Source organism: Rhinolophus sinicus, linkage group LG04, assembly GCF_036562045.2.
Source record: "Rhinolophus sinicus isolate RSC01 linkage group LG04, ASM3656204v1, whole genome shotgun sequence".
Classification (NCBI taxonomy): domain Eukaryota; kingdom Metazoa; phylum Chordata; class Mammalia; order Chiroptera; family Rhinolophidae; genus Rhinolophus; species Rhinolophus sinicus.
This window is the reverse complement of record NC_133754.1, coordinates 144,693,901-144,765,989: the sequence shown is the minus strand read 5'-3', so window position 1 is coordinate 144,765,989 and position 72,089 is coordinate 144,693,901. Positions and strand designations below refer to the sequence as shown.

General features: G+C 37.5%; 1 protein-coding gene across 1 annotated transcript; it reads right to left on the bottom strand.

Moving 5' to 3' along the window:
• Window positions 1-44,819: 44,819 nt before the first annotated feature.
• LOC109449946 (cytochrome P450 1A1) lies at window positions 44,820-63,950 on the bottom strand. Its single transcript, XM_074330567.1, is given in 8 exon segments — window positions 44,820-47,161; window positions 48,767-48,853; window positions 57,603-57,678; window positions 57,681-57,722; window positions 57,807-57,896; window positions 61,844-61,970; window positions 63,119-63,641; window positions 63,643-63,950. Coding segments are annotated over 8 exon segments (1,632 nt in total). The 5' UTR covers window positions 63,939-63,950; the 3' UTR covers window positions 44,820-46,770.
• Between the last annotated feature and the right edge of the window lie 8,139 nt (window positions 63,951-72,089).

Here is a 72,089-nt window from a genome sequence, read left to right as displayed (position 1 = left end):
GTCTGGAAGTCCAGCAGAGTTGATTCCTTGTGGGCACTCCAAGGGACAATCTGTTCCATGCCTCTTTCCAGCTTCCAACTGGCAACACTGGCATTCCTTGGCTTATAGATTCATTGTTGTAATCTCTGCCTCTGTCTTCACCTGACATTCTCCCTGTGTGTCTCTGTCTCTCTGTCCAAGTTTTCCTCTTCTAAGGACACTAGTCATATTGGATTTAGAGCCCCGTTTAATATAGTTAAAACCTTATCTTAACTTGAGTGCATCTGCAAAGACCCTACTTCCAAATAAAGTAGCATTTAAACATTAGAATTTCAACGTATCTTTTTGGAAAACCCACAACAGTTTTGCAAAGACAAATAAAAACAAATTCTATTTTGGGAATTTGTGTAAATGATTATTAGGATATAGTCCCAAGAAAAATACAGTAGAATAGTGAGGAAATAGGAGTGGTAAGGGAAGCAGAACAATCAAGATTGCATGATTCAGCAGTGTCCAACTGAGGATAACTTTTGGTCAACTCAGCCATGGAGTTCTGGGGACAGGTAAGTCACAAATCTGAGTTGGAAACCAAACCTGCTGACCTCTTGATTTCAGACTCCTAGCTTCCCGAACTGTGAGAAAATAATTTTTTGGTTTTTAAGCTGCCCAGTTTGTGGTGTTTAGTTTTGGCAACCTTATCACACTAATGCCGTAGCCAGTGCAAACATACAGGTGCTTACATGTAAAAGTCAGAGTACACTGGAGGCAGGTGTGCAAGGAGTAGAAGAATCTGAGGGGACTCAGGAAGAGACTGATGTGTTTGCTCTAGACTCAATTAACCCCTCACTCGCAGTGAACCATTTCTAAAACGTGTCTCTTGTCTCCACAACTTCAGCCTTTACTCCATTAGACATTCTGATTCCCAGAAAAGACATGATAAGGGTTATACTGGAATCCAAAGCTGTAACTCATACTTTGTCAATGTGGGCTCTAAAAAATTTACCAAGGCTTGCTTTTATGTAATGGAGGCAGACACAAATATGTCTGGACCTTGGGAGATTCATTTGGATACATCTTGATGTTTCCACCCCTGCTGATAATGCTAAATGTGTAAATGCAATTGCACTACGGTAAGGGCAAGGTGCCAAGAACACAAACCCTTCAAGACTGAGGAAATGGGTCACTTAACAAAGATATCAACGTAAATCAGGTACAATGTTAGCCATGTATGGGGAAAATCCACAGTAGTTAATGGAGGCATGAGAAGAGCCCTTTGTTGACTGGTTGCTGTTGAAAACTCTTTGCTTAGTTCAGTGTATCTTAAATTCTATTGTCATATCTGTACACACAAGGGATTTACATCACAGTCCTAAAAAATAAAGTTCATAGCCAAGGTTGAGGAATTATTGTCTATAGGTGAGAAAATCCACTGAACAATCACAAATGGCAGAACCCCTTTGCTTCTCTACAGGACTAATTATAAGACTCACATCATAGTCTATTAGGTTAAATCTGACTTTCCATGCTTTTCTGTTTCCAGATCTAATTAGCATAATGTTTCATTGCATTGACATCCTTCTATAGAGCGCAATGTTAAAGTTGATCTTACTTTACTCATTCCTTATCATAACTCTATTGTTTGTACAATTTTTATCTTTACTGAGAGCTATAATCCATACTTTCATTGCCTAAAATAAAAAGATTTACTTTGGATCTGTAACTCACAAGTTAGTAGATCAAATATCTTTCTTATTATACATTTAAAGAGAAATGTCACAATGATAATTCAACTTTCAAACTTTTAATAAAATATAGAGATGCAGGGTGGAGGAGAAGTGCTACAGGCTCACAAAGTGATGAAGCAGAAAAACTCAAGTGTGCATTTCGCAACCGTAGGCATGAGAGGGGGAGGCACCAGGCCAGGAGGCACTGCAGTACCAGGGCGCCTGTCAACCTGTGTCAACAAACAAGTTAGATACCACTAACCGTAATGCTCCTTGCTTCAGGAAACTCCTGAAGCCCAGTTTAATTTGATCAAGAAACTAATTACTCTTCTGACCAAATAAGCCTTCATCTCAGGACCATAGATTGCTTATCTGGGCATGAAGGTCACTTATCAACTATTTACTTTATCAGACTGTCACAAGATCCTTACCTCTCTGTGTCTACCAATATTAAACTGATGCCTGCCAGTTGAAAAAGTTAAAAATCTAGAGACAAGGTGGGTAGAAGGAAAAGCAGGTTTATTCAGAATGCCGGCATGCTGGGAGAATGGCAGACTCCTGTCCAAAGGCCATCTCGGCGGTCCTAGAACAGGCAGAAAGTTTTATAGGTACAGAAGAAGAACAAAGGAAAGGGGGAGTATGTCAGGCAGGTCCGAGGGCTGACATCCTTCCTGGGGTCTGGTCTGTTTTAAGATATTATCTCCAGACTCTGGACTCAGCCATTGTGGTCTGGGGCTTTATGCATCACCAGTAAAAACTGCAAGGGAGTTGCAAATTGGATTCCAGTGTCCAAGCACCTGAGTATTGAGAAATTTCACTTTTCAGGTTAGGATCTTGTTGATTAAATGGATTAACAAGGTATGTGTAGCCTCGAGGAAGAGAACAAAACACATTTCTTAAGTCAATTGGTGAGGGGAGAAACAGAGAAAACGGCTGAATATGAGGGTAGATATAAAAAATATATAGAGAGAGATGCAGTTATTGTTTTAGAAAAAAGAGCAAAATGATAAATGTGATATTGTATTTTTAAAATAAAGAATACTTTGTGTAAATATATACAAAAATCAAACCATTATATTTTTGATTTTGTCAAATATGACAATGAATGTGAAATCACTTACCACTATTTTTAAAAATGGAAATTGAAATTTTTGCATGTGACTCTATAAGTGATATGAGGACATTATAGATTATCTACAGGAATAAATCCATTTGGAGGCATTATTTATAGCCATAAGACGCAAAATGCTAAAAACAGCTCAGCATATGATAGACTAATCTTCAACATTTTCAGAGCTAAAACATCTAAATAAATCTTACATTTTGTTCTATATGAAAAAATTGTTTTGACATTAGTTTCACAAACGTTTTATTCACACTCAGTAGGGGGACAGAATCCCAGAGTAGTTTCCAGACTCTTGGCCTCACGTGGAAAGGTGCTGGCTCGGTTATTAGATGCCCATCAGCTGTAATCAAATGACCATCCGCCGTGGCTGGGTGGCCGTCAGCTGTTACCGGTTAGCCATTGGCCACTAATATAACTGCTGTGGCCAACGGTGGGGCAGTTGGTTGGTTGGCAGAGAAGCACAAGGTGGATTGCGAATAGTGTGGAGCCTGTTTCCTGTGTCTCCCACTCAGCCGCCAGCGAGAATATAGTGGTATGACTCCCCTATCTATGGCTCCGTGAGTGTTTCGTTTGGCCTCACCATGTCCTGCATTCTTGTACGGGGAGCGGGACCAGAGACGCTGCATGACACTCAGTGTTAATTACCTTTTAAATATATTCATTAAAACAGCCGAATCTCTGTTGTAATACAATAAAGAGACATTTATTTTTCACAGGGAGCAAAGCTAAGTTCATATTCAGAGCCTGTAAACAGAATATAGACAAAAATATTAACCTCCCAACTTAGCCAACCTCCAATGAATACATACAGGAAAAAGTGGATTAAACAAATTTCTTAAAGCTGAACAACTTCATGCTTATAGCTCATTAGTGCATGATGATTGATGTAATAAAAATTGCACAACTTGAATAATTGGACAAATTACGAACTGATGGTGGAAACATTTTGTGCAAACACATATCAGTATATACTCTAATATTATCTCATTTAAACCTACTCTTACTCATGTATCTACCATCCTCCTCATTGTCTCTGACCTGCAGAACCTCTCCCTCATTTCTCATTCCTCAATATCTCTGAGTGTCTCCAGGGAAGTAGCAGAGTATCCTGGCTGAGAATAGCTAGCTACTCGGTGGATGACAACCTAGGTGACTTCTCATCCAGGTAACCAGTATCGATCAAGCCAGGCAGTATTTTAGGTAGTGATGATATAGAAGTGAGCAAAACTCCATAACCCATCTTCATCAAAGTTATATTTTTGTTGGTGTGATAGACATAAATAAATAAAAGAGTAAATAATAATCTTAAAATCCTGAATCTTTTTACTGTTCAACCTTGAGTAAGTTATTTAACTACTAAACCTCCGATTTCTTTTTAACCTTCCTAATGAGGATGACAATATTGCTTATAGACGTGAGTGTGTGTGAAGATGGTAAATCCCAACATATCAAATCAATTTACTAAAGTGACCATCATTTTGTGTTAACTCCAAAACTTAGAAATCATAGTTTTTCAGAAAAGTCTTAAAATCATAACTGCATCTATCGTGTGAAATGATGTTAGTTCATAGATTTTGATTTTTATTAATTAGCTTGTGAATAAACTCAGAGTTACTTTCTCCTTTTCCATTCTTTGATCTTCCAACCAATCTGAAACCCCTTACAGGAGAGAACGCAGTTCTCTCAGCAGCTGCCTATCTCAGGCTGGTATTAAAGTTGGTGTTTGTTTGTCTGCTTGCTGACTCTAAACACAATGCAAAGCTTTGTTTCTTCCACATTACCTCCTAAGCTTGTTGTGAAGTGAAAAAGAGATAATCTATGCAAAACTCTTTGCACACCACCTAGTATATAGTAAATGCTCAGTAAATGTTAGCTATTATTATTATTATTATTATTATTTTAGTGTCTAAAAGAGGTTTCTGAATTTTTGTTTACTGGATATGTTTGAGTACCAGTCAACAATGAACAGCATCTCTAAAAGTTCCTTTCTCATTCATTTGCTCCATGGGATGAAGTGAAAAGGCACAACAAAAACTTGTCATGATGTTTGTTGCTTGCTATTTTTGTTCTCCATTTCACATTGAGTTTGGCTGAACACCTGAGCGTCACCAGAATTCCGAGATCATGGAGCATCACAAATGCTACCTTTTCTTCTTTGGAATAGACATGTCTGTATTACATCACCACAAGGAAGGCACATTCTCCTTTTACTTCTAATCCTCTTCAGTTGAAATCTATTATCTTTATCCTCACTGGGTTTACATAGTTTAGAATCTTAATACGTAGCTTTTGCACTGTTATATTTGCAATAGCCTCCCAAAAGTCTTTCTCTTAGCTAATATAAAACCTTCCCACACCTTTCATACATATTATGTGTACTGTCACCAGATTAAATGTCCTGACTAACAACTCTGGACCATTGAGGTTTCTGATCAGACACTTTTGTATGTTCATACCTTAATCAGGATTTAAGACCTGACACTGCCTAGATCCTCTTTCCTTATCTAATTTTAGTTCCTCTTATGGTCCATAACAAACACTGTATTCTGGTTAAAATAACTCCTTTGCTGTTCTTTAACAGCAAAGGAGTTATTTAATTTGGAGTATAAAGGCAGGCAAGAGTGACTCTTTAAGTGACTCAACATTTTCTTTCTAGGTGGAATTCCCCACTCACTGCCTCACCCCAGGCCCCAAATCTACACTCCCCATCCTTGAAGTGTCTCTTCCTCATAATCCTCTTAGCTGAGAGGATGTTTCCTCCCTCCTCTTAGTTTTTTCATAGTCCTCATCACTTTCTACCTTCCACCTTATAGAATTGTTATTTGTGTACCTACCTGCCTTATCTCTCCTAGTGGAGTGTAGGTCCTTAAGAGAAGAATCCATATCTGGTTCATATGTTTATTCCAAAATATCCATACTGAACAGATATTTGTTGACTAAATGAATGAAGGAACTTTTCAAATACTGCAGACCAAAAAAGTGAGACAGTAGATATCAAATACAAATAATATTTTATTACAAGGCTAGTTTCTTAACCAGAGAGGTGCTGACTTAGTTTATGATATTATTTCTAGAGAATAAGGGAGATAAATCTGCCCCCAAATATCTTCCAACCCCCAATATTTTACCAGTAGAAAGCCACTAGAAGTTGATTTTCTTAGTCTTCCTAATGGCTTTAGGTCAGTGTTAGTTCCAAGAGACATTCTCTTGCTAAATAAAGTTGCTTGTTGGATTGCAGAGCAGGAAAGAGACAAGGAAAGGTAAGATGACTCTGAAGGTGGATACAGAGTAGAACAGAAGACACACTTTGCCTATATTGAATTTATAAATAGATGATCCTGTTTTAATATTTGTCAGCAATCTAGTTTCTTAGCGGAATATGTCATAGTTTACCCATCATGAGGCAGACTACCACAAATTCCAAGAACCTACAAGAGGGCAGAATTAGACAATGTAACTGAATCTGGAGATAATTTGGAGTACAAAGACAGGCAAGAGTCAACTTAAAGCTGGGAATGGCAAGGCCAGGAAATAGAAGATGGAACTCCAGCAATTCATGGTGCTTCACTCATGCAAATTTAGAAGGCACTGTTGAGTCAAACCAGGCATGAGCAGTCACATGGTACCCTGGGAAAATCCAGAAAAGACAAGGAAACAATTATGCTAAATCAGGAAGAGAGAGTCACTAAAGCAGGCTTAAACGGGAATCAACTCATTTTAAACCAGGAGAAATACTGGTAGTTGCACAACATCAACTGAAAGGAAATAGGACCCAGATCACCTTGTGTTAGATGTTACATTGCTCCATCCCATTTGTAGTCTTCATTATTCCATACATAAAGGTCTTCAGCATGGCTTCAGGAATTTTATAATGACATATTATTCACACTGCGCAGATATCTCAGATTTCACTGACCTGAGACTATTGGGAGAAGAATCAAGTAGTACTTTCTTTTTATTCCTAAATCATGATGGCAACAGTCCCTGCACTTGATTGGTAGAAAGTAATGACCATGAAAGTGTAAAGTCACCTAAAGTGTCCCACATGCAGCCCGAGTCAGATTTCAGCTACAAATAGGTTCAATCTCACAAAGACTATCTCTGGGTTCAGTTATATTAATGTGAAAATTGGTGGTGTAATTTGGTTTACCATGTTTCCCCGAAAATAAGACCTAGCCGGACAATCAGCTCTAATGCGTCTTTTGATCTTATTTTACTATTAAGACTGGGAATATAATATAACATAACATAACATAACATAACATAACATAACATAACATAACATAACATAACATAACATAACATAACATAACATAACATAATATATAATGCTGGGTCTTGTATTAATTTTTGCTCCAAAAGACGCATTAGAGCTGATTGTCCAGCTAGGTCTTATTTTCGGGGAAACACAGTAATGTAGGGAAATGTTAGAAAATCCACTCTGATGTTAGCAAGATCTTGAGTTTCACATTATTTGGTTGAGTAGTTTCCAGAAAAATATGTTCCTACTTCATTTATTCTCTGAAAACCAACAATTGGAATAATTCAAATCAGGAATTAACCAGGATATATTATATTTAGGCTGCCTTACTCTCTACCCCCAGGCCATCCTGAGTCAGTCATCAAACAAAGGTGCTGCTCCAAAGCTAAAGTAGTCACCAGAGTGAGAAAGACAGGGAACTTTTGCCCTGACCTGCAACCAGAGACTAGAGGAAAGGTTATGTGACCTGACTCACCCTTGTGAAAATGTGGGAAGGAAATATTGTTTCATTTAATTGTATCCTGGTTATTGCGTAGTTTGCACAACCTGTGTATTCAACTGGATACGGGTTACGTTAGTTTAAAATTTCCTTTCCTTATGATACAGTTTCTACTTATTTTACTTAATGGTTCTAAAGAATATGATCTTGTAAATGTGTGTTTGAACCTAGTTTAAAAATAATGTGATAAAAATGAAAAACAAAACAGATACAAACAAATTAAAAGATAAATAAAAATAGTATATTAAAAAAATAATGTGAGTTCATTAAGGGAAAGACTTAAATTATTACCTTACCTACTCCACCTCCCAAAGGACCTAACATAATGACTTAAACATATTAGGACCTCAATACCTATTGAATTTGAGGCAAATATTCAAAATAAAGTTAAAACCAGACTGGTTATTTCTGAAGAAGTTCCAAACTTAAGCATTTGGTTTCCTTTACTCATAATCAAAAAACTAATCTGCTTGCAGAATCTTGGCAACTCCAAGAAATCCAATGCCTCTCTCAAGGACCTGCAGATTACCTGAAAAGGATTGTCATCATAGCCATGAGACAGGTAGTCATTGTCTGATTCTCCCTTGCCTGGAATTGTTCCTGACGAAATGCAAGCTTATCCACCCTGTGTGACTAAAGGTATTAAAAGCAACGAAGACTATGGACAGGATAAGCCATGATTAATTGCTTAGTCTGCTGAAACTAACCAAAATGTACGTGAAGCCTAGTATGTAAAGCTCGTTATACAAAAGGGATCTCTGATGTTTTCACACACCTTCCAAACCATTGACTCAAATATATTTTTTAACCTTCCGAAAAATTCCCACTCACGAGCAATAATTCTAGAGAAATTAAACAATCCAAATGAATCAGGTATAAACTTTCCCAGGTTGTCATATTTATCTAGCATGGATAGTTTTGATGAGATCTCATCATGCTGCTGTTTATTTAGCACTTCCAATGGGTCAATAGTAGTTTAAAATAATTTCCTGCTTCTCTTCAGCAAACAGGAGAACAGGTTCCCATATATGTCAGAACATCAGAGAGCACTGAACTGAGAAGTGCCAGGAAAAGGTGAGAATCAGGACAAAGCCCAGGTTGTAGCAATACTTTCTGACAAAACCGAAAGGTGATTCGATGATAGAAATGGTAGGATTTGTAGCAAAATTGGTGATCTGGATCAGCAAAGCAAGACAGAAGCATTTTCAATCATTGTTCAGGATAGGATAGGCTATACTGTAGTAATGAAATGATCCCTGCAATCTGACCAGTTTCATACATAAAAGTTTATATCTTGTTTGCCCAAAGTTGGCTGTACTTTGGTAGCTCTCTAGAGCAGTGCCCTTCACCGTGGTACCAGAGATATTCAGGTTCTTTCCATCTTGTAGCTCCTCCATCAGGAATTCTTGGTTTTCAGCATGGCTGTATCGAGTTAGGGTTGGGTAGCAGGGAAGAGCTTGGGATTGTGACTGGACTTTTCACTGCTGAGGCTCAAAAGGGGCATGTGTACGTAAGCACAGACCATAGAATTCATCGAATAGTCCATGTGCTTTCCTGCATTTCCCAGTCTCCATGTAGTTAGTTTGGGACAGTAAAACTACTTGTGGCCAGCAATGGCGTGTCACCACCTCTTGGATGAGGCATTTCGGAACCAGTGTAAGTTCAAGTTTCCTCTCCACCTGCTATATGACTGCAGTTCCAAAGAGTAGAACTATAAGATTTAAAAAAGAAAAAAAGGAACCTGATCCCCAAGTCACTGTTTGGAAGGGAGTGGCCCTAGAGAGTTACTGGACCCACAAATGGCTTTGTGTGGGTAACAAAGCAGTGGAGTTATATATGCTAAGTCTTGAGATTTGGAGTTTGTTTCCACAACACAACCCAGCCTATGTTTACTGAGAACTTCAGCCCCAGTGAAGATGAGTGCTTCAGATGGAGGACATTCTAAAGAACTTAGTTTCCTAGAATCCTATTATTACTGAAAGATGGGTATTGCAACTCAAAGTAGCAACATTGCAGGAACAGGAATAAGGCTATGTAGCTAGAAATGTGTCTGTCCAGTTCAGAAGCAGTGATGCATTTTAAATATAACAGCCAATTCTCCCAAGAACCGGTTTTATCTTACTTCTAATGTATTTTTTTTTTTCACTTTTCCTTCAGGATTTATAAAAACCGAGCTAAAGTTGTTTTTAACTGAATAGACCTGAGTGGCCATTTCCTCACAGTAAAGAATAATATATTTTCACTCACTCAGTTCTTCTATTAAAACAGGTCTTCCCAATTGCCGATTCTGACTTATCAAAAATAATTTCAAGTATACTTTTTAAAAAGAACTTTTATTTATTTAAGTGTGTTTTTCCAGGACCCAGCAGTTCCAAGTCAAGTAGTTGTTTCAATCTAGTTGTGGAGGGCACAACTCACAGTGGCCCATGTGGGGATCGAACTGGCAACCTTGTTGTTAAGAGCACCGCACTCTAACCAACTGAGCTAACCAGCCACCCCTTCAAGTATATTTTTTAATTGGACATGATGTAGATTACAGAATTGTTGATTCACAATCTCACTCCCTATATAAAAGACACTGTTCGTATTTTTTACCGTGTTGGCTTCAGATATGTTTTCAAACATTAGAAGAATAAAGGGCCTCTCTAAAACTGGAAACAATTCATGTTAGATTTTCCCAGCAGAAGCAAGGCTAGAAAACTATTTTTTATAACCCAGCAGATTTTAGTTTAAATATACGTTGTACATAGTTTGAAATTACTTAATGAGGGACAGACATCCTTACCTCTGGGAAGGCCAAACCTTGTGACTCAAACATGTGCAGTCAGAGAAACCATGAAAGTGCGTTTATAATTTTGCTTTGAGTTTTGAATCCTTTGGTTTCAGTCAGGATATATGAAGTGAGGTTTATGACTCAGAAAGCCACTTTTTCGCTCTCATGCAATGAATCAGTGGTAATGGGCAGTTAGCAAGAGCTCAGCATAGATTAGCAGAGAGAATTGCTAAATTGTCAAGTACTCTCCTTTAAAGCCAGTAACAGGAAACAAAATGTCCAAGTACTACTTGAAATTTATGACTGTTACAAACCTTGGAATTTTTAACACCCAAAGCAACATAAGAGAAAAATCTTAAAGATATCTCTTATAGAAGAGGATGAAAAATCAGTCAAGTTATGAAGTGATTGATAATAATAAAATATTTCTCCCTTTATTTGTATTTCTTTAATAATTGCTTTTAAATACATTACATGTTTTAAACATGTCACCCTTTGTTATGTTACAGGGGAAAAAAAAGGACAGATGAATATTCAGAACCTCTTACATCTCTCACATACCAGGAGAATTTTTTTTTCCCTTTTGTGCCCTAATTTGGGGCTTGGCTGTGTGGCCTGGAATAATGAGTAAGGAAGGAAACAGTAAGAACAGTGAGCAGAAATCCATCTGACTGATTTTCACTGCTCAGGGACAGGAGTTATTTGTTGAAAAGAAAGTTTGAAGGGCAGGAACAGAAGAGGCAAGAGATTGGACTGGGTTCAAGGAAGAGATTTAAGAAAATTTTAGAAGCTGAGGGAGAAGATTGGGACTAAGTTGCCATATTATGATGAGTGGGTCTTGGGGCAATTGAAGGGTAGGTGAAGAGGATTGTTGATGTTATGTGTTATCAACAGAAAGAAGCCTTCTTTCAGAAAGGATGCGGTAAACATTAAAGAACCTCTCTCTCTCTCTCTCTCTCTCTTTCAACGTGAGATGATTTTTCTAAAAGCAATAAAATGCTAAAATTGGCCAAAGAGTGACCATCTTTATCGGTTGTTCTGACTTGTAATAAGATATTTTAATTTTCTAGAAAAATACAGTCGGCCAGACATCATTTCGCTATACTACGCCAACAGGAAAAAGAGAATGATAGATCCACTTGGTCAATCACTTAACGAAAATTCTCAAAATAACAGGCTGGGATCAGGACATATATTGACGTGAGGGATGCTTTCACTTGGGAGTAACAGGAAATAGGTCTCACAGGAGCTTAATAAGAGAGAGGTGTTTTCCCACATAACAAGAAATCTCAAAACAGGCCTCTGTTGGCATTTGCTCAGACGTTCAATGGCGGCACGCCTAAAGTCTCTGGACTTTCTTTACCTTTCTCTCATGATTGAGAAGTGTTTGTCGCTTGTTTACAGCAGCAGGTCCTTGAGATGAGAGAAAAACTAGTTGGGTCCTTATAGCTCATGACAAAGGGAGAGGATGACATAGAAACTGTAGAGAGGCCGTGAGAAGGAGGCTTGGGGAAGGCAGCAGAAAAGCTTTCGTGTAGTCCACTGTTACCTACATCAAGTTTGACTTCTAGGGGTATAACACAGAAAGCAATATTTGCAGCTTTTTATGATTTTCCTGTGAGTATCCTCACTATTCGGATATTACCAATTAGCCTGGTTCATACCAGGTTGGAACCAGAGTCAGGGAATAAGGATGTATATGGAAACTGAAGCACAACTTGTTCCGTCCATCCACTATCTTCCCAAAATAAAAATCTCTTCACAAAACATTATCGATATAAGCAATTTGTCATATCTTTGTACCACTAAAAGAATTTGGCTCTTTATTCTCAAAATGAACTGCCTCTGGGTTAACAATAGAGGAGAAAGCTGTGTCATCAAGGACTTTATTAGCAATATGAAGTAGCTAGTAAATTTTATAATCTAAAATCTCTAACAAAATTTAAAAAAAAAAAAGAAAAGAAAAGGAAGTTCTGTAGGCACAGATTGAATTTACTTTTGGTCATGAGTCAAACCTTTTGTATTTGCACCTGGACGATGAAGATCTGAAAACTTGAGAGGATTCCAAGAAAACGAAGTCAACAGAACCTTTGCCACCTACAAACTAAATGCGCCTTCAGGCACATTTGAAATAAAGCAATCGATCACTGCTTCTAGCATCTTTCATTTCATGCAGCGGCACTCTTTTCTACGTGCTGGTGTAGTGGAGTTGCTCCAGTCTGCCCCTGTTCAATGGATATGGGCATCTTGCATATGAGACATAAAAATCCTGAGCCATCATGAGGAAATATTCATTAGAGGAGCATTTTATTTTTCTTGTTGTGTGGGATTTATTACCACATCCGTCATTTAGGCTTGGTTTGAGGTTAGACCTTGATCACGTCTAGGTACATTTCCATGAATGTGTTTCACCTGAGTTTACGTGTCTCTTTCGAAGTTAAAGAGCTGGGAGTGACCTGGATCAACAGAAAGCTGGTTTTTTTTCAGGTGGCTTGTTGGATGGAAGAAAACACAACTGTGAAAAAATGTATCTTATTACATAACATGAAAATATTTGTATTAACTTGTAGAACAAGGTTAATAAAACACACCCAAACCAAGATACATAACATACAATTAGCTTATTCTTCCTACTAATTCTAGCACAATAAAGAATGTATTTCAATTTCCCTATCATTACATAGGGTATTCAGAAAACAGGTTTTGGTGCTGTATTGATCAAATCAAAGGTGGCAAGAATTGAAATAATCTAAAGATGGTAAGAATAGGAATAAATCATATACATGTATTCTATTGTATTAAGCCAACAAAATATAACCTGCTTTACAAAAATGTACATATTATTTTAGTTACTATTTATCAGAATGAGGGTGATAATAATAATACCTACTATTTAGTGAATAGCTTAATAAATATCCAGTGACAAATGAATTTCATTAATTTTTTAAAGTCATTTTATTGAGAGATTATTAACATACAAATAGCTGTACATATTTAATGAGTGCCACTTGATGAATTTGGGGATAAGTATACACTTGTGCAAGCATCACCACAATCTATGCCATAAACATGTCTATCAGTATCCAAAGTTTTCTTTCATATATTTTAATTTTACTTTAGCCCATTTAATTCCCAAACCAACTCAAAGCAGTAGGTATTGCTTTCACCCATTTGCAAATGAGGAAAATGTGCCCTGAAAGGTGCTATCATTTGCCTAAGATCAAACTGATTGAATGTTGTAGAACTAGGAATGGAACTCAGGTTTTTAATACTTCAAAGCCTATTTATTTAACTACTATTATTTTTTCTTCTCAACCTTTAGAATGTGTCCAAAGAAAATAGTGAAAAAGAGTGAAAATGTGTGTATATATATCTGCTTATTGCATTGTTAGTAATAGAAAAAATGTTGAAGTCGTTAAAAATTGTGATGAGTGTATCAATAAGTAAAAATACAGTAAGGTGGTAAATGAAAAAAACTGAATTGCACAAAAGATAGCTGTTCCATAGTAATAAGCAATAATTTTATCTCTGTGGACAGAGATTTAGAGATACATAAATAGAAGGAGAAATAAAGACATTTCCCCCTCTCCCACTTTGCTCCTAACTTTTTGGTGACTCTCAGCAATTGTTGGCATTCCTTGGCTTATAACTGTATCACTCTAATCTCTGCCTCTGTATGAATTTTTCAGTGATGTATCCTAATTCCAATTCATATACATGTAAGTCAAACTAGTAAGTAGAAAGAATATTGAATTCTTAGAAGGATCCTTAGCTTGTACTTAGAATAATTCTTCAGTGTCATCATGGACATAATTATGCATATAAGTGTCTTCACTGATGAGTCATCGATGAGTGCATCATTTAGCAAACCTAGATATTATTTATTTGGCCATAGCTGATAGAAATCCTGAATAAGAAAAAAAGGTGCTAGAATAGAAAATGCTAATGTGAATGTCTAAAAATTTATAGGTATATATTTGTTATTTATTTATTTACTTACTAATGTTTCTCAGAAACCCAAGAAACATAGCATATAAGATTTTTTATTATGTTTATTTTAATCTAATTTATATCAACAGTGGCAGTGAAAACAATTTGGGTGTAACTAATAAAGATAATTAGAGGCCAATTGAGCTGAAAGTCTTCCCAAGAAAGCAGCCCCATATTCTACATGCTTTAGCTATATCTTACATTACCAAGGAAAATAAATTTTGCACAAAAGGAAAAGGTCCAGTGATATATTTTGTTTTGTTTTATTTTTGTTGATTTGTATAGAAACAAATGCCCATAAATGTATACAGATAATTTAGGATTATAAGCAATTCTTTAACATTCACCTATTGAATTAACTGACATCTATCTATACAATGTTATACAAATTAATCAAAGAAACTCATGCAAATACTAAAGAGTTTGTCTTTACAAATATTTGATAAATATGTAACAGCAGGCTCAATAACACAGATGACCTGAAGTGTTTCTTTGAGCGATTTGGTACAGACTTATGATACCCTAAATATTTTTAAAATACCAGTTTAATGACAGTTGGGTGAAAAATGACACCTTTCTTTCCAATCCGCTGAGTCCCTCCTCTGAAAAAGGAAAGGTAATTTTCATTCCTCCAAAGATTTTGAGTATATTCTAAAATAGTGTCACTTGTCTAGAATTTTTTTTTTTTTTACTTTCAAAACTGATAAACAAGGATGTTTCTGCAAACCATTGAATAATGACTAGGGTTGGGATATTTTCCATCATGACTCCTTACTCATATTCTTTAATGATTTATTACTTTTCCTTCTCAGTATGATCTTCATAACTGATCTACTTTCAGCGAGAGATTAGCAACTTAATCACATTGGCAGAATAAAGGCCTAGGTCCAGTAGTAATGTAATCCGTTTTCTCCAAGATAGCTGAGGACGAAGGCAGCAGAGACTGTGCCGTCTCATTGCTAGGCAGTATTGCCAAGTAACTTGGGGTTGCTCACAAATAATGATAAATACATGTTTTGGGGATTGATGTGGGGAGTCTTTCTTATGAAAATAAAAGTAATAATAGTCTCATGAGTCAGGTTGTCTTATCCTGTCACTGTAGGTGCTTATGTTATAAATCATGGATTATTGGAACAGGGATGTCCAGAGGCATTTGCAATTCCAATATTTAAGAACACCACTATATCACCTTCTAGAATTCTCTAGAATGGGTGCATGTAACTTTTGGTTTGTAAGGAAAAATGGGTGTCACGTCCCGCGCGACGAGAGTAGTGGGGAGCGAGAAGGGCGGCACAGGGTTAAGAAAAGACAGTAGTCATGAATAGAGTTTAAGTGCAGAGGCCAAGGGACCCCAGTCTCAAGGACGGGAAGCCCCGAATTGGGCCTCGTATCAGCTTTTATTAGTTGTGGGGGGGGGGGGAAGTAAAGGAGATAAACCTTGTCAATCTCAAGATCTGTGAATCCTATACACCATAATAGGAAACTGATTCAAGCCAATCACCCTTGCCTACAGGCAGATGGACGGTAAGTCTCAACTTCCCCAAGGGACAAAACCTTTATGCATATGAATAGATGGAGAGCACCTCATTGAATCACTTCCCTTGCAGGTTCTGGGAAGGAATGCAGCCACAGAGGCTGAGGTTTTCCTTAGCCTGAGGAAGGTGGAGGGCTGTGCCCACCTCTGTGAACCCCATGGGTTCTCCTGTTGCTCCCCACACCACTGCACCTGGCTTGAGTTGTTCCTTCTGTGAGGAATCTTACTCATCATTGACTGTCCAGTCATCTTTTCTGGGACCAAACAGGGAGGCATAAGGTGCAAACACAAAGGTTTAGCAAAGTCCCTGAAAGGATCCGTCTTACAGACTCTCCTTTCTTTGGGGGCAGGTACAAGGAAACAAAGGTTAAGCTGCTGCCTGGCGACAAATGGGAACCAATATTCATAAGAATATACCCAGGAAGTCAACTGAGCTAATTCAATATCCAAAAAATGTGTTCAATATATTTGTAGCCCATAATTACAGATTATAGACATTTGGATTCACTGGGAAAAATTGACACTTTGAATGGAATGTCCAAAACTCCTATTAAAGTGTACATATTAGGACCAAATAGTTTTGGTCCTAGTATAGTTTTTTTTTTTTTTTTCAATTTAGTAAAATTTAACTTAATTTAAAATTTCCAAATTACTTTAAATGTTTTCATTCATTATATATTAAGAGACTTGGCCAAAAATATTATAAGATTTATATTTTGTTAATTATTGTATTGAAGGACTCTGTAGTAACAACAAATCCTTTGCTTTGTATTACATTGTGAAAGATTATATTTAAGCAAAGTTGATAATATAGTTTTTAATAATAAAAAATAGTAATCCTATATTTCCTCAGTACTAAAGTGCTTTTTCTCTTTCACATTTTAACTCTTTTGAAATTGGGGTTCATCTTGTAATTGATGTAAATATTTAATGTAGATCATGAGACATAATCAATTTTTTATAACAGGAAACATGGCATTAACTAAGCATTTGGTATGTGTTAGGCACTGTACTTGACTTAAAAATGTATGAAATGAGGCAAAGAGCATTAGGTTTAGAGGTGTAACCAATTTCTGCAACTAGACACATCAGTAGCTAAGACTAAAAGGCAAAAATCTTGAACTAGCAAATAATTTTTTTCATAAACTGGAATATTGGGGTGGCTACAAATATAGCATATTGGTATGGGTAAAAATTGAAGGCAGGAATTCTTATCTGTTTTGTTCATGGATATAGCAGTCAAATCTAGTATAGCCCCTGGCATATCATAGATGCTCAAGAAAGAAATGTCAGATGACTATCTTAGCTCCTCAGAATTTTACTAAGTTCTAAGTATTTGAGTCAAGTTAGATAATAGCGGCAGGTATAAATATAGCTCTTATTTTAGTCCGGGCCAAGTTCTAGGTTCCTTACTCATATTAACTCATTTAAACTTGTCCACGTTATGAAGTAGGTGCTGTTTTTATTTCCATTTTGTAGGGGAGAAAACAGAAGCTTTAAGCAACCTGCCCAAGGTCACATCGCTAATAAGTGTTGGAGCTAGGATTTGACCTCAAGTCAAACAGCTCTGAGATCTGTGCCCTTAAACAGTGCAATACACTACCTCTGTGAGATCTTAGGAATTATCTAAATTCAAACCTCACCTGAGATCTCAAACCATTACTGACAGAATTTGTTAGATTAGATCTTCATTCTTCCAATTCCCAGCCTCCCACTCCTACCCACTCTGTACTATACCCTCAGTCAAAGGAGGCTGACAATTCAGTCCTGTGGGAGTGCAGTGTGATGGCTGTTAGAGATTAGGTATTTTGGCAGATTTCAATAAATGATAAAATTAATGCAATACTATTTAATTATCCTTAAAGACCCTGTCATTCACCCTGCTGGACATGCTATGGGTTAGGTTAAGGAAGAATTGTTGAACAAAATCAAAATGGTATTGATTTGGAGATTCCATGTTAAAATTAGGAAAAGAATCCACCTATAATAAACAAAACCAAAGTGTAAGAGGTGCCAATATAGATGGTAGTAGCTTTAAGATAAGTTTGTTATGAAACAATGAGTCTTGTATGAATAACGACTCCATTTAAACAGCTTATGCTTTTGTTTCATATTTCGTATTAAAATGTATTTTGTTTGCAATTTCTAAGAATTAAATGAAATCATCCGATAACTCACTTTCCATTTTGATAGCAGAGTGTTGCTAAATAAGACCCCACTTAGCTTTTAAAACAACATACATTGCTGATAATCTTGATTAATAAAAGGTTTGCTTATAAGACACCTTTCCTTATACCTCAAAATGCAATTATAAGGTGCTTTGATCGTGTTAGGCATTGTAGTAAATGCAGAATCAACATCATTAATAAAACCACAATGGAGATAAGTGGGTGGATTTTGTTTATTGTTCCCTAGTCAACTTCTTGGTGAATCATGCTCTTAACCTCTGTCAGTTTCACAATATTCTAGACAGGTGACAAACCACTGACCACCTCAGGTTCCCAGAACATTCTGTTGCAGGCCAGGCCAGACCAGATCAGAGAACAGCAGTCTCTCCTTAGATAAAGATAACAGATTCTTTGAGTGACATCAGCAGCTTTAGCACCTGGTGAAATTGAGCAAGATTTTGTTCTCAAGTACAGACTATGAGAGAGGAAGAGGAAATTTATCTCTGTATATAGAATGATCCCATATATTTGGCATGTACCAGAGACTGGGTGAAGAGCTGACTGGAGGAGTAACTTAGGAGAAGAGTTAACTGCATGGTAATTACTGTCAAAGGCTAAGGTTCGAATGTCACATTAACCACTTATTAATAGTGTGAGCCTTAAGAAATACTGTACCTTCTCTAAGTACTAATTCCCTCACCTTTAAAATTTGATTAATAATACCAGTTTGAAAAGATAATTTTTGAGAATGAAAGACAATGTCTGATAAGTGTTTAATATCAAGTCTCTACATAGTAGATGATCAAAATTTGGGGAATGAATCCTGAAACTATTGTATAAAATTTTACAAGTTGGTTTCTATGTCAGATGGGCTTTTCTCTTTCCACTTCTTAATTTTTCTATTTTTTCTCTGACCTTTTGCAGACGACAAAGGACACGCACCAAATACAACATAAGCACAAACAAATAACCAAGTATATGGAGTTTATGAGAAAAGGAGGGAGGGTAAAGGACAATAAACATTTTCCATGATAGCAACGCTGACCTAATTTATTACCTATCATTATAACTGATTTTCTGTTAAAAAATGATAATATGCACTCATGTCTTATGTTACTCCCTCCTAGATCTTAATTTTTCTGATTGGCGTATGGACATATTTACTAATCAAAATCTGTAGTTTTTATTTAAGTAAAAGGTGCCACTGAGGTACAGGTTCTCACAGAAATGATAGTGCACCTACAGGCATGGATGCAGTGGCAGGCGACAGCTCCCCCTACTGACCAACAGTGTACAGGACATACGCATGTCTGACCCGACCTCTGACAGCATTAAGAACATCCATTGTGGGTCCATTGGCAGGACGATATCTAGACGCGCACACACACACACACACACACACACACACGCTCACACACACGCTCACACACACATGCTCACACACACAAAATGCTACTTGTCCACGTTTTCACTCCTGCCCCCACATATATAGGCTTGACAAATGCTGAGCATGTGGAAGGCAAGTTGATACAATTGAAAGGCACCTTCTTTGTGTGTGTATCAGGAGTACAATTCAGGCGGATTGATGTGGGTATTTAACAATTACCACATAAATCTGCATCCCAGCCACCAAGACTCGATTTTCATTTTATCCAAGTATGCAGTATTCAGGAATCAATAATGTTTGCATTAAGTTGAAGTACAACTATTTCCATAGTCTTTATTAGTTTTTAACTGTTTCAGACTGTTTAAAATTTACGGAGCTATTCAACTAATATTTATTAGATGTCTACTCTGGGCCAGGCAATATACAAAATGGGCCAACCAAGCAAAATCTGTTCTTTCATGGAAATTATATTCTCGTGGGGAGAAATCAATGTCCCCATTAATTCACTCTCGGTTCCTAAAGTCTTCAATGTAAAAAACATTTCAAATAAGTAACCGTGAGTTTTAATCATTCCCTTAGTGAAGCTTGGCAGTGTGAAATTTGGAAAACAGTGGAGGTGACCTGTTATTAGTAAATTTGTGGCTCTATTTCTAGGTTCCTGCTGATGTTTTAAATGAGTCCACAATTACTAAATTGATAGAGATATTATGAAAATCAGATATTGTGATATGAAAAATGTGAAAATCAGTGGTGCTTGTGACATGGAATTCAGTGGGAGATATGTCTACGTAAGAAAGCTTATTGCTATTTCTTTAAGATCTTGATCTTTTTCCAGTCTCCCAAAATATGAGCCATCTCTATGATTAAATTTATCATTCTTTTCATTTACAGGGAGTTACAGAGAAATACTAAATAAAGCGTTATTTGCAAAATCCCCATAAGCTTTGAAAGAGCAGGAAAGATCGTCAAAACGAAAAGGCCTGTATACAGACCCAGGTGGGGGGTTGTGTTTAAGGTTACCTTCTGTTCAAGCTCTGTTTTTAAGCTACTCAGATTAGATTTTTTGAAGCCAAAGGGCAACGTTTCCAAGCCTTAGAAGTGAGCATATTTATTAAATCAAGAACTGGCCACAGAACACTGTTGTGTTACCATGTAGTTTGAAGCTGATGTTGATACCACTGGGCTGAAAAGTTACTTACTACCTGTGGGGACAGAGTCCCAGAGAGCAGTTTCCAGGCTCTCGGCCTCATGTGGAAAGGTGCTGGGTTGGGTAGTAGATGGCCATCAGCTGTGACTAGTTAGCCATCAGCTATTACTGGTTAGCCATTAGCCACTGATAAAGCTGCCATGGCTATGCTAGCAAGCACGGATTGCAGTTAGCAAGGGGTTGGTTGGTTGGTTGATTGGTTGGTTGGCAGAGAAGTAGACGGCGGATTGCAGTTAACAAGTGAGGTTGGCTGGCAGAGAAGTGGACGGCAGATTGCGGATCGTGTGGCTCTTGCTTCCTGTGTCTCCAACCCAGCCCCCAGCAAGACTATAGTGGTATGACTCCCCTATCTATGGCTCCATTGGTGTTCCTTGTTGGCCTCACCATATCCTGCATTTTTATGTGAGGAGCGGGAGCTGAGACCCCGCATGATACCCAGCATGACACTACCCATGCTCAAGTACAAGGAGGCATGAGTTTCAGAGTCCCCAGCTGCTCTTCTTGTTCCTAATAACAGTACAAATGAGTGGCCTCGACAGCTACTGCCTCTCTCTACAATAAGGAGTTTGTTGAGGTCTCTTCATACAGACTGTGCCCAAATAGTAAGAATCAGAGATTTGTGTTTAGCTAATGTGGTTTTAAGGCTATTTCCTCATCTCTCAATAGAATGACCATGAGAGGAAAATATGGACATCAAAGAGAATATTTGAACAATATCATGACCAAGTAGTACAGAAGAACAAACACTGGCAAAGTACAGTGAAGGGAATATGGGAATATAAACTGTCTCTTAGAAAGGTAATTCTGTATAAATACTAAATAAAATACAGAGGTAATTATAACTATACTGGAAAATAAACAGCTCCTTTTTTTTGGATTAGCAAATTAAATATTGCAAAGATATCAATTCTTCCCAAATTAATTTATGGGTTTAATACAATCACAATAAAAATCCTAATGGGATTATTATGAAAATCAGATATTGTGATATGAAAAATGTGATTTCAAAATTGATCAGAAAGAATATGCAGGAGAAAAGTAGTGAAGAACACATTGTAAACAGCTCCTTTTTCAAATTAAACTTTACTACTGCTGTATTAGCCACACATTTCTTCTCTTCTTCCCTCTGCTGTTTTCATTCTCAGTTGGTGGAAGGGAAATGATCAAAACCATTTGCAGGACGTCTTTCTAAGTAAGGTACCGTATACAATAGATAAATGCTCGTTCTTTATCAACCTTAAAGATTCTTATCCTAATGCTAAAAAGTGTTTTATATGTGTTCCATGCAATTATTCCAATTTTTTTCTTGTTTGCAGAAAACTACTGTTTCAATAATGTTTATATTTTTAAAGTGAATATTTTTGATAGATTGTAGGTAATGTATAGAATTCTATGTCTTTTCAAATGTCAACACTGATTAGTCTACTGAAAAAGGAAACAAAGAGCTCTCATAACCACAACTCACTTTTGAAACTTATTTACACTCTGAGGCAGTCCCATGGTTTAAGACATAGAACTCACCTGAGAGAAACATGAGGGGAGAATTAGCGGGTTAAGCCTGGGGGAGTCGGCTTGACTAGTTTTCAGTAATCTCACCTGAGTCAGTATGAAGTTATACTCCTTAATTATACTTTTAATTTACAATACTTCTCTTGTACAATTAAAAAATTAGCAAAGCACTTGACTAAAGAACAAAACTATTTTTCTCTTGAGTTGCTTTTCAAATTTTAGCTTTGGGGAGAAGACTATAATCACTTTCTATTGGAGTTATAACATTATGACCAATTTAGTGGCTTAAAACAATGCAAATTAATTATCTTAGAGTTCTGCAGGTCACAAGTCCAAAACATGTCCCACTGGGATAAAATCAAGGTGTCAGAAAGGTGGCATTTATTGTGGAGGCTCTAGGGGAGAATTCATTTCTGCCTTTTCCAGCTTCTAAAGCTGCCCATATTCCTTGGTTTGTGGCCCTTGTCCTCTATCTTTGAAGCCAGCATTATAACATGTCTCTGATGCGCTTCTATCATCACGGTTTTTGTCTCTTACTCTCCTGTTCTGCCTTCCTCTTCCACTTATAAGAACCTGCGTGATTAAATTACACCCACCCAAATTATCCAGGAAAATCTCCTTAATTTAAGGTCAGCTGATTAGCAACCTTAGTTCTATCTGCAACTTTAGTTCTCCTTTGCCATGTAACCTAAGGTATTCAAAAGTTTTGGAGATTAGCACATCCAATGGGAGGACATCTTTGGGATGCCACTGTTCTGCCTGCCCGGAAGACAATCGATAAGAAGTACTTCAGTAAATTTGACAATACTCGTATGGGGGTCAGTTTGTAAATCCACACAGCAAAACTTGAATTGAAACCTTCAACCTCACCTCCAGATTATGAGGTGATTTAACAGCTCATTTTGGCCACCTACTAATTTGACCAAATGCTACAGCTGATCATCTCTGTGTTAATAATTGATTACCCTTTCACCTCTACAACCCCTCAGTGAAGAACAACCAAAAGAAGTTTGAATTTAAAAATAATTCCAAACATTTTTCTTCATTTTGTCAGTGCTGTGGTATGTTCTTAGAAGACTACTTTTGTTTGCTTCTATTCAACCGATCTATGTAGTATCGTACAGTGTTTTAATATTCAGTGTTCATCAAAGTGTGCTTTAGGTACTATACTGTTTCTTGAGGGAACTGGGGATAAAAAAAAATATCTGTGTTATCTCTATGTTAATAATTCAGTTTATACTCTAGAATGCAGAAATGATTTCAATAATGTCCCCTAGAAAACAACTTTTAAATATTTGAGACTGTAATTGATTTTAAATTATCTTTTTCTATCTCAAAACAAACATATATAAAGACAACAACAATGTTTAAATAATGAAAAATTGATTGTCCTATCCTTCTCCCTTTACCTTCTTCCAATGTATATAGTCTTTGATAAACAAAAAATAATGAATGCATGGAAGAAAAGAAAAATCTCCTTTACCCAGGCAAACAAAATCAAAGAAAGATGGGAGAGAGAAAAGGTAGGTTAAAAATATATACTTTGCTATATGTATATATAGTTTAGGTCTGCTGGAGTTACTGCTAACAGCTTTTGTCATATCCCGGCTCCATTTGTAGTTTTGTGTGTGTGTGTGTGTGTGTGTGTGTGTGTGTGTATGAATAATAACCCCTCAGTTTTTCAACCACAAGCAAAGTGCTAGATTTTAGGATTATAAAGAGGAATGAGACAATGTGAAAGCATAAGCACATATAATCTCAGAGCAATAAAGGAAGTGTGTTGAGAGAGATTTATGGATTATTGTGAGAGCACCAAGAAAGGGTATATTACCCATCCTGGAGGAGAAAAATAAAACTTCCTAGCAGATCAATGCCTGAGCTGACTACTAAAGCATAAAAAAAGTCTAAGTTAGGTTGTGGGGTAGAAGTGGAGCAGACGTGCCAGGCTGAGGAAAACTATGAACCAAGTAACAGAAATGTGAAGGAGACCCTCATGGGCCAGGAACTCCAACCTTCTCATCTCGGCATGCTCAACATCTTGCCATTCTTCAAGACTCATTTCCAAATCCACCTCCTCTGAGAAACCTTCCCTACCAGCCTTACGTAATCAGGCCTCCCCATTAAGTCATTACCATAGCACCCTATTTACTTCTTTACTGGTATATTTATTGCAAGCTTTAATTATGTTAGTATATGTGTTCCGATTTTTTGCTTCTCTTGTTCCTCATAGAATGTAAAGTCTATCAGACACTATCATCATTGCATTTGGGATCTAAATTAAGTGTTCTTCATGTAGTAAATATTCAATAAACATTGAATGAATGAGTTGAACAATGAATAAGCAAATGAATAAATACACATTTGGTCAATGCTATGTGTACACTATGTTCTAGAATATTTCATTAATGAACTATCTTCAGTGATTTTTTAATAGTAATTTCTTTTTTATTTTTACAAACTTTCTTTTTATTTTGTTTTATTTTATTTTATTGGGGAAGGGGAACAGTGTGTACTTCCAGGCCTTTTTTCCAAGTCAAGTTGTTGTCCTTTCAGTCTTAGTTGTGGAGGGCGCAGCTCAGCTCCCAGTCCAGTTGCTGTTGTTAGTTTCAGGGGGCACAGCCACCATCCCTTGCAGGAATCGAACCGGCAACCTTGTGGTTGAGAGGACGCATTCCAACCAACTGGGCCATCCCGGAGCTCAGCGGCAGCTCAGCTCAAGGTGCCGTGTTCAGAACATCTTAGTTGCAGGGGATGCTGCCCACCATCCCTTGAGGGACTTGAGGAATTGAACTGGCAACCTTGTGATTGAGAGCCCACTGGCCCATGTGGGAATCGAACCGGCAGCCTTCAGAGTTAGGAATATGGAGCTCTAACCACCTGAACCACCAGGCCGGCCCTTAATAGTAATTTCTTGTAAGGTTCTTCCCTATTCTTCCTCTTATCTCAACTGTCCATAAACTGCAGGAAATCACAGTGAGGCTGGAAAAAAAATCTAGAAAGATTAGAAACTTGCATAGGCTATCCAAATACAACAGTGTCCCCAGGGAAGATGACATCTTGGGATTTGGATATGGAAGCAGAACAAGACAGTGTAAACAATCTTGGAAATACAATCCTTTCTCATTACTTTAGAATAACTAAAATAGTTTTTAGCAAAATCAGTCTAGTTGCCTTTCAAGTAAATATCCTTCTCATATTTGAATTTGTAATACAAGACAGTGTATTAAAAAAAATTGAAACCATCATGTTACTTGACATCCCTAAAGAACATACTGGAAGGCATTTTATATCATGGAATATCCAAATGTATATATGCCATTTCCTTTTTTTTTAAAGTTGCCATGTTAATCTTTTTTTTTTTTAATTGGGGAAGGGGAACAGGACTTTATTGGGGAACAGTGTGCACTTTCAGGACTTTTTTTTTCTCCAAGTCAAGTTGTTGTCCTTTCAATCTTAGTTGTGGAGGGTTCTGTTCAGCTTCAAGTTGTTCTTTCAGTCTTAGTTGTGGAGGGCGCAGCTCAGCTCCAGGTCCAGTTGCCGTTGCTAGTTGCAGGGGGCACAGCCCACTATCCCTTGCGGGAGTTGAACCGGCAACCTTGTGGTTGAGAGCCCGCACTCCAACCAACAACTGAGCCATCCGGGAGGCAGCTCAGCTCAAGGTGCCATGTTCAATCTTAGTTGTAGGGGGCAGAGTCCACCATCCCTTGCAGGACTCGAGGAATTGAACTGGCAACCTTGTGGTTGAGAGCCCACTGGCCCATGTGGGAATCGAACCGGCAGCCTTCGGAGTTAGGAGCACGGAGCTCTAACCACCTGAGCCACCGGGCCGGCCCCGCCATTTCCTTTTATAGGTTTATATTTTTCCCCTCAAAACGACCTTTGAAAAATCACTTCGCAATGTCATGTTGAAATATAGGTTCTGGCTATTAGATAAAGCACATTCTCTAGATAAATGACTTACTAGATTCATATTATATCACAGCTTGAGAATCTTTAAAACTATATTTTTGAAAGCAGGGATCTATTTTCTCTGACTTTTGTAGAAAATACCCAAACATTTATCTTCCAATGTAGAGATCTCCCAAATTGTTGGTTATAACTAAGACAAACTTTTTCTAGGGTGATAATGAAATGATTCCAACCTGATTTTAGAGTAAAACCACAGAGGAATAATACACTAGAAGAAATAAGACAATAAGACTATTGTTACCTTCCTAAAAGCTTTAAGTATATTTTAAAAGCAGAAGCTCTGGAACCTAAAATAATTTTATACACATACATCTGTGTGTGTGTGTATGTATCTATATATATGGTGTATATGTAAAATTATATATGTTAAGAAACAATGTTATTTTGTAGATACTATCCCCCCAACCACACCCACTCATATACACACATTCTTAAATCAGTTATCTGCTGTTTTTGATTTTTTAAATGGCTGGCTCCCCCTTCCACACTGACTTATGGCAGGTATAATGCCATGGATAGCAAAATCCACACCCAGTGATGACATAGGGTTATTTATTCTCACGATGAAGCTCTTTATCGCTCATCTATTTGACTCACTCAGGGTCTGTGTCCAGGTGCTCAACATTTGCTTTTACCTGGAAGAGACCCAATCCTGAAGCAGTGCCATGCATAGTTGGTCCTACTCCAGCCATCAGTCCTATCGTTTTTTGTTTGTTTGTTTGTTTGTTTGTTTTTACTGGCTTTTGGCTTCCCACTTGGAATGTTCTTTCCCTGAGAATGAAAATCTGCTCCAGTCTGAGGTACCTCATTGGGTTGAGGTAATATCTGTCTACCACCCCCGAAACACACACACACACACGCTCACATACAAGTATGCCTTCTTAGGCTGGAAATATTTAGTTTTCTAAGACTACATTTTTAATTTTCTTTCTTTCCAGCAGCCAGTAGCTTGGAGTGAGACATATAGCAGGTACAACAGACATACTTAATGAAGACTCAGCCATAGCGTTCCACTAGGTTCATAACCACAACGTCTAAATTATTTTTCAAATAAGTCACAGTGTTCCTATACCCAACTTCACATGAGAGATATTTTCTCTCACTTTTTTTATTTAGAAAAAAGTTGGTAAAATTTATGTGTAAGTAAGAAGCATATATGTGAAATGGATCTTCTTAGGATTAAAAGCAAAACAAAACAAAACAAACAAAGAAACACAAACCATTTTGTCTTAATAAGATGCTTTGTTCAAAAACAAAGCACTGCCTTAGACCTAAGAAAGATAAAGAAGTAAACACACAATTATTTGTATTCTCAGTTGGACCGGAAAAAAATCAGAATGGTGGAACCAGCTAAACCAGAGGCAGTAACCTCCTTAATCAAGATTATCCATTAAGACCACAGAAAAACTGAGAGTACATTTCACTTGCCTTCTCTTCTTCATCAGAAGGCTTTCCCTCTCAACAATCAGTATTAAAATTGATCTTCAATTACTAATATAATTATTGATTTTCAGTGGTGAAATGTAGCCATAAGTTGTCTCACAAATTACCATCAATTCCCTTACTATATTAAAATTTTAAAATTCCTTTCAATGTAACATTTTTTTTTTCTTGTGAACAGGACCTTCTCAAATTTCCTTCCTTGCTCACAAGATTTCTGTCTGCAAGCAATGTTCTAGTTACTCATCTGTTCTGTTCCTAAGACCTAATGTGGAGTGAATGAATAAGTGACTGAGACTGCACTAGATATTGTGGAGAAAGAATGTTTCCTATCCTGGAACTATAAATATTTATTTCTGATACAAGAGAGAACATGAAAAGAACTTTAAAAGACCTAAAAGTGTTATGAAAGTAATCACATTGTAACTGAATAGTATTTCCAAAAATGCAATTAATGAATTTAAAATATGAATTAAATATTTCTGTGTGTTTTTTAAACTTTATAGCAGCTGATAAATCACCACAAATTCAATGGGAAATAAATCAAGATGACTTGCAAATTAATGAGTTAGTAAGCTAGGTTCAAAGCTCAAGAAACCCACGAAAATGTTCTAAGAAACATTTGATTTTAACTTTGCAAACCTTGGAAGATAATTAATTTTATGACAAAAATTAAATTAAACAAGGATGCAGTTATAAATATGAATTTTAATTTAACTTTGTTTTATCCCCCCAAACCCATACTCTCATTCCACACTTCTTTAAAACGCTAATGTTTCATAGCATCATAGCAAATTAACGTTGAGAACAGTTGGCTAAAATCATTTGAATTTTTCATAAAATATCAACTATAAATGTAAAATGTGACTTAGAGAACATATAAAAATGTGACTCCCACTAATTGTAATATTAATTACTGAAAATCTTACCACTGTTGTTTCTAAGAGTCTATGTAAGTAAAATTTATGGTGACATAATGATATTCCTGTAACAATTAGACCGTTAGTTAAAATAATCATGTGTGTTTTTATGGGAGAATAATTTTATTTATGGAAGACAAATGGATAACAAAATGATAGATGTGGTATATATTTTGCTTTATGATACTTGTGGATAGTCAAGATCTGAAAAAAGAATTCAGTGCCAAAGTGTCTTAGAATTCTGATTGAAAATGCAAAATCTTTAAAGCCATTTTAAAGATTTAAAACACAACAGATGATTACATATTCATTTATTCCACATTTATTTATTAAGTTAATGTTGACTATTTAGTTAGTAAAATATTATTTTTATATTTACCCAATTTTGCTTGTTGCCCATTTAGAGTACGGGTGGAAACTTTCTGTGAAACATATTTCCAAAAATCCTTTGGAAGTCTGTGTATTGTTTTACAAAATAATTTCTAAAGCTGTTTTTCTCCCTTAGAATAAGCACTCAGTTACTCAAAAAGATAACTACAACAGCAACAAACCCCTCAATTTAGTTTTAAACCATTTCCCACAACGTTTCTGGAGTATTAAAAAATATATATATTTTCAAAACGCACATCTCAGAATTTAAAGTACTTGGTATTTCATGCATGATTCTTTGCTTTTTTCTAAATACATTTTATTGTTGTTTCTTAGCAAATGATGACATAATAATACTGTTTGCTTTACTTCATAGATTAAAGAGCAAAAAACATTGTTAGCTGGAAACTAAATCTAAACTTGTATTGTTTTATTTCAGGCTATTAACGTGGTGGAGGAAGAAAGACTATATTGTTACAACAACACATAGCAAGGGCCTAGTCACACTGAAAAAAATGAAACCATCACTATCTAAATGAGAAAAAATGATTAAAGAGATTTTGCAAAGTGAAAGTGAATCTAGGAGATTGCATGTTCCTCAGGAAAGAATCAATACATTGTTGAAAATTTTAGTAAGCAAGGTAAATATGAATTAAATTTTCCAAATAAAATTTGGGTGATTAAAAACATTAGAAGCAGGGGTTCTTATCCATTTTATCATTTTTATTGCCTGGTCTAATGCTCTGGAGCAAATGACTCACCTAATCAGAATAAACCAGAACAAAGAACTTGTGAGCTAGAAAGAGTACCAGTGCTAACTCAGGCCAATGGTTTTCAAAACGTTTAGAAACTAGAGGCTTCTTTCTTCAAAGAAAAATCTTAGTCCTAAAACCCAAAATATAAAACATTGAAGCAAAAATAATAATGAGAAACAGAGTTGCCTTGTTGATACAGGGATGGACAATTGAAAGTCTAGAGGGACGAGTACCTGCTTGAAAACCTGGGAAACCTAGCCCTCCAGTTTCAGGTTTACAAAGTGCTCATGTGATGCAGTCCTTTCACACTATCCTGGGAACAACAGTGAGTTTATGTGACGTTACCCATAGTCATACAGCTAGAGATGGTGACCTAGCATTCCTGAACTTGCCATCTGATGCTTTTCAAGTATGTTTTACTCCATCCTCTGTTCAGAACAGATAGGTATTGCAATGAAACCTTTAACAGATGTGCAGACAGCCCTATACGTGTCTTCCCAAACCCAAATGTAACTAATGGCAAGAAAATGAATCAAGTATACATGTTTTTCTTATTTTTTATAGGAGGAAATCATTGCCTATATAACATATTTATTTGAAAGAATGCTGAGTAACATGATAAAAGCTAGCATGGTGATATCTTAATATAGACTTTTTTCTTCTGCTTTTTACTGTCTTTAACCTGGAGTTTATGTCTGTAGTGCACTTGATGAGAACATTGGGATAATCATAGGTTTAATTTCTGCGTGGGTTGTATGGTGTAAGTCCCTCATTGGCCTTTAATTAAAGCAGCTAATTATCTTTCAAATTCTAAAGGCAAGAAAGTGTTGATAAATTAGTATTTTAACTCTTGAAAGGCTACTAAAATCAGATGCTGAAATTAGGAGGGCCACTATCATCTTTGTATATAAAGTACTTATAAAGTATCCTATTGTTAATATGAATCTTAATAAACATTTAAATGTCATGATTCTGTTTTAAATTTTTTGTCTGTTTTTGTTTTGTTTTTTTCTTTTTCTTTCTTTTTTTGCAATGGTTAACAGTTACAGTTGGGCATGGTTAATGCCAGCTTAATGGTCCAGTTTGATCTCAGAATTAGTATTTATAACTCTAGTTATCTAAGTACAGGGGTGCTGAGGTCGAAAGCCTGAGTAATTAAAATGCCTGGAGCTTAGAGAACATCCATGGACAAAATGACATTTAATGGAAAATCTTAACAATAGGCATACTTAAAAATGATACAATTGAGTTATTTGTTAAAACATATGTCTAAATGTATTTTCAAAAATTATCTATGTGTCATAACAGAAAATGCAGGCAGTTTTAACACATAATACACACTTTTTTACAGCCTTAAATAGAGACAACATAAAATTTGAGGGAAAATGTTGACTATTTACCAAATGTGATTAATATTTTGCTAACAATAGTCATGTAAATAAAAATTGTGTTACAACAGCACATAACTAAATCAGAAGAAAATACAGTTATATGGGGAGTTACAAAAAAGACGTGGTGTTCCTGTAGCACTGAGAAATGCAAAAACCAGGGCTAGCACTAAACAAACATGGTCCCAGCTTACTTGCTTGAATTTATTTAAAAATTTACAAACCAACAGTCAAATGTGATGTAAATATAAAACCCAGTTAGTCAGTGTTACATACATATTGGGTTGGGAGACAATAAAAATGCACTTAGATAAGTCACAGAATCATAGGATCTCAGAGCCACAATGAACTTTAAATGACATCTAATGCAATAACTTTTTTCCTAATTCTTTTTTTAAAGATTTTATTGGGGAAGAGGAACACAACGTTATTGGGGAACGGTGTGTACTTCCAGGACTTTTTATTGGGGAACAGTAGTGTATTTTTCCCAGGACTCACTCATCAGCTCTATCCAAATCAAGTTGTTGTCCTTTCAATCTTAATTGTGGAGGGCGCAGCAGCGGACGCAGCCCACCATCCCTTGTGGGAGTCGAACCGGCAACCTTGTGGTTGAGAGCCCGCACTCCAACCAGCTGAGCCATATGGCTGCCCGGAAACTCAGTGGCAGCTCATTGACTTCATTCTAGTTACGGAGAGTGCAGCTTTCTGGCCCATGCGGGAATCGAACCAGCAGCCCTGTTGCTGAGAGCTCGTGCTCTAACCAACTGAGCCACCCGTCCGCCCTACTTTCCTAATTCTTGAATCCTTCTCATAACTTCCCAGCCTATTGTCCCTTTAAACTTTGTCCATGTATCTCTCTCTAATCATGGACGAGAAAAGTTGAATAGTGGTAAATAGAAAGTTCAAAGTTTCTGTCAACAATTGATTGGATCAATTTTCATCAGATCCACATTATACGTGTATACTGTGATATCCCAGTTGCACAGCAAAGAATCCATCACCTGCTCACGAAAATGATGCTGAGATGTGACCACAAGAAAACAGATAATAGCATAGGGTCAAGCATTTGGTCCCGTGACACATTTTGTAAGGATGAACCAGGGGAATCTTGAAAGGTACTTTAAAGAGTTACAAGTTTATAAGACAAAATTTTTGGATTTTGTTTTATACATCCTTCATTAGTTTATAGAATGATTGCTTTCATTGTGGAATCATAGCTTTTAACTGATCCTACCTTATTGGAGATTTGCATAAAAAAAGACAATCTCATGAAATATACAAAAACAAAGCAAGGACAGGAATAATAGTTTGAGACTTCAATTATATTCCACTGCCTTTTAATATACAGTGCCAAATTTCTTATAGAGTATCTTAATCTATTTATTTTGATTCTATGTGAATATTAACTTTCTCAATGGTGTGATTTTATTTTTAAAAATCTGGCAATTTAAATTCATGATTATTAAAAGAATCACTACATCTTAATGTATCTAAAGACATGAAAGTATTATTCCCTAAGAAATAATAGGACCCTCCCCCCACAATTTTTAAAGCTATTTAACTTAACACGTTATGTTACTTAAAATGTATTGATTCCAATATCAAAATGCATGGTTATGATTCTCAATGTCTTTGTGACTTTCTAAACTGTGTTGATCAATTTGTGGCAAATCTTTTCAGAGATCTTATAATGATCAAACTCATTTGAATCTTCAAGACTTAGAGACATTAGAAATGGCAAACTCCCCAAATTATTTATTGCAGATAGTCTTCCATCGCAGACAGGTGAGATGAATAATTAGTGACGTTCATTCTGCACTTTCAAAATCAGTGATGTGTGTTCTGATTCTGTTTACATACTGGCCCTTATGGGCTACAGTAGAAAATAGATGTTTTCTATAATTACAACTTAAAGAATAAAATTGACTTTAAGTTTTATACATTCACAAATATTTGTTGAGTGTTTTACTATGTACCAGGAACTCTTTTTGTTGTATTTTTTCACTAAAATGAACTCCTGTTCAGTAAAATGAACTCTTTAAGTGTATGCTTCAGTGAGCTTTAACAAACATACACGGTCTGACAATTAAGTTTGCGAACTTGTTGCAATGATGTTGCTAACTTTTTTTTTTTTATATCAGAGGGATTATTCATTATGAATTTGTACCAACTGGACAAACAGTTAACTGAGTTTACTATTTGGAAGTGCTGAAGAGGCTGCGTGAAAAAGTTAGACGACCTGAACTTTTCACCAACAATTCATGGCTCTTGCATCACAAATTGATGCATGATAACTGAAAGAGTGAACAAAATAGATATAGAAAGCAGGACAAAAACAAATAAAATTATTGAAATATATGAGTAATATATATGAGTAATGAAATATGTGGATAATGAAAATAAATGTAAATAGACAAAATTGATATGCTCATTCCCATTGTATTTATGAGTAGAGCAAAATTTGTCTGATTTTATATTCCTGTGGCATTATCAAATTTTAAGCACTTTGGGAGAAGAAAATTTGACAAAGCAATTTGACAACCACTCTGACAATTTATTTAGTAGAAAGACTACAAAACATAGAGAAGCCATGAATACAATGCATTATTTAGAATGAGATAGAGAGCCAGAGAAGGAGGGAGGGAGAAAAGGAAGGAGGAGGGAGGGAAATATTTAAAGCTATGTAAGTGATTGTTTGGAGTTACTATGTAACTATAGGGGACTTTATTGTATTCCTTCCAAACTTCCTACAATATAATTTAAATTTAAATTAAAAGGAAGGAAGGGATTTCTTATTTCAAAAAATGTCTCAGACTAGTATACCTCAGAATCTTGCTGAAGATATATTTTATAAGCAAGATGGTCTTAGTGTTTTTAGATTTGCTCAGGTCTACAGTTCGCAGTGGCCATCTAAAAATGTCACAGCTATATTTAAGACTAACATATATACCTTTGGCCCTACACTGCGTTCTTCTTTGTTCCTATCACAGGAAAGCTAAGGTACATATACAAAAGTCAGATCTGCCACCTCTTCCAAGTTTGCTGGAATAAAATCAATATCGCTGCATCTATTGTTACGGTCTTGGGCAGAATACTCCTTGAGTGTGTGTGTGTGTGTAAATATGGGTAGAGAGTTGACTATATGACCTCAGATATCTCTTTCTGCTGTAATTATAATTCCATCTCATTCTTGTTCCTTTCATTTTAGAATGGAGAGTAACAGAATGACAGCCAGTATAAATGCTGAATTACACCACTTCAACCCTAATTTATAAAGCTGGTAGCATAGTAAGGCTAACAGAGCTGAAATAAACTTTAGACGTGGTACAGCAGCTCTCTCAAGGAAACTAAACTGTAGGAAACAGTGCTTAAATTTTACTTTACCAATTTTACTTAGAAAGTTCATAATAAAACTGAGAATGGAAATCGAGTTTAGTGAACCCTCTGTTCAGTAAAAGAAATATCTATAAAGTGTTAGCAGAGTGCCTGGCTCATAGCCAGGGTAATGTTTGTTTGTTTGTTTGTTTGTTTTGTTTTGTTTTTTTACTATTCTATACATTTTCTACTATGTATTGAGACAGGAAATACTGATTAAATATTTTAAAATATATTTTGTTAAGACAAAACTATTAGAATTTCAAAGATGGGAATAGTAACACTGTTCATTTGCAAATAATTTCATGTTTTCCAAATATTTAATTTCAAAGGCATATTTTAAGTTCCTACATTTATAAACCCTTTGATATGCACTCTCAAGCTAGAGAGATGAATGAAAACCTGGACTTTGTCCTCGGAGGAGTAATAATAATGGAAAACACTTATTGCATATTTACTGCATAAGAAGGTGCTCTACCGAAGAGTTCACGTGCATATATATCATCCAATTCTCACCATATTGCCGTCAGGGATGTATTCTTACCACTTCTTTTTTTCCAAGTGAGAAAATAGAAACATGGGGAGGTTGTGCAGCCTCACAGCTAGTCAGTGGAAAAGTCAGGATTCAATGGAGTCCAGGCTTGGCAATACTAAATATTAATATTAATTATTAATATTTAAAATAGAAAATGCCTTTTGAATCAATTTAGCCATGAGTCATCATTTTTAAGGTGAAGATATATGTATGACCTGACATGGACCTCTTTTTTCTTTATTTTCAATCTGTCCACAATGTCATAAAAGTACTTATTGTAAACAATTGTACAAGTATATGAGAACTGAGGAAGTCAGAGGATTTCTATTAGGTAAAGGGAAATAAAAAAAACGAATAGAGAAGCAACAGGAAATAAAAGGATATAGAAAAAAGCATGGAAAGAAATGAAAGTGTTGGGGAAAGATCAGATGTTGGGTTTTAGTTTCTTGTAATTTGGGGCACTATAAACCAGCCCCCAGCAGGTGGTGATAGAGGATTGTATTCCAATATCTAAAAAAAAACGCTGGCTGAGTCCTTTTCCTCCACATACAAAAACAGCAAAACAAAAAACCTCACAACTGATCAAATACTGGGCATTGTTTGTTAATGATGCCAGCTTTAAGTTAAATTATATTTTCAACCCTATTATGAAAAAAAAAGGAGACTATTTGAAATGTGGTGCTGTTCTGAGGAAATGCTGGTATACGAACATGCATTGCAATCCTTTATTCAGTACTTTTCCTCTGAGGTTTTGTTTTTTCAGTATTTACAAGACATTCTCTCCGTGGCCACTTCATAAGCTCAAAGTCAATGGAACTTAGAGATTCCCAGTTCCACACAATAAATTCAATATAAAAGAAGGTTTATAAATGCTCACTCCCCCAACCTATTTCTCAGACTGACATAAAATATGAGAACAATAGAATTTCAATATAGTATGATTTTAGTTAAGAACACATGGACAGGTCAAAAACAAAAACAAACCAACTTTTAAATTTCACAACTAATTAACACAGTTATACCTTCTCAAGAAACTGAAGACCTGACAGAATGAACAGCCATTCCATTCCTGGCCCAGGTTATTCTCCAACAAACACACATTCGTTAAAGTATGATCTGCCTGTGACCTGTGATGTTCCAAGACAGATTTTCTAGTATGTTGAGGAATGATTAAATATCATTTTCAGTACAATGTATTTAATTATAAATGAATATTTGACAAGACATTTATAAAAAGTAAACATATCTCTGTTGGTTTCTTATCAAAAGCAACGTTCTTCTGTCTATATTATTCCTGGCAAGATCTTTCCACCTCAGTCTCTTTTGCCCATTCAAGTCAAGAAATGATTTCACTTCTTTCATGTCCTGAAGGATACAGCTAGTATAAAGGGTTTAGAAAGATTGCTAGAGAACATGAAGCATCTGCATGTGTAGAACAACATAATTTTAAAATAAATGTGTGATGACATTTGTAATTTGAGTTTCCTTCCTCCTTCCAGTTTCAGGTTTCAGTAAGTAATAAGATTGTAAAGACTAGGCCACTGATGGAGGTTTAGGGCACTCCCTTCAGTCACCCACAAATTGAACAGTATTAATGATGGGATTTGTCCTTCATCAGGTATTTCAGGTTAAGAGGATATTCCTATAAAAGCTGTGAGACAGCACAATTAGGTATTAAGATAGTCGTTTGTGCTTTGTCCTTAATGCACTTTTTGCCACTTACATCCACTCCAAGAAAAGTAGCCAGTCTTTTTGCGCTTTCTTACCTCATAGGTCAGAAAAGGTAATTGTCTTCTTGGTACTCCCTGAAGGGATTATGCCCCAGAGGAGAAAAGGAGATAAGTAACTTTCAGAAAAGATCAAGAGGGAGAGGATGTATCCTCCGTAAATTGAGGATGGGAAGGGAGAGCTGGAAATTCCCAAGTGAAACCTACAGCTTGCTCCCTCACAGAAACCCGACTCTCAGATTTCAGTAGCCCCTATGAGCCAAGACAAGGCATCTCAGAGGTACCTGAAGGGGCACAAGACCAAAGGGCTTCCCCAGAATGCCTTGTTTTTCAAAAAACGGGTGTGACTGAGGGACCAAAATAGATTCAGATTAAATTATCATGGGATTGGAGCTCATCTAAGAAACATCTAAGTTTATTTTAAGAATGAATACTCTTTCTGAGATTTTGGACTAAGATTTATATTTTAGTTGAAGTTTAATTTCTTATTCTGAGATTTTTTTTCCTCTAGGGATTATTAATTTAACTGTCCATCTCAGTGAAGCAAAATAATGTTTGTTTCAAAGAAAATAAAACATGTGAAGAGAGGGGAGGAGAGTTATATAAAAACAACTCTTTTGCTTTTTAAAATGTGCTTGCCTGGGAAAACATATTGATTGGAGGATCAAATGACAAAATAAAAACTCAAGTAAATATAATTGTTACGTAACAAACCAATTCTTGTGGGGTGGGAATTAGAGAGGGGTGGAATCTGTAGATTTTAATTTTAACTGGATGTGTGCACTGCAACAAAAGAGTCATGTTTGAGCTTTTATAATGTGAATCAAGGAACACCCTATAGGTGAATTATGCAATGAAACAGTTATTGTTTGCAACCTTCTATGTTAGGGTAACAAGGAGGTGACAGACAAGAACCTGCATGAGAACCTATCTCGGGTCACAGCACTACTCCTTTAACTTACGTTCTCTCCAAACCTCCCTTATTTCAGTTCCCTAAACAAACAAGGTGTGTGCTAGCTTGTGGTTAGGAATTTTCAGTGGTTAATGTTTTCTTCTTTTATCCTGTCTCAACTAGAGCTAAGGCCAAACAGGCAAGTACTTTCACCATCTCCATTTTAAAGGAAAGGGAGGTTTTTCCCTTGAGATATTTGCCCTTGAAGAATCCCAGCTGTTATGCCAAAAGTTCCTACCTCCCACTCTGCTTGTGTCTCAGGCTTTGTTTCCTTTCCCAAGGGCAGATCTAGTATCAATCCCTCTGGATTGCTTTCTTATCATCTCCAGCCTCTACTTTCCTCCCATGCTTTAAAAAGATAACTGTTAAATTGTATTGACATTGTTCAGTGTGCTTTACCACAAAATATTTTTCTGAATGTCAGTCAGATCAGCTATCTGGACCCTGTTTTCCTTTAAACATTTGAGTCAGTCTTTTGCCCACGTCGCTATACCAAAACTAATATTAAAAGATGATTTTAAGAAAAAACAGTAAAATCATGACTCATACAGATATAAAATGAACATGTGTTAAAGGATTTATTTTATTCATATGAAATGTAACTAGAAGGGTGCTCTGAGGGGTTGTACAAGATGGAAGGTTTTTATAGGAAGAAGGTTGGGACAAGCAAGGTATTAACAAAGAGATTATTTTCCCAACAGGACATCTTCTTTTGGGGAAAAGAGAATGGCAATGGTTTTTATCATGCAAATTGCCTCTTCTTTCTATAGGGGGTGAGGAGGATGGAGAGGGCCCTGGTGAGAGATTATCTCGCTGGTGCTTGACCAGAAAATTCCAGACTAGTTGATTTAAATTATGTTTCTGGAAGATGTAGGAAGCAATTAGGTCAGGTGCTAAATCTAGGTTTAGTATCATGGGCTGTAGCAAAAGCAATAGCATTTGGGCCTGTGGTTGCCTCTTAAATAGAGAGAACCAAGCATATGTTACAACTGGTTCAAAGGAAAAGTCAAAACAGCACAAATTTATAATACAGAGTAAAGGAATATTGAAATTGAGGATTCTAATATCATACTTTTGTGACTGAGTATCTGGACCCTTATGCAATCTGATCTCTGACCTGCTGGAGTGAGTAGGCCATTTTGCAATTTAAACTCTGCTTCTGACTACCTGAAGAACTGCATGCTTTGCATTGTCCATTTCACTACAGAACTTGTTTCACTAGTTTATTTTGCAGACTCCAAGGGAAACCGAGGTGTTGGCCCCTGCCTCGTGAGTCCCTATCCCATGCTGACCGTGTCTTATGACTCCAACTGTTGGTCATATCCAATGACTCTACCTGCTGACCATGAGTCAACAAACTATCCGTTGTTCTTACCTTACAACCCCAAGGCTGACCAGTGAGTCAGCAGACCCCTGAAAATCCAGTTGCCACCACTAATCAGAAAATAAATGATGTAAATTTAGGGTCTTGTTTCCCTAGAAAGCCATCCCTTTAATCAGCAACTCACTCCTCCTCACAATTTTCACCTTTAAACTCTTGCTTTATTCTTCCCACTGTAGACCGTGTCTCCAGCTCATGCTGAAGATGTTTTTTAAATTTGCTGTTCTTGAATTAAGTCAGTTACATGGGAAGTAAAAACACTTTGTAACTCAGAGATATATTGCAGAAATTTGGGGGCATATGCGCCATCTGAAAATGGAATAACCTTACTACAGTGAAAGAAGAAGGTATACACTAAAATGATGCATTAAACTTTACAAAAAAAGTAAAAAAAAAAAGAAAAGACTACGTTTTCTGCTTTGCAAACATATCAGAATGAAACTCTTTTTTACTTCTCAGAAGAGTCCTATGGAACTTTCATTTACAAAATGAATTCCAAATGTATACAAAACTGTGATTTTTCCACAGCCAATTAAGTCACCACCAAACTGGACAGAAAATGTCAATTAAATACCAACAGAAAAGTCAGAATTTACCTGTCAGTTACCTACATTTATAAAGAGTTGCCAAATAGCTCAAAGAAAATGAACTGGCCTAAAATCTGATAACCCAGAAGGTCAGAAAATGCAACCTTCCATTGAAACACATTTTTTTTTTCTAATGTTTTCAAGGGCATTAAAAAACCTCTACACTAAAAAATGTAACGTTATTTCTCAGTAACCATTTTGCTCCAACTATTAAAAGCTTTCGACATAACTAATGACTCACTGCTTTTTGAAAATAATTTTCTTTGCTGTGTCCTTTGCTGTTTTCTCTTTATTATTTTCATAAGCCCTTCTCCATCTGTGCTCATTGACTCAGTGATTTCATGAGTTCTAAGGATTTGAATACCAACTATTTACTTAAAATCCCTAATAGTATATCTCCAGTCCCAAGTTCTCCTGGGTACTCTGGACATACATTTTCTAAATTCACATCTACTGTCAAGGTGCCATTTTAAAACTGTGTTATTCAAAACTGAACTTTTCTTTCAATCTATCTTTTTTTTTTTTCAGAACACATACACATACACACACACACACACACACACACACCATCTTCGTACAGTTCTAGTTACTCAAGCCAAGTCTGTAGAGTCATCCGAGATATCTTCCAAGTGGCCCACAGGCTCATTCTCCACCCTTCACGGTGATTCATGACAATGAAAGCTGACCTATAGGAACTGAATCAAGGTTCTCCCTTGTCCTTTGTCTTGCATTTGATTCCAGTCAATGGGGAGCCTTTGCTGAGAACTGGGGGGAGGGAGCAAAGAGAGGATGAAGTATCCATCCCCTTGTCTATATCCTCATGGGGCAGCTTTGAGTTAGGTGCCTTCCTTAAGGCTGGTCTGTTACAACTCCACTTAATAGAGGTTTTTATTTTATTTTTTTACTAAACTTTAACTTTCAAGTTTGAATATTTACATCTTCTCTTCATCCTTGAGGGCATTGAACTATTTCTTGGGTTTTCCTATACTCTGTCCACATTTTTTCTAAATCTTTTTATTAAACTCCCCTCTAATTATCTTAATTTAATGTGCCATACCTTTTCTGATGGAATACTGTCTGATACAAGTCCTCTGTTTCACACCCAGCAAATTCTCTTCGTGTATTTTCAAAATACATCCAGAGTTTGACCACTTCTCACTGGTCTACTACCATGATCTCTCTGTTTTTTCTGTTTGTTTGTTTGTTTGTTTATTTGTTTTTCCCCCTAACCGGCAACCTTGGTGCTACCTTGGTGCACTACGTTCTAACCTACTGAGCTAACTGGCCACTCTTCTCTCTGTTTTGTAATAACCACCTCACTGGTTTTGCCCTAGTATCCAAAAACTCAGAAGAGTGTGCTAGAGAAAATTCATAATTTTCTGTTGAAACGTAAAATTTATTTTTTCTACACTTGTCTTGTCAAGGACATTGATGACCTCTGTACTGAAAAATTCAATGTCATTTCTCAATAACCATTGTATAAATGTGTAATAATCCTTTACACTTGCCCTTCTACAGTCTATTCTCACACACAGAGTATCTTTTAAAACAAATATCATATCGTTCATGATCAAGCTTCCTATCAACTGTCTTCTTTCTCTTCTGGATCCTCATTCTACTCCAGCCCTTCAGGCCTTCTTGCTACTCCTTTAATACACTTAATACACTCCTTTAATATTCTTGTATTAGGGTCACTTTATTTGTCTGGAATGTGCTTCTCTTAGATATCCATTTTGTCCCTATTTCTCTACAACTCTCTGCATAAAAGTCAACTTTTCAAAGGGAACTTCACTCAATATTATGTGAAAGGGTATCCTCAGCCCTCTCCACTGTTATTGGCTGCCTTCCTCAGTCTACTGCACTTTACAGTGCTTACCACCATCTGACATAGATCTAAGTCCTGTGAAAGCAAGATTTGGACTATTTTTTCTGATGATGTTTCTGCTATGTTTATAAAAATGACTGGACCATAGTCATTAAACATGTAGAGTGAAATGAAAGAATAAGTGAATTATTAAATAATACAGAAATTATGTTTTGAAACCTTCACTGGTACATGGTCAGTCCTAATCTTATTTGAGTCACAACCATTTTTCAACAGGAAGCAAAAGAATCCCTTAAATATAATCTCAAATATGATCAAATATCACATATTTGATCATATTTGAAAGCTATTCATTGGTCTCAATGTCACTTTAAACTGAAACATAAACAAAATCCGAGTTGTACAATGATTTGTCAGGAAGTCAATAATGAAGAAACAAGTCAGCTGGATAAACAAGATGAATATAAAAGAAACCTCAGAACATCATAGTAAGTTCAAACAATATTTTCTTTAAGTAAAATAGAATAGTTATAGTATTGATATTATAATGTTTTTAGAATTTATAAAATTTATTTGAATAAAATTGTGATTGTCAAGTGAATTTCTAAATTTTCCATTAGAAGGGAAAGAACAATATATCAAATTTATATTGTACAGGTAATAGAAGATAAATATGCTTCATTATACTTTCACAAAACCAATTTACTTTATTTTTACAGTTTTGCATTTAGAAACCCCATAATTTTTATTGTTTTAGTATCTCTTAAAACTCAGATCTTTAATGAAGCAATCTGTTTTATTCTGCCCATCTTTGAGAACATTCCAGCACTTTTATGTTCAACTCTACTCCACTAAATTATTTTCCCCATGATAGTAACCAAGTGTAACCTGGCATTTTCCTGAAGATTCTCAGCATCGGCATCATCTGGGGGAATGAAATTCAAATTTCCATACCCACCTTGTTTGATAAGCAAAGATAAGACCTACTTAAACCTGCTTAAATCATATGGAAGTAGGGGAAAATCTATGGACTCAGGAATTGAAAAAGACAATGGTTTCAGATCCGGCTTGTTCCAAAAATTCAAATAATATAGCTCCAGGGCCTCCTATGTCTTCACCTTTAGATTCCATTTCCTTTATGTTGAGTTGATTCTCATGTCCTTCATGACAAGATGTATACCAAAATTCTTGCTCAGGAGAAAAGTATATTTCTTCTCAGAAACTCCTGAAAAGTCCTAAGATTAACTCTGATTGGACACCTTCTGCTTTCATTGTCATGAATCACACTGAAGGGTGGAGAATGAGCCTGTGGGCCACTTGGAAGATATATTGGAATGAAGACTCCTTAGAAGAGTGACCAGCTGTGAAAAGGGATACATGGGCAGAACTATGCAAGTACATACTTGATCCAAAAACGGCATTCACTCTGTCAAGGACTTGTCACAAAAATAGAAAATTGCTTCATACACACACACACACACACACACACACACTATACACACAATTACCATTATTTGCCTCAACCTTAAAGAGCTTCTGAAGTTAGGGATCATAGTTTAGTCATTTCTTTTTTCTTTCTTTCTTTCTTTCTTTCTTTCTTTCTTTCTTTCTTTCTTTCTTTCTTTCTTTCTTTCTTTTTCTTTTTTCTTTTTTTTTATGTCTATCATCTAAAGTGACTGGCTTAGAGGAGGCACCTGAAAACACTCATTCAAAACTAAATTGTTATGTAGGTATGTAGAGCTTCTTAATCAATCAATGAATATTCCCAGACTTTTAATGTTTTATACTAACTGTATTTGTCTCTTTCTTTATTCTGAGTTGCCAGCTTTAGTTTTAACTTAATTAATGTAGAACTTCTGTAACCTCATGTTTTCACTCACAGTTCATTTGTCTAGTCGAAGAGTTTGAAGATTCTGCCCCTCTCTAGACCAAACTCATGAATTTTATGATTAATACATGCCATCTTTAAACGTTTCTTCACACTTTAAGTGAGGTCACAGAAGTAAGGGTAATTTATAATCTTAAATGGATACAGTGCTATTTTATAGGGCATCAAATGAGTATAGCCCAGTACAGTACCTTTAGAAATAAATTTCACTATAAAGCCTGGAAAAGATAAACATTTGTTTCGTAAATGCATTTTGAAACATCAGAAACTCAGAGAGACTTTAATGAAGATTCATTAAAATGAGCAGTTTGAAACTTGGTCATCTCACTTAACTGGAAAATTCATTCATGTAACATGCTTCTGTCCGCAGGGGTAGCAGATAAAAGAAATGGTGGTGTGTGTATGTGTAGTTCTCTGTTGGTGGGGCCTGATAGAGTGAATCGAGTAACCTGCTCTCTGTAAACAACATGAGGAAGGATAAAAAGAGACCTACACACTTGTACAGTGTTTATTTTGGTTTTCTCATTGTTAAAAATGTGTGTCATAGAGAATAAGTTGCCTGCATCCCGCATTTTATTCTTATTTAAAGAGAAAGCCAAGTCCTCACAGGAAATGTTTTTATAGATTGTCAAGCCATAAGACAGCTCCTTTTAGCTGCTTCTGATTCACGGAATACATAGTAGGGTGCTTTTTCGTTTGTTTGAAATACGAATTTTACATGTTGTGGGCAAGTCCTGTGTGAATCTGAAATATCAAATTGTGTATCCACCCATCTGGAGGCCTGGAAGCATCTGTAAATTTTATAGCCTAGTTAATAATTATGTAGATAGTAAAATCCCCAAAGTCCTTTTGGCCTCTCAAAAATGGTTCTGATTTCTTATCTTGTCACGGTGATATCACATCTGAATTATAGGTTTAACTGGGAATAAAATAATTGAAATATGGGAATATATAAATACCATTATAAATTTGGGTGCAAGTTTTTTCTTTGAAGAGCACTTGGGATCAGATACATTCCATCCCACTTGCATCATGCAGTGGATCTTTCTAGGCTACACCTTCATGATGCTACCAAGAGCCCCAAGGGGCTGTAGCTATTAATACAAGGAGAGCACGGAGGTATAAGTATACATATGTACTGGTATGTAGCAAGATATCTAATTCCTATAACTGTACTTTTTACTTCATATATAGTGACTTGAAAGACTTCACTTATCTTGGATTACCACTGATGTATATATATCCATATATCATCAACTGCTCTATAGTCTTAATGAATTCTGTGGGTAGTTTCCAGATGATAATTTAAAGTATTTATGTTAAGTTATTTTGATATAATATTTTGGTACACTCTGTTGCTTCTGATTACAATTCATAAAATAAATTATTACTTCAGGATAAACAAATACATGTAATTAAAAATAACTCATATTTATATGTTAAATGACAAAGTTATTCCTACTTTGCTTTTATACTTTCTTTTCCCTGTTTCATTTTTATCCATGTTTCTAAAAATTAATAAAATGTAAACTTATGAATTATACAAAAAGCCCAGTAGTACACCATTTAATTATACCTCAGGATCACAGTAAAAGTGAAAATTAGCATTTTACAAGGAATTAAAACAAAGGTATAGAATCATATTTGCTTACTGCTAAAAAAAAAAAAAAAAGAGGTTAGAAAAATACAGTTCTTTAAAAAAAAATACCAGACAAACAGATACCAAGATTCTTACAGTGCTCTAGTCATCCCCTTTATTGTTGAATATACAGAAGGTTTGACAATTTCTTATGGAAAATATGCAAAAATAGTTTCCATTTGACACACTGTCATGGGGATACTATAAATAATTTCAAAAGCTTTCACAAAAAAGAACAAGCAATCCAATTTGTTTGGTCCCAAGGATAATTCTGAATTGATTTATATTTGAAAAGAACTAAGTCCTGGCTTTAATCCTCACAGTCTCTGAATTGTTTAACTTCTCTGCTTCCATTGCTACATCCTGGTCAGGATGGTCATTATTTAGATCAACCTCCATCCTGCTCTCCCATTTAAATTAGACCCCAGGTGTCCTCTTATTTTCCAGCTTGGATTTCAAGTCCTTTATAATGCAGTTCCCCTTAAAGCTTCAATCTGAAATACATGGTTTTTCACTGTCCGTTTTATGTTCCTTATATGCCTTAGCTCATTAACAAATTAATTAAAGAAGCACATACTTAATTCTGGATACCACACTGAAAAATATTTTTAAATAATTGGTATCTTTTATTTCTTATAACACGTGGTTATGTGCTGCATTGTGTTCCCCCTCCCCACCCAAAATTCATATGTTGAAGTAACAACTCTCAGTACATGAGAATGAAATTGTATTTGAAGATAAGGTCTTCAAAGAGATAAGTTAAAATGAGGCAGTAGCATGAGGCTCTAATATAATATGATTGGTGTCCTTATAAGAAAAAGCAGAGACACAGTGATGTAGGCATACAGAGAAAAGGACATGTGAGGACACATGAGAAGTTGGCCAGCTACAAAAGGAGAGAGGCTTTGGAAGAAACCAACCCTCCCGACACCTTGACCTTGGACTCCTAGTCTCTACAGCTATAAGAAAATAAATTTGTGTTGTTGAAGCCACCCAGACTGTGGTATTTTATTATGGCAACCTTAGCAAACAATACACATGTATATTTAGTAAGTGTCAAAAGAAATTGGTAGCATCCTAGAAACACCAATTCATCCTGAAGTGAAATCCTGAATACAGAAAACAGAAGAGCCAATATAAAAATGGATTTTTGAAGAAATTCCCCCTCATGTCCTTTTCTCTACCTCTCAAAATCTAGTGCAGCTCATCTATTACTCCTGTGAAATGTTTTCTGCTGTTCTAGCCCACCCTAGCCCTCTTCTCCAGACCTCTTGACACCTATTTCCTAGGCCACTGGGGGGGAAAAAAAAATATTAACATCAGAACCTTGTTCTTATTCTGAACGTTATATTTAAAACCAATATAAGTGTACCTGTCTATTTGAAGCTGGTGTAAAGGAAGGTAAACAGAGCCCCCTTGCCTGCTTGTTCAATCCACCACTCACTTTTTCTTTCCTTTCATGCTCTCAATGACACAGTAACACTTGGGACACCACTGCATGAGACATGGGTTTAAAACCCCTGAATTACATCACACTTTATTAGCATCTTAAAATATCCTCGTGGGAGAAGATCTCTTAAATTAGAAGCGAGGCTATACCGTACACTTTTTACACTTTTTACAATTAAGCTTATTGGGGTGATGTTGATGAATAACATTAAACAAGTGTGCAATTCTATAATACATCGTCTGTGTACTGCACTGTATGCTCAACCCAAAATCTAGTCTCCTTCTGTCACCCTATATTTGACCACCTTTGCCCTCTCCATCCTCCCCCAACTCCCTTCCCTTCTTATACCATACACTTTAAAAAACACTTCCTACATTAGGATGATAGACAAAGAATTGAACTAATAGCACAGCTTAGGGTACAACCTTTAAATTGTTTGTTAAATGAATTTGAATTATGTAATTTTTCTGACTTAATGAGAAACCCAACACCAGTCTGAGAATCTAATAACATGAACTACTTGGGGAGCGGGTCTCTGCTTGGAGCTGGTATGGTTTGGGCTTCATGACTAACCCTTGGGTAGGCGTCATGTCGAGCTCGGCTCCAGGGTATTTTTTCAGCTCGAGCTGTTGCAGAACTGTGGTAATGAAAATAAATATCTCATTCCGTGCAACCTCTTCTCCGAGACACCTCCGGATTCCCATTCCAAATATCATAACTTTCTCAACAAGACTTTTATTCAGTTCCTTGTTTTCATTTAGAAATCTTTCAGGTCTAAATAAAGTGGGATCATCCCAAATAGTTCTGTATAAAATAAACAAAAGTTACATTTTAAAAATAAATCATTTTATCATTTTGCCATGCTTGCCAACTTCTCCACAATAATTTTGTTTAGCATGAAATGTTTTGCTCAATTTTGGAATATCCTTTAGAAATGTTATATAATATGTATGTGTACATATCCATACATATATGCACACATACATATATATAAATATAGAGGTATAATTGGTATAAATTGATGTATGCATCATTCTTTACTTTAATTTACTGACAATTTTAGCTACCATAAAGATTTAGTACAATTGTACTTAGTTTGCACCAAAATGACTTCTGATTAAAATACCTGAACATTTATTTCAATTTTTAATGATTTTTTAAATGAAGAGTTCGACAAAATTCTTATAAGAATTTTCCAAAGTTGCAGTATAAAGAAAAAGTACTAAATATTTAATCTCCTTTGCTTTGAGCAAAATTAGAGGGAACAAGACTGTGAACCACACCTGTTACTTGAATACCAATGTGTTTAGGAAAAGGCCTAACCAATGTGTTTAGGAAATACATTTGGGAAAAGGCCTACCAATGTGTTTAGGAAATACATCATCACAAAGCTGCCAGGTCACCAGAAAGTAGCTCTGACAGAGGGGCTGCCCACAGTTCCCAATTACTGTGCCGCTGGTTCTCTCTTCTCCCTCCACCTTTTGTTTCAGGCACCATATCTAACTGGTCTATGACAACTAAACAAAAAAATGCTAGCGTTTCCTAATACACCCTAAGCCATATAGCAGGGGCCCACTTGACTTTACAAAGAACTGGACCTTTTTGTGTAGAGATGTCACTCTCATCCTAGGAAAAAATTGTTTGTCTTTCTGCAGCAGAGGTCACAGACCTGACCTATCTATGAGTCATACTCAGTCCTCCAATAAATTTTGTTTTGCTCTCATAATCTTTTAAAAACAGTTCATTGTTGCCAATATTTAAACATCAAAAGATTCCACATGAAAATGTGCGTTTTTGAGTTCTGTTGTATAACTGAAAGAACTGACAACATTGGGACAATGTCCTGTTTTTCCTCAGTTTACTGAGCTGAGTAAGACACAGCAGATGACCTCGCCCAACTGCTTCAACAAGAGCAGTTCTCTCATTTTTAATATTTCCCCACTGCTCAGTAGGTGCTTAAGTTTGTGACCTCTGTTTTAGACGAAATAGGCACATTTTCCCCATAATATCAAGTCTCGATTCACATACTCACTTAGCTTAAACAAATGTCCCCACACCAACAGTATTTCTTTAAAGAAAATCCCTGCTTGGTGGCTTGCATTCTGGTGGAGAAATCAGGCTGCATTTCAAACATCCGCTGGCCATATCCACACAGACCATGAAGTCCTTGGCTCACACCTCCCCCACGGAGCCCACTTCTGAAATTGGATTTGCCCTCAATGAATTTGTATTAAGAGATCATCCTTCCCACAATCAATGAGGAAGAAAAACCTGAACTTCTTCCCAACTTATTTAAAGAAAAACAGAAAGAATGAAGTTTGGTTCAGGAGAATGTACCTGTTTCCCTGATTAATAAAGAGCAAAGAACTCAGCAAAATGTAACCCCACGAAATAATTTCGGTGACTTACTCATCATGATTGACTTGATACATGTTAATAAAGGTGCAAGTTTTCCTGGGAATGAAACAGCCATTCAGCGTAGTGTCTGCTGTGGTACTGGGAAAGGAAAACACAGCATTACGGCACATCCTGCCAGTTCACATAACCCACCCGTAAGCTGCCTCCCACAGTTCACAGACTCTTTTTATTCATGTCATTTTAAACTATAATAATATGACATCTTCATAAATCTTCATTCTATCATTAATTGACACATCTTCTACCTATTGTCAAGTTAGTAATTTATTCCTTTTCTTGTATTTGTTAGACATGTTGAGCACTTAATGTATTTAAGGCATTGCAATGAGCTAAAATCTCAGTAGAAAATTATCTCAATCTTTCCATGACAAAATTGCCCATAAGTAGACATGTCAAATTACATCAGGAAGCTATTAAGGCAATTATAAAGCACTTTCTGTGTGCCCAGTGTGTTTTGGGCTTTTACTAATAGATTCGAATAACAAAATATAACATCTTTTCATAGTTAGTAGAAGGAACAATGGAATTGGAACTAGGAAATCTGAACTCTAGACACGCACTGCTCCTAGTAAGATGTTGGGCAAATCTCATACCTACTCTGATTTCATTTCCTAGCTGTAAAATGATGTCAGTTGTGTTGGATGATCTCTTAAGTTGTCTCTAGAACAAATAATCTATTTTTCTAGTCCCATACTCAGACTTCTTTATGCAAACTGTATACTGTTTCCCTTTATACCTCTGTAATTATGCATGGTGTCGGAGCCTGCCGACGAGACGAACGGTTCCTGAAGTGGGGAGTGAGGATTGAGGAAAAAACAGACAAGAGACAAAGATGGGATCGGGAGGGCGAACAGTTCTAATTAGACTGCAGCCCCTACTTTATTTTTCAGCTTTCTTTTATACACACAGAAACAAGAAGGTTACATAAAGCGGCTGAGGCAGCAAGTACAGATTAGTTATGTTTTCTAAAAGTTTGGCCTTGACTATTCTTAGACCTTTAGATATTTTCCCATTCCCAGGGTAGCAGGTGTCTGTTTGTTCTTTATGCTTATCGGAGTTCCCCTTAGCGATCCTCCCAAACTCTGCTTGAAGTTACATTTTCTTAACCCTTAATGCTCCGGCTCCCTACAGCATGGATTAGATTAAATCATGTTATATTTTCATATGGCACTCCCTAACTTCCTAGATAGCCCCCACACTCACTTCTCCCCACAGGAGCAGCAGTGACATTTCAATTGGATGGGTTTGAGAAAGCTACTGGACACATTTGGCGTAGCCACTTCTGGGTTCTCTTTGCTGATTAGCCAACCTGTAGAGAATGCACATCAGAGCAGCAGATTTTGTACTTTCAGGGGAGACTGCTGTTGTCCAACCTTGCCAGAGACTGAGTGGAGAAGAAGTATACCTATTCAAGTGAGAAGTGTGAGCATCCCTACTTGGTGCAATTCTAAGCCAAATTGTGCAAACTAGCTCTCATCATTAGAAAAGGTTATATTTGAATTTCTATCTGATCTGTGTTCATTTTGTAGCTGGTACTGAACTTTGGCAAATAATATGGACTGTATTCATTGGAGCTCTCACAACAAAGGGAAGGACCAAAAAAGGAATGGACCTGTTTCTTAGAAGGATTACCTTCTCCTGTGTACAGCCACTTGCCTATCTCAATACATTCCTGTCCACAGGCCCTCTGTGGATAAAGCTGTTCAAATTCTATTCTACATAAAAAGGGACAGGCTCCTGTTTTATGGAAACCTGGTATGTAAAATTTGATTTCACTAATATTAAAATGGGAGTGGCTACTTATTCTACTGGAGGATTCAATATATAAATGTATTAATTGTAGATTTTTCTCTCCATATATATTCCCAAAACTTTGTGTATGAAAGTGGCTTTCTACATAACTTTTAGGGAACATATATGCAATAAATATTTGTTAGAGTACTGCTTGGTCCCGTATAGTATGCGTGTGTGCGTTATATGTAATAACAATTTTTTTGCACCTTTTACCTATGATTATTCCCTTTAGTTTGTTTTAATTTATTTCATTCTAACATACTTTCTGCTTTTTTGATCCTCTTTTTATTTTATTTTATTATTTTTTAAACTTTCATTTACCCAGTGTGTCCATCAGCTCCAAGTCAAGTAGTTGTTTCAATCTAGTTGTGGAGGCCACAGCTCACAGTGGCCGATGTGGGGATCAAACCTGCAACCTTGTTGTTATGAGCACCACGCTCTAACCAACAGAGCTATCCAGCCGCCCCATCCTCTATCTTTTTAAGTGGAATACAATAAACTTCCAGGTATAGAAAAATAGATGAATCCCAAACAACATATATAAGATACTGTTTTTGTTGTGCAAAAATTCTTGGTTCATACCACTGTCACGCAGGGTCTCAGCTCCCGCTTCCCGCATAAGAACGCAGGATATGGCGAGGCCAAAAAGGAACACCCACAGAGCCAGAGATAGGAGAGTCATACCACTATATTCTCACTAGTGGCTGGGTTGGAGACACAGGGAGCAAACATCCGCCAGTTCCCCAACAAGGAGTCTTCCTGTACCCCAGTCTGGCTGGCAGCTGGCGAGACACAGGGAGTAGGATCTACACGATGCGCAATCTGCCCTCCACTTCTCTGCCAACCAACCCCGCGCAGCCAAGGCAGTTACATCAGTGGCTCATGGCTAACCGGTAACAGCTGATGGCCAACTAGTCACACCTGATGGCCATCTACTACCCGAGTGTCGTGCGGGACGGCCTGCGGGGTCTCTGCTCCCGCTCCCCATACAAGAACGCAGGATATGGTGAGGCCAAAAAGGAACACCCACGGAGCCATAGGTAGGGGAGTCATACCACTATATTCTCTCTGGCGGCACTATACTCTCAATGGAGGCTGGATTCACACTGTCCGCAAACCGCCATCCACGCTTGCCAGCCCAGCCGCCATCTTCTTGCTAACCCCCATTCTCTTCTCTCTCCTTCTCTGCTAGCGTAGCCACAGCAGTTATATTAGTGGCCAATGGCTCACTGGTTACAGCTGACGGCCAACTAGCCACAGCTGATGGCCATGCAATCACAGTTGGCCATTTACTACCTGAGCCAACACCTTTCTATGTGAGGCCGAGAGCCTGGAAACTACTTTCTGGGGCTCTGCCCCCACACTCCACCCCTACAGGCTCTCACCTCACAATCTACGCGACAAGCATCTTCCGCGAGGGGCCCTGTGCGAGGAGCCTGGGGGTGAATGCAATATCCTGGACACAGCCAGGCTCTCTGGGCACAGCCAGGGTTTCTCAGGGCACCACCAGTGCTTCTGGGCATGGCCAGACTTCCTGGACTTCTTAGGGTACCACCTGTCTTCCCGGACACAGCCAGGGTTTCTCAGGGCACCACTAGTACTTCTGGGCACGGCCAGACTTCCTGGACTTCTTAGGGTACCACTAGTTTCCCCGGGCACAGCTAGGATTTCTCAGGGCACTGCCACTCTCTCTGGGAACAGCCCGACTTCCTGGACACAGCCAGGGTATCTTCAGGGCTCAGCCAGACTTCCTGGACTCAGCCAGGGCTCTCAGGGCACTGCCACTCTCTCTGGGATACAGCCCGACTTCCTGGGCACAGCCAGGGTATCTTCAGGGCTCAGCCACACTTCCTGGACACAGCCAGGGCTCTCAGGGCACTGCCACTCTCTGTGGGCACAGCCACACTTCCTGGACACAACCAGGGCTCTCAGGACACTGCCACTCTCTCTGGGAACAGCCCGACTTCCTGGGCACAGCCAGGGTATCTTCAGGGCTCAGCCAGACTTCCTGGACTCAGCCAGGGCTCTCAGGGCACTGCCACTCTCTCTGTGCCTCTCAGGGTACCCTGCTGGAACAACAGCGACTCACAATCAAGGTGCTTACATATTCTCAATGGCGGCCAGTCAAGAGACAAAAGCAAATATCCCCCAGTTCCACTAACAACAGTTCCCAAACAAACAGTCAAGCGGTCCATTAAATTAGGGATGGAAGGCAATTCCCCATAGTCCATAGTCATTCGCCAGGGCTGTCCTGGGGGTGAGGGACGACCTGGACCTCACCCTCGTCTCCCATGGAGGACTCAGCAAGCGTTACCTCCTGGGACTATAAGTCCTGCATCCGGGCTGCCTGAGCAGGAACCTCCCGGCCCACAGGGCTGCAACGACCTTTGCTTTCTCTGGCCTGTACTGGTTGGGGAACCGTCCACATCTTTCCACCTCTCCACGGGGCTCCATCTCTGCAGCAGCTGCATGGCTTTTCCTGTGCTGGTGGGAGAACCGTCCACGTTCTCCCACCCCTCCACGGGGGTCCAGCTCTCCGGCAGCTGCTCCTCCTGGTCTTCCTGACACTGAGTGTTCATATACACAAACTGCTCCACCGTCCTTTGGAGAGCTTTGGCCGGCACCATACCCTGCTCGCTACGCCATTTGTCGTGCGGGACAGCCTGCGGGGTCTCTGCTCCCGCTCCCCATACAAGAACGCAGGATATGGTGAGGCCAAAAAGGAACACCCACGGAGCCATAGGTAGGGGAGTCATACCACTATATTCTCTCTGGCGGCACTATACTCTCACTGGGGGCTGGATCCACACACTGTCCGCAAACCGCCATCCACACTTGCCAGCCCAGCTGCCATCTCCTTGCTAGCCCCCATTTCTTTTCTCTCTCCTTCTCTGCTAGCGTAGCCACAGCAGTTATATTAGTGGCCAATGGCTCACTGGTTACAGCTGACGGCCAACTAGCCACAGCTGATGGCCATGCAATCACAGTTGGCCATTTACTACCTGAGCCAACACCTTTCTATGTGAGGCCGAGAGCCTGGAAACTACTTTCTGGGGTTCTGCCCCGACACTCCACCCCTACAGGCTCTCGCCTCACAATCTCTGCGACAAGCATCTTCATGGAGGGGCCCTGTGCGAGGAGCCTGGAGGTGAATGCAATATCCTGGACACAGCCAGGCTCTCTGGGCACAGCCAGGGTTTCTCAGGGCACCACCAGTGCTTCTGGGCACAGCCAGACTTCCTGGACTTCTTAGGGTACCACCTGTCTTCCCGGACACAGCCAGGGTTTGGTTCAGGAGAATGTACCTGTTTCCCTGATTAATAAAGAGCAAAGAACTCAGCAAAATGTAACCCCACGAAATAATTTTGCTGACTTACTCATCATGATTGACTAGATACATGTTAATAAAGGTGCAAGTTTTCCTGGGAATGAAACAGCCATTCAGCATAGTGTCTGCTGTGGTACTGGGAAAGGAAAACACAGCATTACGGCACATCCTGTCAGTTCACATAACCCACCCGTAAGCTGCCTCCCACAGCTCACAGACTCTTTTGATTCATGTCATTTTAAACTATAATAATATGACATCTTCATAAATCTTCATTCTATCATTAATTGACACATCTTCTACCTATTGTCGTTAGTAATTTATTCCTTTTCTTGTATTTGTTAGACATGTTGAGCACTTAATGTATTTAAGGCATTGCAATGAGCTAAAATCTCAGTAGAAAATTATCTCAATCTTTCCATGACAAAATTGCCCATAAGTAGACATGTCAAATTACATCAGGAAGCTATTAAGGCAATTATAAAGCACTTTCTGTGTGCCCAGTGTATTTTGGGCTTTTACTAATAGATTCGAATAACAAAATATAACATCTTTTCATAGTTAGTAGAAGGAACAATGGAATTGAAACTAGGAAATCTGAACTCTAGACACGCACTGCTCCTAGTGAGATGTTGGGCAAATCTCATACCTACTCTGATTTCATTTCCTAGCTGTAAAATGATGTCAGTTGTGTTGGATGATCTCTTAAGTTGTCTCTAGAACAAATAATCTATGTTTCTAGTCCCATACTCAGACTTCTTTATGCAAACTGTATACCGTTTCCCTTTATACCTCTGTAATTATGCATGGATTAGATTAAATCATGTTATATTTTCATATGGCACTCCCTAACTTCCTAGATAGCCCCCACACTCACTTCTCCCCACAGGAGCAGCAGTGACATTTCAATTGGATGGGTTTGAGAGAGCTACTGGACACATTTGGCATAGCCACTTCTGGGTCCTCTTTGCTGATTAGCCAACCTATAGAGAATGCACATCAGAGCAGCAGATTTTGTACTTTCAGGGCAGACTGCTGTTGTCCAACCTTGCCAGAGACTGAGTGGAGAAGAAGTATACCTATTCAAGTGAGAAGTGTGAGCATCCCTACTTGGTGCAATTCTAAGCCAAATTGTGCAAACTAGCTCTCATCATTAGAAAAGGTTATATTTGAATTTCTATCTGATCTGTGTTCATTTTGTAGCTGGTACTGAACTTTGGCAAATAATATGGACTGTATTCATTGGATGCTCTCACAACAAAGGGAAGGACCAAAAAAGGAATGGACCTGTTTCTTAGAAGGATTACCTTCTCCTGTGTATAGCCAATTGTTTATCTCAATACATTCCTGTCCACAGGCCCTCTGTGGATAAAGCTGTTCAAATTCTATTCTACATAAAAAGGGATAGGCTCCTGTTTTATGGAAACCTGGTATGTAAAATTTGATTTCACTAATATTAAAATGTGAGTGGCTACTTATTCTACTGGAGGATTCAATATATAAATGTATTAATTGTATATTTTTCTCTCTCCATATATATTCCCAAAACTTTGTGCATGAAAGTGGCTTTCCACATAACTTTTAGGGAACATATATGCAATAAATATTTGTTAGAGTACTGTTTGGTCCTGTATAGTATGCGTGTGTGCGTTATATGTAATAACGATTTTTTTGCACCTTTTACCTATGATTATTCCCTTTAGTTTGTTTTAATTTATTTCATTCTAACATACTTTCTGCTTTTTTGATCCTCTTTTTATTTTATTTTATTATTTTTTTAAACTTTCATTTACCCAGTGTGTTTTTCCAGGACCCATCAACTCCAAGTCAAATAGTTGTTTCAATCTAGTTGTGGAGGGCACAGCTCACAGTGGGCCATGTGGGGATCGAACCTGCAACCTTGTTGTTATGAGCACCACGCTCTAACCAACAGAGCTATCCAGCCGCCCCATCCTCTATCTTTTTAAGTGGAATACAATAAACTTCCAGGTATAGAAAAATAGATGAATCCCAAAAAACATATATAAGATACTGTTTTTGTTGTGCAAAAATTTTTGGTTCATATCACTGTCACGCAGGGTCTCAGCTCCCGCTTCCCGCATAAGAACGCAGGATATGGCGAGGCCAAAAAGGAACATCCACAGAGCCAGAGATAGGAGAGAAATACCACTATATTCTCACTAGTGGCTGGGTTGGAGACACAGGGAGCAAACATCCGCCAGTTCCCCAACAAGGAGTCTTCCTGTACCCCAGTCTTGCTGGCAGCTGGGCGAGACACAGGGAGTAGGATCTACACGATGCGCAATCTGCCCTCCACTTCTCTGCCAACCAACCCCGCGCAGCCAAGGCAGTTACATCAGTGGCTCATGGCTAACCGGTAACAGCTGATGGCCAACTAGTCACACCTGATGGCCATCTACTACCCGTGCCAGCACCTTTCCACATGAGGCCAAGAGCCTAGAAACTGCTCTCTGGGACTCTGTCCCCACAATCACACTTCTCTCATTGGTTAATGCATTTGCTTCTTTATTTTGTATTAATGTATTCCTTCACTTTTAATAATATAATGAACATCTGTGTCCTCAGTCACATTTTCCTGTCAGATATGTCCTCAGCTATGTTTTCAGGGCCCCAAAACAGATGGATCACTATCATTTAATCCAAATGATACCTGTAAACTTTGCAAAGCTTCACCGTTACTAATTACTTAGTAAAGCTTAGAGGTCACACTCTTTCATGAAGCACCCAAAGTCACCTTATGAAAGTCACTGGGACAGAAGAATTGCTTCTTTAAAAATAAGACATGATTTTGAAACCTAAGTTAAAGATGAAATTTACTTCATCCAGAAAGAGGATCTGCAGAAAATGGATCACTGTGAATAAACAGCATTGTGTATGAATATGGAAAGCAAAGTACAGAGACAAAACACAGGGAATTGTGGTGTTCACTGTCTGGCCTTGCTTGACTCTCCTCAGCTAATGGTCTGGCCCTTTAGGACACTGCAGCTGAGGGCACTCCATACTGCTGTGCCATAACCATAATTACGTCAGCTTCTTCAGGTGAGAGACATTCCCACTCTTTCACTATTTACAGATGGAAGAGAAAAAGCACTGAGAATTTAAGTTTTTATTTTAATTGTGTGGAATGGAAACAGTTCAAACTAGCAGAACTTTGGTGGTCTATATTCATATTTAATAAAGTGTATCCACTTAATGTATACTGGTATGCATCTGTGAGCTGGACAGTCTGGTATAAGGTTCAGTAAACTCTCAAATATCTACAAATGGATACTCTATTTAATCTATTTGTGGTAACACTGACTGCTTTAGTCCATTGCCCAGCAAAATTCTAAGCTACTGAAGGTGATGCCACATTAGCAGGTGGCTAAGACTACTCTTAGCAGGAAGTAAGTTTGTATGACACTTAGGATTGTATGATCCATTGTTTGGAGTTTCCATATCCTTCTTTCCCCTTAATTAGTACACATAAAATGGCATTATAGTTTAGTTATGAAAAATATTCACAAAATGTGCCTTTGCTCCATGTAAAAATTTGATTACAGGATTTCAAAATAAAATGAAACAAGATTAAAAAGAACAGTAAAATAATAGTAATAACATAATATAGATATTAAAGGACTGAAAGTATTCTAATGGCTTATATTCCTCATTTGTTGCTGTGTCAAAGGAGAATCATATGCTTACCAATGTGGAATAGTAAAAGGAAGAAAGGAAGCATGTCTGAATATTTCATTTATGAAAGCTTCTGTGTAGGGTAAAATTTTCTGTCTTCCAATCTGGGTGATTTCAGCCCAATATTTCCATCTGAAACAAGAAAGTTTTTTTTTTTAATTTATTTTAAAAAATGACAATTATAAGAATTATATTTTTCATCTGAAAGCATGTTACCAATTTCTTCTTGAATTTTGGCTTGAATTTCTGGATACTGTATCAAATAAAGAAAGGCCCAGTATAGACATGTTGATACAGTTTCAATCCCTGAAAAATAAATACAAGATAAAGTGTCATGGAAAAAAATATTAGCAAAATTGGTATCCTCAATTTACTTCATATTTGAATACTAAGAATCCTGGGAAAAGAATCTAAATGTAACCACAAATTAATAAAATCATAATAAAATAATTACTATACATTAAAGTTTTCTTCAGAATATAGGCTTAACCTCCCACCCATTAGGATAGTCACTATCAAGACAACAGAAACAGTAAGTGTTGGTGAGAATGTAGAGAAATTGGAATCCTTATGCACTACTTGTTGGAAGGTAAAATAGTGCAGTCACTATGGAAAACATTATAGAGTTTCCTCAAAAACCTTTAAAAAGAATAATCATATGATCCAGAAATTCTACTTCTGGGTATAACATATCCAAAATAATTAAAAGCAGGATCTCAAAGAGCTATTCACACACCATGTTCATTGAAGCATTATTCACAATAGCTAAGAGGTGGAAACAATCCACATGTCCACTGATGGATGAATGGATAAATAACATGTGGTATATGCATGCAATGGAATATTATGCAGCCTTAATAAAGAAGATCCTTTCACTTGCTACAACATGGATGAACCTCGAGGACATTAGGCTAAATGAAACAAATCAGTCACAAAAGGAAAAATATTGTATAATTCCACTCATATCTGGTATGTAAAGTAGTCAAAAATCATAGCAACAGAGAGTAGAATGGTAGTTGCAAAGAACTTGGGGGGAAGGGGGAGAATATTGGTGTTTAATGGGCATAGAATTCAGTTTTGCAAGGTGAAAAAGGACTAAAGATCTATTGTACAACAATGCGAATATACATAATAGTACTGAACTGTACAGTTAAAAAATTTTAAGGTAGTAAATTTAATGTTATGTGTTTGCAACCACAATAAAAACATAAAACATTAAATATATATATAGGTGTTATTCATGACAAATGAAAACAATGGAAATATTTCACTAGAAAATAAACACAATTGTTATAAAATAATGATGGCTATGATCTATGTAGTAACAGTAATTATAATCATAAGTAGCTATAGAGTGCTTACTCTGTTCCAGGCTATATATCTATTAGGTTGGTGCAAAAGTAATTGTGGTTTAAAAGGTTAAAAATAATTGCAAAAACTGCTATTACTTTTGCACTGACCTAATATAGCTATACCTATATTACATGTGGTGTATGTAATTATGCTCATTTTACTGAAGAGAAAACTGTGTCTCAAGAACGTAATGAATGGGCGTTGTTCAAAGTGACTCAAATCAGCAGAAGCCAGAGTCTGGACTTAAACTTGGACGTATCTAGATCCAAAAGTCATAAGTTTGTATGAGCACATAATAGAAGATTGAATATATTCAATTTTTTTAAAAATACTAATTTTTAGTGTAGTTGCTATGATTTAAAATTCATCCTTTGAACAGGGTATCTGAACTTTTGAGATTATACATTGGCTAACTGTTTTTCATTATTGAAAATAAAAGCAAGAAACTCTATGTCACAGTTATCTTCTTCACAAGGGTAACTTTAACACTACATCAAAGAATGTGATCGGTTCTTAAAGACCTACCACTCCGAAATGCCACATTAAAAAGCTTTTATAAGGTGTTGTAATTGTAAATTAACCTCTATGACCAAATGCCAAAATTAATAATGTTATTGGTGTTTTCTACTAAAGCTTATAAAAATCTGGTAGCAACGATGAGTTTTTAAATCAATGTATCTTTTTTCCAAGGTTTTCATGATGATGGCATCAACAATGATGAGAAGAGCTAACACTGATCACTTGATTGCATTGTCATTGAGATTGGGGCTGCAGTTAGTCTCACTTTAGAGATGAGAAACTTGGAGCAAAGAGATGGTTAAATATTTTACAAGGACCACACAAGAGACAAAGCTAGTACCGAATTTAAGTCTGTGACTCCAGAGCATTGGAACTTAGCCATCTGTTTGTTCTCTAAACAACTTGCCCGAGGAATAACATAACATAACATGCCCAAGGAATACACCCAGGTATACCTGTAGAGCAGAGGAAACTCCTTTCCAAACATCTCTTCTCAAGATCTAATTTTCGTATCTTTTGAACAGGTCAATCTCTTATAATAAGCCAGTGGCTTCTACAGTTCCAAAGTCACAAAATTTCTATATTGACTTTATACTGCAAGAATTACCCTAAAAGTAAGTTGTCCGAATGAAACTGCTGACCATAGTAGAATACAATATCGTGTGAAAATTTAGGCTTCTACTCAGAATATATTGACCCTATTCTCCAGCAAAAGAGAAAAGAGCAAGCTGTGAATACTGCATGGAAAACACTGATTTTGGACACTGTGGAGCCATAGACATTATATCCAAAATATGGGACTATCTAGATAAATAACAGGATTCATATTTTGATTTTCATAAATTTTGCTTTTATGTCAAGGCTTAAAATTGAGTTCATAATAAATGATTTTGGGAGAGCCTGACCATATCCAAAGGAAAAATCAAATTATCTCTGTGATCAATTTGAAAAGTCAAATACGGAAATATAAATGTTAATAATATGGTAGATCTGATGAAACAGTGTGTTTGCAAATTTTATCCACTAAAATATGTGGAGTTCATTGTTTTCTTCTAATAAAATATTCTATTTTCTATATCACTAGAGAGGTAACAGACATGTATGGAAGTTTTATTAATTTTCTTTATTACTCTTGTTTGAATTCAAAATACAAATTCTATCAGATGTTTGTTGAATGAATAAGTGCATTATACAGAATGCTCTTTGTTTTGCATACATTATTCCAAACGATTTTTAACTGTGTTATGTACATCTGGTGGTGCAAATCTATATCCTAGTCATATTTTTAATTTGCCATAATTTTATATTTGCTGATTTTTCAGTATCTTGACAGTATTACATATTTCTGAAATATATTATCTCATCAAATCAAGATGAAAAAAAGTCCACCTGACATGTTAATCACACGTGCACACCCAGTCTTCAATACTCAGTGGTGTTCAGGCTTTTAAAAAAATATCCTCATAGGGATGGCCAGATGGCTCAGTTGGTTAAAGAGCGAGCTCTGAACAGGGTTGCTGGTTCGTTTCCCACATGGGCCAGTGAGCTCCGCCCTCCACAACTAGGTTGAAGGCAACAGCTGCCGCTGAGCTGCCAGATGTCTCAGTTGGTTAGAGCACGAGCTCTCAACAACAAGGTAGTCAGTTCAATACCCACATGGGATGGTGGGCTGCGCCCCCTGCAACTAAGATTGAAAACGGCAACTGGAGTTGGAGCTGAGCTGCACCCTCCACAACAAGATTGAAGGACAACGACTTGGTGTCCACCCCAGAGATAGCAGATGGGTAAATGTGGGGGATGCATCCAGGGAGTATTATGCAACCGACTGAAGCAGCATATTAGAAATACACCTGGCAAACATGATTGAATCTTAAAAATACAAGGCTTCAGAGAAAAAGTTAGAAGTAGATTGAGATGTAAATAACAATGGTATTTACATAAATTAAAAATCATGATGATATAGAATACATGGTAATACATGATGAGATAATGCCTGTTTTATAAGAATACATAAAACAAAACAAAACAAAACAAAAATACTTTAAATAAATTAAAAATAAATGTCAGTGGGTTGGGAAAGGGCCTGGGTGTGGGATGCAGGGATAAGAAGTAAGCAACAAGGCCAGGCACTGCATGAATAACGATGTTAGTCATGAACTGGGAACCCTGATTAACTCAATTCTCTACTCCTGGGATGAAAATAAAGTTTTCTGAATGACATGGGAAGAAGGCAGAGTGTCAAATTGTTTATACAGAGTGAGGTCAATTGCACTAACTGACCGATATTAAAAGAAGGAAATACCCCAAAGCGTAAACAGTAGAAAACAAAAATTGTAGTTAATCTTTATTTGCCTCATGCATTGACAAATACTCTCACATACCTGCTGCAAAGAGGTCATTCACAGTGCTTATGATTTCATCGTCATTTAAGGTGGCTGTTTTGGTAGCTGCATGTTTACTATGGCATGTGTGAATCAGAGCATCAGTAATGATCCTGAGGAGACAAAGCTTAGTACTGATTATTGATCCTGACCTACATTTCACATCACATATTAATCTCCTGCAGCGTGTAACATGAAACAAACTCAATTTGCTTGGGAATATAAACAATATAGATAATTTTAAACCTTGCAACCAATTTTGCTTGTCAATGGTAATGCTCAATCTTAAAGAGTGTAGAATGAAAAACCAGGTTACTGAATTTTCTCCTTAACGTTTCTTTCCATTAATAAAAAAAAAAAATACATATGTTTGGAAGCGCACTTAAAAAATTAGATATTAACTTATTACAGTGAAATTGTTGGACAATGACTATAATAAGAGGTTTCTAAACCTATTTTAAGGATTTTACTATAATCCCCATGCAGAAGGAGATGAGGCTGGAGTAGGTTAGGAAGTAAGAAGAAAATTTTACAAGTTCTTTCACTTACTGTGTCTGATCTAGAATTCACAATTGGTACCATGAAACAGATTGTTTATTGCCTTTTTTGTTTTCCATTGGAGGGGACTTAACTCCTTATACCTCTTCATTTGCTCAATTATCCACCTTTTCATGTTTTATTTATTGATTTTTCCTGATGTCATCATCTCAGCAAATCAACCCTCAAGAGCTACAATTCTTTCTGGTACATATATTCTACAGGTGTTATGATCTCAAAGTTCATTTCTGTATAGTAAAGGAACTGAAGTAGGAAAAGGGTATATTAGAAGCTTCCTATTGAATATTCTTTATAATTATTCAAAACATTTTCTTAAGAAAAATATGCTGATACTTTGCAGTTTCAGATATAAAATGGGAGAGAACAAATCATTGGTTCATTTCTTCAGGGAAGTCACCTACATGTCGGTCATCATTTATCAGCCAATTACAGATTCATAATTCAAGTAGGGGTCTTATCCACACTGGGGACATTTCTGAGATTGCATTCAGAATTCTTAGGGCCCCTACATGAGAACTAAGCAGTACTGCCCTGCCTATAAGTTCACTGACTGGAACTCACAGTTTACTAATAGTGTGGGAAAGGGTCTTTATGGCAAAATTATAGTGAAAAGAATCACGGAAGAATCCACACAACGTCCTGGGTACTCATTGCATCTCACCGTTATCTTTTGCTTCTCACCAAATCCCTTGTCCTGGCATGAATTTAAATCCTTACCTTATCATATGTAATAAGATGATCTTGTACATGTAGTGCAATAAACTGATTCAGGGCCTGATAAAACACCCGAGGAGCATTTATAATCTTCAGGGGAAGGTGGCGGAAACATGGGATGAAGTCAGCAGGATTAGCTACATTGGTTGCCTTGAGTAAGTCATCGTTTGTTTTAACTATCTTAAGAAACTCCTCGTCACTGTGGTCATATCTCTTGCCAAAGCAAAGGGTACAGGAAACATTGGCCACTGCACATGTGACAGCACTTCTGGGCTCAAAGCTGCCGTTCTTGGAAGTCAAGTCTGTAAAGACTTTTATTAGCTCAGAAACTTCCTCCAGGACATGTTCCTCCAGTAAGCACGAGCAGGTGGAGGATTTTGCTTTTGCTTTAGTAAAAGTTCGTAAAGCATTAGAGGCAATTTTCTTATGCATCTTCCAACTCTCTCCATAATTGACTGAAAATGAAAAACTCTTTCCTTCTGCCAGGAAAGAAAACGCATGCATGTTAGGTCTGCCTGCAAAATGCTCCATCCTTGAGCAGTACTTGCTTCACCATTTCCATCCCATTCACCACCACAACAGGCACCATGCCAAGTTTGATGAGGAAGACATCTCCATATTTCTTCCTCATCTCCATGAAGGTAAGGTAAGATTGATTTCCGAGCTGAAGAAGATTTACTGTGATGGGGAAAGACCATGGGCCAGGGAGAGACACATGTTTTCTCCCCTTGCTTTTGAGTGCTCTCACAAAAACAAAAACTATCACCAAAATTATGAGAGAAGTGGTCACCTCTCCAGGGGTGACTGCCATGTAGAATGTCATTTTCAGGAGTAAAGTACCTACAATAGAAAAATGTAAACCTTAATTTTGTCATTCTAAGAATAGCCTAAATAGTCTTTCTACCTTTAAACATTTAGAAGAAAAGTACAGACTCTCTGTAGATAGTAGACAGCTGTTCTTACCTGACGCACCCAAAGGGCAAAATCAAATTCTTGTAAACGCATTGCATCTGTACCCCAATTCTATTCTCTTTACAATTCTAACCACTAGACCAAATCCTTTCCTGTCTAACATTCACATGATAGACAACTTGAAGTAAAAAGCAGTCTTGTGGTTGGGAAAGGGACTGAGGCTATAGAAGCTGATTTCATACTTATTGGCTGAGGGGATCTTCATCTTGTCATTTAATCTAAGTGTATCCCAGTTTTCTCATCTAAGTATTCTACCTGACAGAATTAGTCATACATTTTTTTTCAACAAATACCGTGTTTCCCCCAAAATAAGACCTAGCCGGATAATCAGCTCTAATGCTTCTTTTGGAGCAAAAATTAATATAAGACCCAGTCTTATTTTATTATAATACAAGACCGGGCCTTATCTAACATAATATAATACCGGGTCTTATATTGATTTTTTGTCCAAAAGACATATTAAAGCTGATTGTCCGGCTAGGTTTTATTTTCGGGGAAACAGGGTACTTATTGACACCCCACCCTCGCCGCCAATGTCAGGCATTGGAAATGCAAAACAGAATTTCACAGACTAATGAGGAGACTAGAGAAACAGAAATAAGATTCCAAAGTGGAAAATGCTATATAAAGAATTGAGTACCGAGTGTTCTGTCATTGTTTGAGGATCAAGTTAAATCATTATTTAAAAATACCTGGTGAGTTACAAGCCAGTTAGTGGTTATCTAATTGGAGGTCTGCCGAGCCTGTCCTTGGACTTGCTAGCCTGCTTGGAAGGATGACTTTCTGAAGGTGTCCTTCTGCTCTGTAACCTGACCACGTAGTCACAGGTGATCAATTCAAGGATGGGCCACTGACCCAAGAGGAGCCTTCCTGAGGAAGATAGAACTGGGACTGTGACAGGCTGTCCTTTCTTTGGACAGCTACATTCATAAAATCTAACTCTGAAGATATGATTTGCGGACCTTTCAACCCACCAGGAAGACCTGAGAAATTGTGAAAGCAGATCTCAAAAATAAATGAAATAGAAAAAATAAAATAAACGACAGGGAGAAGCCTTATGACCTTGCATTCACTGCTTTTAGACTCAGGATAGCTTGTCCTTGGATTGAATTCTTTCTTGCTAAACTTGCTAGAATTGGTTTCTATTACTTGCAACAAAGAATGCCCTAAACACCCCTCCCCCAAAAGTTTCCTACACATGCAGAATATTTTTGCCAGCTATTGCATTTTCACGGTAACAATAGAGGGAATACAAAACTTTTTCTCCCTTAAAAGAAAACACAATTAAACTGTTCACATTTCTCAAATTACTGATTGAGACAAATAACATTTGTGGGCAATATATTCATTAGTCAGTGTAAGTGTCTAGTTCTCTTTGATTTTTGAGTAGATCAATACTTGATTTCTTCTAGATTTTTTAAATGAATATGCACGCAAACCCTTGTCACCTTCCTTACCTGATTGTTTCACTTTTCCAAGATCACAGATAAAATGTGGCTAACTATACCAACTTGGTTGGCACTGGTTACTAAGGAATGAACTGTGGAGTTAAAAGTGAGAGATCCCCTTCTTTTTATGGAAAGAAAGAACATGACTGCATTTAAATTAAAAAGAAAAACTGAGTCCCTAATCAATGCAATAGCCACAATTTGCAAAACTTCATTTTCTCTCTGTTCAGAAAGGAAACAGTGGGGACTTCATGGTGTATCTGCTTTGCATCATGCTGATTTTGCAAAACTTCTCTGATTGATAATAACTATGACCATTTATTGCATACTTACCATATGCCAGATCCAGAACTAAACACAAAATCGACACTGTCTTTCAAAACTCACCTCTGTATCATCCTGTTACAGAGGATGATAGATAGAGAGATAAAGTTATTTCCCCTACTTATTTCCCATGTTTTTTTAGCTTAATAACGAATCACCAATTACTTACCTGCAGCACTTGCTTTTTAATAAAATTCAATCTCTCTTGGGCATTCACCTAACCGCCAGTTTGCACTCTGATAATTAATCAGTGGCATTTCCAAAGCAGACCACTAAATAGATGAGAAGTGGGTGTATTTGGAAGAACTTCGCACTCTCATAAGGGTGACCAGGTTTCCCACCTCCCTCCTCCCCTATTTAACTGTGGAACTTCTGTTAAATCACATCTCCTCCCTTGGCCTCAGTTTCCTCATCTGTACAATGACACTTCAGACTAAAGACTTTGTAGGCCAGCTATAGTCTTCAGTAATCAAAGCTAGATGGGAAAACAGCAGAAGCCAAGTATGATGTAGAGCAGGGCTGTCCAAACTGCGGCCCGCGGGCCAACTGCGGCCCATGATCCATTGTTAATTGGCCCACAGTAAATTCCAAAAATATATTTAGTTTACTTAAATAAACCAGGTGAGGCAATACGTACTTCACCTCGAGTGAGTGGCTCGGCTGTTTGTGTATTTTACCGCATATGGCCCTTGGTAAAAAACGTTGAAAAAAGTTTGGACCCCCCTGATGTAGAGGGTTAATTGCCTAGGCATCTTATTTTGCCAGAGCAGTTAACATTTCAGCATCAAATATAAGTAACTGTATGATCACCCTGGATTTTTTTTCAACCTGAGCCCTTCTAGCTTCTTTTATTAAATTGTCTTTGGCAGCTTACCAGAACCAGACGTACCGCCAAATTTCCTAGCAACTTTCTTGGAAAGCTCTGAGTGAACATTCTGTTCCTGTTGTTTTGGTGGTGAACTAGAGCTGAGGGCAGAGGGTGTAAGACTCCTTCAGGGTGGGCTGCTACATGGTCAAAATTCAAGGGGAACTCTAACCCCTTTAGAGAAGACCCATGTAAGAAGAGCCTATGTAGGTTGAAGGATTTTATATCTATTCTCAAACCTGGACATACACATTAGACCTCCCTTAGAAGCTGTTAAACCATTCCAATGTCCACATCCTACACAGACCAATTAAATCCAAACCTCCAGGGTTGGGTGCATTTTAAAAAGCTTCTCAAGATGACAAAGAGGTATTCCAAGTTGAGGACCTTTGGGGGTAGAAACAACCCGCTATGAGATCAACAAATCAATTTAGCCAAATTACAAGGAAGCTTGCAAGACTCACCTGTGCTCAGAAATCTTGCCGGTCAGTATGAGAAATCTGGTGGAAGGCTCTTAGGACAGAGAAGGTTTTGGGGAAAGCTAGAGGTATTCTAGGAAACAGAATAGTCCCGTCACAGCAGCAGCAGCAGGCTCCCAAGAAATGCTGGGCGAGAACATTCTGGGAAAAGACAGGGAGGGGTGGAGCCTGGACCCATAGGGGGAGGAGTCTGGAACTGGGTTAGGGATTTGACAGCTGAAGGGAGGGACACAGAGGCCTCTGCAGCTAGAATTGGGCTTAGGAAGCTGGGAAATTCTAGTGTGAATAGAGGGAGAGGGACACACCTGGAGCAAGAGGTTCTGAAAAAGAAGATAGGATGGAAATTGATCTTGGAAAAGAGCAGGGTAGGAGAGAGGATGGAAAGACTAATCATTTTTAAATTGTTGGCGACAAGCAGAAGTAGATCAAAAGATATGTAGCAAGGAGCAGAGGGGGAAAAGAGGATGGTACAGAGGCATTGCTATGTGACGAGTTTCAGGAAACCAGGAAAATGCGCAGGGCACTCTAGGCAAGGAATGGGGCAGGGGGAGATGGATGAAATAAAAGAGTCCAGGAAACAAGTTCCCTTTCTCAGGTGCATTTGGTAGATTCATTGGGAGTCTTTACAAACAAGACAGATTTCATTTCCACAACTAGAACAGTTAACCTCTAAACCTGATCTAGCTTTGGTTTGAGAATATATTCTACCTGCATCAAAGCACTTTTTCTACCTAAAGGCTAGTTGTATTACCTGTTACTAGGTAAATGATATGTGGTTTGGGGACATCTTCTTGTCAAGGTGTCTGCAACTTATTACGTAATAAAGTTTTCTAAAGAAACCTTTGGAGTTTTTGGCCTCATAATTATTTGCGATTTCAAGTTCGGCTTTTATGGAGAATGTCCAAAAACAATAATTGGTAGCCAGAACGTTCTCACATAGGGAAGAAAGCAAAGTGAAGTCTAAGTCTAATATATCCCCTTAAGGATGAAACTTCAGGCCCTGAGCTACAGTGTCATATTCACAAAATATCTTGGAGTTCTGAATATCTAAACTCTCAAAGTTAAAATCTGACAAAGGCCTACAAACCATAGGGATTTTTTTGACTCACTGGCAGAAGTTATGCAAATCGGCATTTAATCATGTCATACTTAGCTACTGAAAAAAAATTATTCCTAATGTTTTTTTTTGTTTTCCATGAAGTATCACCTTCTCTAATATAACTAACCCCATATTGGATTAATGTATAGACACTATGCAGCCATATAAAATTATTTGGGCAAGTGCCTGTATTATAGATAGTTGATAATAATTGCTTGACAATGTGTAATGTGAAAGCTTTGGTAGAAGATAATGAGAATGGCCTTGCACTTAATGGCCAAGGATGATGTATTAGTTTCCCAGGGATGCCCTAACAAATTACCACAAACTTGGTGGGTTACAACAACAAAAATATATTAACTCACAATCTGGAGGCCAGAAATCTGAAATCAAGGCGTTAGCAGGGCCCTGCTCCTTCTAAAGTCTGTAAGGAGAATTTTACCTTGCCTTTTCCAGCTTCTGCTAGCGCCAAGCGTTTCTTGACTTGTAGCTGCATAATGCTAATTTCTGTCTCAGTCTTCATGTGGCCTTTTTCTCTTCTCCTAGTCTTTCCTCTGGGTGTCTTTATTATTTTTTTAAGTTTGTATTTAAAAATATAGCTAACATATACAACATTATATCAGTTTCAGGTACACACCATAGTTGTTCAACATTTATATACCTAAAGAAGTGATCACCATGATAATTCTAGCAACCGTCTGACCTTGTACAACTTGGTCACCTGTGCTGGGTGCTCCAGAAGTGTCCCTTGTGTGAGTTGCATGTGCCCTCCTCTTATAGTTGAGCCTTGATTGCTGTTGGCACATCAGTGGGTGGAACTAACCCTCAGGCTGACTGGCTGTGGGGTTTAGCCATGTCCACAGCTCATCGGCTGCTGTGCAGGGGAGAAGGAGGAAGGGGGAGCCTACAAGAGACTCACTTCAGATCAAAAGACACACACAGACTGAAAGTAAAGGGATGAAAAAAACATATTTCATGAAAATGGAAACAAACAAAAGAGCTGAAGTAACAATACATACACAAAGTAGACTTTAAAACAAAGGGTATAACAAGAGACAATAAAGAATCTGGTAATTCCACTTCTTGGGTATTGTGGGGGCAGGGCCCCAGAAAGTAGTTTACAGGCTCTCGGCCTCACGTGGAGGGGTGCTGGCTCGGGTAGTAGATGGCCATCAGCTGTGGCTGATTGACCGTCAGCTGTAGCCATTGGGCCATTGGCCACTAATATAACTGCTGCGGCTGCGAAGGAGAGCCGAGGAGAGTGGAGGAGAGTGGAGGAGAGTCGTCAGTCGGTTGCAGAGTAAACGGACTGCAGGTCGCACGTCCAGTGAACCCAGCCTCCAGTGAGACCGTAGTGGTATGACTCCCCTACCTATGGCTCCGTGGGTGTTCCTTTTTGGCCTCACCATATCCTGCGTTCTTGTATGGGGAGCGGGAGCAGAGACCCCGCAGGCTGCCCCGCACGACAGGTATATTCAAAGAAATCCAAAATGCTACTTGGAGGGGACGTGTGCATCCATATGTTCATTGCAGAATTGTTTACAATGGCCAAGATGTAGAGGCAGCCTGGGTGTCCATTGATGGATGAATGGATAAAGAGTAGGTAGTACATACATACAGTGGAATATTGCTCAGCGAGGGAAGGGAATGGGTTCTTGCCATCTGTGACAATATGGATGGACTTGGAGGGCATTGTTCTGAGCGGAGTATGTCAGACAGAGAAAGACAGATGCAATGTGATTTAGCTCATATGTGGAATTAAAAAAAAAATAAACAAACAAAACAGAACAAACTTATAGATACAGAGAACATTTTGATGGCTGCCAGATGAGAAAGGGGTGGAGGGGGTGGGTGAAAAAATGGAAGTGAGTAAGAAGTACAGATTGGTTGTTACACAGTAGTCATGGGGATGTAGGGCATAGCACAAGGAATATAGTCAATAATACTGTAATAACTACCTGACACCACACATAGCTATTACAGTATTATCTTTTTAGTACTCGATTTTATTTTCATCCAAATTTATTTTTCCTAGACAATTATATTGTTAAAAGTAAAATACATGGACTTTACTGAGAGTCCAGAACAGTCCTAACCAATAGAAATGTAGTGCAAGCCACATATGCAATTTAAAATTTCATGGTAGCCACATTGAAAAATTAAAGTGAAACTGGTAAAACAAATTTTATTTAATATAGCAAAAAACATCATTTAAACATGTAATTAATATTAAAACAATGATTGAGATTTTTTACATTCTATTTTATTGTGCTAAGTATTACAAATCTGATGTGTATTTTACACTTAAGGCAGACCTGTCACATTTCAAGTGCTCAGAAGCCACCTGTGACTAGTGGCTTCTATATTGAACAGCACAGGCCTAGAACTAGAACATGCACTTCAGAGTTGTCTCACCCAATAGGGGAGAAAGCCAAGGTCATTATACACCAGTTACCATCAGTCCCTGGTTGAGGGCTGCAGCAGGGCTGTCAGGGGCTAAATTCTTTGGCATTCTGATGGCCTGCAGAGAAAAGTCCTCCAGCAAAAGTTGGGAATGCTGGTAGATGGAACTGTAGCCTGCACAGACTACAGTGGTAAGACCCCAGGGGACAGGGGTAGAACCACCCATAGCCTACTATGTTTTGTAATACCTTTACTCCAGTGCCTTGTTACTTATTAACAAATTACTTGCAACACACCTAGCACTGGTAAGTCAAGATAACATGGTTAAGTGTTCACTGGCCTAGAAGATCAACCCAAACTCTAACAATGAAGGTCTATAGGGATCTGGATGCATCCTATGTATTCTACTTGGCTGCCACTCATTTTACTGCTAAGATATCCTTTTCCTGATCATTTCCACATTATTTCTTGTCACCTCCATCCCTTTATCTGTTGTTTATTTTTCTCTCTGCTTGGAATGTACTTCCTGTTTCTCCATCCACTCATATGCTCCTCATTCTTTAAGATATGGCTCAATTCCTAGCTTTCTCAGGGAACTCCTTAGGATAACTTCAGTCCACGGTGATTTCTTCCCCGGAATTTCTCTCACATGTATTCCTTCAGCAGGACTTGTCTTAGCTTCATGGTGTATTTCCTTCACATCATAATCAGTTGGTACTTTGTGTTCTTATCCCTCATAGGAAGACATTAGATGAGCAACTGTGTTTTTTTTCATGTTTGTAAATTTAAGCTCTAATAATTGAAAAACTGATAGTTGTCAACAAAGTACCAAGAAGGAGGTTGCCCAACAGAGCTGCTGAAGGCGTCTGGAACCATCCTGAATGCCTCCACCAATTTCAAGGAAAACTATCAGGAGGAAAATATAAGTACCTCAGATAGCTTTTGTAAAGAGGTGATGACACCTCCCAAAAGTCTAAATATTCTGAATGCTAAGAAGGCAAACACAATTTCATTTTTCTTATTATAGCCAAATAAGTCTTATGTGAATTTTATACTTTTTTTGTTGTATTTTTCTAGACTTTAGGAGCAATGGGAACAGAGGGAGGAACACTGGACCAGGGGTTAGGAGGGCTGCCTGGACTTGCCACTCACAATCTGCGGAGCAGCCACAGGAAAGTGTTAACTCTTTGGCCTTTATCTGCAAAAGGATGACTCTAATGGGCCCCCATCCAGCTGTCAAATTCCGTTCCTGATTTTATGATGTCTGCCCATTGATTTTATTATTATTAGTTCCAGGTGTACAAAACAATGTAATAGATATTTATACCTCTCAGAAAGTGATAACCCCTCTCCCCCAATCTACTACCCCTCTGACATCACACAC